This window comes from Chenopodium quinoa, unplaced genomic scaffold (assembly GCF_001683475.1).
Source record: "Chenopodium quinoa cultivar QQ74 unplaced genomic scaffold, ASM168347v1, whole genome shotgun sequence".
Taxonomy (NCBI): Eukaryota; Viridiplantae; Streptophyta; class Magnoliopsida; order Caryophyllales; family Amaranthaceae; genus Chenopodium; species Chenopodium quinoa.
The window spans coordinates 10821623-10893711 of NW_018742738.1; the positions used below are offsets into that span (position 1 = coordinate 10821623).

General features: G+C 37.2%; 1 protein-coding gene across 2 annotated transcripts; it reads right to left on the reverse strand.

Annotated features, from left to right (window-relative positions):
* Positions 1 to 23885: 23885 nt before the first annotated feature.
* LOC110724239 (probable protein phosphatase 2C 21) lies at positions 23886 to 38609 on the reverse strand. 2 transcript variants are annotated; one of them, XM_021903650.1, is made up of 11 exons: positions 38447 to 38609; positions 38177 to 38300; positions 36836 to 36899; positions 32272 to 32380; positions 27426 to 27564; positions 26949 to 27074; positions 25714 to 25837; positions 25535 to 25611; positions 25218 to 25296; positions 24405 to 24459; positions 23886 to 24322 (listed from the first exon to the last, which is right to left on the reverse strand). In XM_021903650.1, the coding sequence occupies exons 2-10, from the start codon at positions 38291 to 38293 to the stop codon at positions 24434 to 24436; spliced, it is 861 nt and encodes a 286-aa protein (XP_021759342.1). In that variant the 5' UTR covers positions 38294 to 38300; positions 38447 to 38609; the 3' UTR covers positions 23886 to 24322; positions 24405 to 24433. The 2 variants fall into 2 exon arrangements, with proteins under 2 accessions (XP_021759342.1, XP_021759341.1); XM_021903649.1 differs by having other exon boundaries at positions 25244 to 25296; positions 38447 to 38608.
* Positions 38610 to 72089: the final 33480 nt, after the last annotated feature.

The window sequence follows — 72089 nt, forward strand, 5'->3', positions numbered from 1 at the left end:
TACGAAACACAAAATAATTAGAATTTCATATTTCAATAATAATGTCTCAGAATGTTGATAATACATTGCGCGACTGGTCTTATTCTTTGACCAATGCTGACAAAAGAGAATTGAAATTGTTTCATGTCAGGGGTTTACTAGCCCTGAGACATGTAGCGATTGAACATGATTTTCTTAGGGCAGCATTAGACTATTAGAGCCCAAAAACACATTGTTTTAAATTTGATTACGATGAAATCCGTCTCCTGCCGGAGGAATTCGGTGCCATCTTTGGATTTCCTGCTAGAAATCTTATTGCCATGCCTACCCTACGTGAGTATTATTACCAAGACTTTGAACGCTATCTGAATCTAACAGATCCAGATTTAAATAAAATTGTGTGTGGTAATGAGGTAGACTTAGAAAAACTTGCAAATTCATATTTCAATCGCCCTGTCTATGAGTCTTATCATGTATACCGTAGAAGGGCATATATTTTTGCATGTTTAGCAAGCTTTTATTTGCAAACGGTAGGGTAGGACATGCTTGTCTAGCATCCGTGCTTGAACATGTTGAATCCGAGAGGTCTCCTATGCCTACGTGCCTTGGAGAAACATTACGCGACCTTGACGATGCAAAAGCTAACCGGAAAACCGTCAGGAAGGGCTCTCTGGTACTGCTGCAGGTAAAAACATGCGCCGAATAATCCCCGTGACACAAAACAGTTACCGTGTCACGGTGGCCTTCTGCCGTGACACGGTGAGTTTTGCCGTGTCACGGTGATATCTGCAATTTTTTTTTCGACTGTTTTTTTTTTTTTTTTTTTTTTTTTTTTTTTTGCTGATTTGGTTGATGGAGCGTTTAGAATTTTTGGGAGCCCCCGACGATATTGAAAAATATGGTCCTAACGATCTAGTCCGCAGGAAGAAAAATTATTTTGTGAACATGTCGTAAGAAGATTGGAAGAATTTCTTTGCAAAGAGAGAATTTTCCATTCGTTGGGTGGTGCCTTGGTGGAGGCTTACTGGGATGGTTGGTATGAATGATACTCCGAATTTCCGTGTTCCTAGTCTGACTTTTTACTGTTCATCTCGACTGATGCGACAGTATGGACTTGAACAAGTAGTTCCACGCTATAACGATAGTCCTCGTGAATATCGTTGCATGAAAGTAACGTTCACAAATACGAGACTTATTGGATTGGAAGACCTTTGTGGACCGTTTCTGCAAGTAACCAAGCTCCTCCTCCCTTATCTAGTGCATACAAGGCATGGTTGAATCCTAGAAGTAGAAGGGAACGAGTCGGATCAAGCAAATCTGATGTGAAGAGCCGTCTTGGAAATAAGAAAGCGCCTCCTAAAGATCGTCTATGTCCGAGAACACAAGAGATTGAGTTTAAGACTCCTATAATGCCGAAAAGGAAGAACTATGTGAAAGGGAAGGGTAAGGAGAAGATGGTTTATAGAGAGAAACAACCAAAGAATTTTAAGAAAGGTGAAAGGGGTGAAAGTTCGACTAGGGGTGTGACGGTTCGGGCTACAAAAGGCACATTAATGGTGAAGGCCGACCTAGTTGAAAAAGAGAAGGAGGTTCTAAAGTGAAGAGGGATTAGATCAATATTGCTTTGCTTTTATGATTTATAATTTTTTTTAAAATAAGGCTCATTATGCCAATAATTGTAGTCACATTTATTTCAATAATAATAGCATATTTATTTTCGCCTTAAATAAAAATTACAATGACTTTTTTTTATTTTATATATCCGAGTCAAGAAGTCGGACGCAATGGAAGAATAATAACAAATGTCGAACAACTAACATAATTATTATTATTATTATTATTATTATTATTATTATTATTATTATTATTATTATTATTATTATTATTATTATTATTATTATTATTATTATTATTATTATTATTATTATTATTATTATTATTATTATTATTATTATTATTATTATTATTATTATTATTATTATTATTATTATTATTATTATTATTATTAAATATCCGAGTCAAGGAGTCGGACGCAATGGAAGAATGAAAATAAAAAAATCGAACAAATAACTGAATTCGCAAAGACTGCGTCACTAAAAAAAAATTAGAAAATCTGAAATTCCACCGTGCCACGTTGGATATTCTCGCGTCACGACAATTTTTTTTCCAGGTCCACCGCGCCACGGTGGAATTTTGCCGTGACACGGTACAGTTTCCCGTGGCGCGGAAAATCCTTTTTTTATTTTTTTTTGCTGGACCACCGTGCCACGGTGGAAATTTGTCGTGACATGGTAGATTTTCCCGTGGCGTGGAAATCTTCTTTTTTTTTCTTCATTTTGTCGTGACGCAGCGCCTGTTCTGATTGACTGAACTGAACTGAACTGAGCTGAGCTGAACTGAACTGAACTGAACTGAACTTATTAATTAGTGATTTTTAACTACGGATTAGTAATCTTTGATTATTTATTACTATACATATGTGTATATACAACTGTACATATTATTATTATTATTATTAATTATTGATTATTATTATTATTTATTGATTATTATTATTATTGTTATTATTATTATTATTATTATTATTTATTGATGATTATTATTATTATTTATTGATTATTATTATTAGTATTATTATTTCTATTATTTTTGTTATTATTATTATTATTATTTATTGATTATTATTATTATTATTATTATTATTATTATTTATTACTTCTTGATTTATTATTATTATTATTATTATTGTTAATATTATTATTATTGTTGTTGTTGTTGTTGTTGTTGTTGTTGTTGTTGTTGTTGTCGTCGTCGTTGTAATAAGAGCTTAAAAGAATGAAATTTGGCTTTATATCATTAGCAATATCATTAGACGTAAATTAAGAGCTGAACTGAACTGAACTAAACTGAACTGAACTGAACTGAACTGAACTGAGCTGAGCTGAGCTGAACTGAACTGAACTGAATTGAACTGAATTTCAACGGAACAGAACAGGCCCGCAATGCTGAACTGGCGCATATGCTTGATCGACGGAGGAAGGATTTTATTTTTTAAAGTGGTCGGGCCCCCTTGAGGGGTTGCCTACGTATCCTTAAAAAGGAATCAGGCCAAACGTAGCTCTATTGGGTCATGAACCCATGCAACTAGGCATAGAATTTCTTGAGTTGATCCAAGTTGGTTAAATTGTGGAAACCGTTACCATCCATGTCTACCAATTGTGCCGCTTCGCCGGACAAAATGGCTTTAATAATGTACGGGCCTGACCAGTTTGGTCTGAATTTTCCTCTTGGATCCAACACATTTTTGCGAAGTGCTTTAAGCACCAGGTCACCTTCTTTGATGTTCCTAGTGTTGACTTTTTTATTGAAATGTCGCGCCATACGCTGTTGGTAGGTTTAGACATGATGCAAAGCTGCCATGCGTTTTTCATCAAGTAAGACTAGTTCATCATATCTTGCTCTAATCTAGTCGACTTCATCTAGTTGGCTTTCCAACGCAATTCGGAGAAAAGGGATTTCGAGCTCTATTGGTTGTACAGCTTCAACTCCATAGACCAAAGAGAAAGGGGTAGCCCCCGTTGATGTACGATCAGAGGTTCGATAAACCCAAAGGGCGAAATGTAGCTTACTTGGCCAATCTTTGTAATTTTCTGTCATCTTTTCGATGATAGTTTTCACATTTTTGTTGGCCGATTCGACCGCACCATTTGTTTGTGGTCTGTAAGGTGATAATCTGTGATGTTTGATATGATATTTCTGTAATAATTCAGCGCATTTGGCTTAGAAATGTGTTCCATTATCAGTGATCATCTCATGAGGTACCCCATAGCGGCATATGATATTTTTCTCAATTAATTGAGCTATGTGTTTTGCCGTTAGCTTAGAATATGAGGCAGCTTCGACCCATTTGGTGAAATAGTCGATTGCTACGAGGATGAATTCATGCCCCCCTTGTCCTGGTGGCGTTATATTTCCAATGATGTCGATGCCCTAAGTGGAGAAAGGCCATGGAGAAGTATATGTGCAGAGAAGCGAAGGTGGAACGTGCTGTAAATTTGCGTAGACTTGACACTTCATACATTTCTTGACGTATTCGTGACAATCTCTCTCCATAGTAGTCCAATAATAACCTTGTCGTTGAATCTTTTGGACTAACATCTTCGCATTCATGTGCGTTCCACATATACCGGCATGAAGGTTTTCCATGGTTCTGTGTGCTTCTTCCTTGGCTATGCATAAGAGATTTCTCCCCATCGTAGTCCTCTTGTGGAGTTCTCCCCTGATGAGCACATACTGTGAGGCCAGGAGCCTCAAAGCACGGCTAGGAGGGTATTCTCCTCTTGTCACGTAATTAAGGATATCCGTATACCATGGCTCTTCATCTTCTTCTTGCGATTCTTGTTCATCATCAAGTGCGTGAACGTAAGCCGGTTCATATCTTCTTTCTATGGTCAACGGCATTCTGATTGTATCCGTTGGAATTCGCACCATTGGTGCTAATTTAGCTAGTGCGTTGGCAAACTGGTTTTCTTCTCTCGGCAAATACGTATGTTCCACTTCATCTAGTTTCTCCGTGAGAGTTTCTAAATGAGCTTGATACGTAGCGAGACTTTCACTTCTCACCTTCCATCTCTTGGAGATTTGGATAATGATTAGTGAAGAATTACCGTAGATTCTGAGCTTCTTAATTCCCTAGGCGATAGCTGTTTCTAACCCCAAAATACATGCTTCATATTCTGCGGCATTGTTGGTGACATCAAAGTCAAGCTTCATGGAAATTGGGATATGCTCTTCATTGGGTGATACAAGCAAGACTCCTACACCACAACCTTTTTGGCTTGAAGCTCCATCGAAATAGAGCGTCCAGCTATCATCTTCGATCATGAGTAAATCTTCGTTAGGGAAATCGTACTCATCTTCTTCTTTCTCAACTTCTTCTAGCGGAAAGTCTGCTAAGAAGTCAGATTCTGCATAACCTTTGATGGCTTTTTGTGGTACAAATTTAAAGTCGAACTGATCAAGATTGACTATCCACCTTGATAATCTGCCATTGAGTGTTGCTTTTTCGAACAAGTATTTGAGAGGATCCATCTTGGACACGACATGCACTGTATGATTGAGCATGTAATGTCTTAGTTTCTGCGCAGCCCACACAAGTGCGAGACATAACTTTTCAAGTGGTGTGTACCGTGTCTTTTATCCTTGAAACTTCTTGCTCATGTAGTAAATTGCATTCTCCTTGATTTCGATTTCTTGCGCTAGCGTTGCCCCTATCGTTTCTCGTGTGACCGTAAGGTAGAGTCGAAGAGAAAGTCAGGTATTGCTGGAGCTAGCACGGGTGGGTTTGCCAGGTATTCTTTGATTTTGTCGAAAGCTTTTTGGCAATCGTCATCCCATTTTACTGGGACATTTTTCTTAAGCTTCTTAAATATAGGTTCACATATCGCCGTGAGTTTTGATATGAACCTACTTATATATTGCAACCTTCCAATGAAACCTCGAATTTCCTTCTCATTCTTGGGCGGTGGCATGGCCATGATCACTTTTCCTTTGTGGGATCTATTTCAATCCCTCGAGAACTGATCACATATCCAAGTAATTTTCCTAACGTGACTCCGAATGCACACTTTGCTGGATTTAATCTCATGTTGTACTTGCGGAGTCTTTCAAAGAACTTGCGAAGAGCAATGATGTGGCCTGGGCGATCTTTAGACTTAACGATCATATCATCGACATAGACCTCCACCTCTTTGTGCATCATATCATGTAAAAATGCTTGGCTGCTCTTTGGTAGGTGGCACCCGCGTTTTTCAACCCGAATGGCATTACCGTATAGCAATATGTACTCCATTGTGTGATAAATGTGGTTTTCTCCATATCTTGTCAATGTGAGGTAGAGGGAACCTATCTTTCGGGCTTGCTTTATTGAGGTCCCTGTAATCAACACACATTCTGACCTTTCCATCCTTCTTTGGAACTGGAACCAAATTTGCTATCTATTCTGGATACTTGGATACTTTGATGAAACCTGCGGCCAACTGCTTTCTGATTTCTTCTTTGATTTTGAGAGCCACATCCGGTTTCATACGGCGCAACTTTTATTTGACAGGCTTCATACCTGGAATGAGTGGTATCGTATGCTGAGCTATATCCCTGTCAATTCCTGGCATATCTTGGTGTGACCAAGCAAATACATCAACAAATTCACTAAGCAAGTTAATTAGCTTTTTGCGTTCATCTTGACTTAGTGTTAATCCAATTTTTACTTCTTTAACAGTCGTATCATTGGAAATATTAACTGTTTCTGTATCTTCGATAACTGTCGTTTTATTTTCATGTTCTTCCATTGCTTTTATTATTTCTTTGTCATTTTTATCATTAGCAAAGCAATGTTAATCAGGGTTAGGGGGATGATACGCATCGTAAGCAAAGGTACTCATTTTATTGTATTCATTTGTGAATACATCAAGAGGGGCAAGGTCAGCTGCAACCTCACCGGAATTATTTGGGCTAGAAAGAGATGACTCAACAAGAGACTCAGGATTGGAATCTATAGCAGAAATAGGGTCGGCCTCAGACTCTAAGGACTCGTCTACAGACTTAGACTCAGACTCGGACCCAGACGACTCTGACTCGGACCCAGACGACTCAAACTCATCAAACATAGGACCTTCGCCAGCGGTTATTTCCAGCTTCTCTCCGCTTGGTGTAGTGATCCTCAATGTCTTGCGCCATCCCTTTGAAATATCATCAGCCTGGACGATTAACTCGGAGGGGTCAAAATCCTTGTTTGATATGACAGCTTGAATGAGCTCGGAATCATCATTGCAGGTAGACTTGGATTCATTCTTTTCTAGTCCGAAAAGAAGGTTAATGTTTAGATCATCAGAGCTTGGACTAGCTGGTTTCTCAGTTGTGAAGAGTTCTTCGCCTTCATCGACAAAGTCACAATAGAGGAACATCTTGAATCCTGGTTCACGCTTCCCATCGTGGACGAAAGGCTCAAGGAATTCATAGCATGGGAAGTGTTCCCCTTCTTTGATGTACTGGCCATTGAGAGTGAATGGATATGGATCCATGGCCATTTCCGTTTTCATGATTTGAGCATTATTGCGAGCCTTCATTTTCAAGAGGGCTTGTCTCACATCTTCTTTTGTTGGCTTGAATCCCAAGCCAAAAGTATCCTTCTTGAGTGCACCAGGATGGCCCTAAAGTTCATCCATTTTCTTTTTGAGCCCGAGGGTCATTCCAGGGAAATGCCCTTGCTTCTTCATAATGGCATTAATGTTGGTGTTTGAATAGGAATCGAAGTCGAGATGACACTTCTCCTCTTCTTCGATCATGAGAACATCATCGAGTGAAAACCCCCAAAGATCTTCGTCTTCTTCGTCATGTTCGACATGGAAGATAGGAGTGTCGATAACTTGAATGCGCATGGGAGAAGCATCAATGGTAATTGGAACCCCTACAACTATGCCTTTCACTTTCTGGTACAACGATGATGGAATCGCCTTTATCTCATGAAGCCAAGGGCGTCCTAACAACATATTGAAAGAGGCCTTAATGTCTACCACCTAAAACTTGGTGCGTCGTTCAATGGCCCCAGTAGTTATGTTTAGTGTGATAGTACCCATGGCTTGACGGCGAGTATTATCATAAGCGCGAATCCCTTGAGTAGAGGGAGTCAGTTCTTCATTCTTTATGCCCAACTTCTTTGCAGTGCGGAGTGGGCATACATTGATTGCAGAGCCATTATCAACCAGGATCATAGGAATATTCATCTGCCTACACAGCACAGTGAGGTGTAAGGCCTTATTATGTTGATCCCCTTCCGGAGGCAGAACCTTGTCAGAAACGAAATTAGATTGCTAGTACTTGGCAATTCAGTAGTGAGAAAGTTGACAAGTCCTTGAGGAGTCATATCATCATCAACTCTTATTTTCACCAGAGCATTCATCACAGCCTTTCGATGCTCGTGAGAGGTGGCCAAAACCTTCCATACATTCATCTCCACCTTGGTCTTTTGTAATTGTTTGACCACATCGTTGTTCACAGGGTCGATGGGATCAACTATCGGATGTGATTGCGGTGGAGGTGGACTAGGTTGTTGCAACCATCCACTTCTGGTGAGAACCTTGACCTCAAGGTCTCCCCAAACATCTTCACTTGTGCCAAGAGATGAACAGGCTATATCCTTGAGATAGACGTCTTCATCATCACTATCCCAAATTCCATTCACTTCTTCATAACTCGAGACAAATACAACTTCCGGCAGAGGTTCATTCACAGGTTGAATGAGTATTGACGGATCAAAGGAGACTTCATCTCCCATGATAGCCAAAGCATCGGAAAAAGGACTTGTTTGAATGTTAGACTTCTTGCTTCTGGAGGGACAGGAAGTTGATTAGCATCAATTAGGTCTTGGATCGCATCCTTCAACCTCCAACACTTCTCAGTGTTATGACCCTTGCCTTGATGAAACTTGCAATAAGCATTGGGGTCATAGCTAGCGGTCTTATTCTCTGGTCGAGGTTCTGGAAATGGTCCAATTGGCATAATCAGTCCTTGACCATGCAAACGGTCAAAAGCATCATCATAAGTCATTCCCAAATGCATGTAAACCCTCCTTTGCCTTTGGAATCTTTGAAGAGGAGCATTAAGGGCCAGCACATCATTGATATTGATATTGTTGGTAGCGTTATTAGGCTTGGAAGACGAAGAAGAAGGTGTGTCGTTCTTCTTGTTTTTCCAAGTGTTGTTATTATTGTTGCTACTAGCAGTCTTCATCAGTTCATCCTCGATATTGATCCCAATATTGTATACAGCTTCAAAGGTACTCAGAGGCAGAAACTTCAAGTGTTGCTTGTACTTAGGAGTCAGATTGGCAATGAACAAGCGAACCATCTCTTTTTCCTTGGGGGATCCACCAAGAGCGCGGTTGTTTCCCTCCACCTGCTTAAGTAAGTGGTGAAGCCTTCATTTTATTTCTGTTTGAGAATGGAGAGTTCACGTTCAGAAGTCTTGGCTTGAATGTTACACTTGTAACGATTCATAAAGCTTTCAGCAACATCCTCCCAGGTCGCGACATGTTTGGATTCCAAAGAGTAAAACCACTGTTGACAGGCATGCTCCAAGGAAAGAGGGAACACTGTAGGGAAGAGTGTCACATATACTCCCTTAAGAGCCATGGTTGCAGAAATAGCCTTCAAATGGAAAAGCGGATTATCAGTAGGCTTGAACTTGGGAATGTTAGTAGTGGAAAACTTCTCAGGAAGCTTGTCCCTTATGGACGAAGAGGTGACAGGTTGTTCCACATAAGTGGATTCTTCAGAAATCTTACTCATCTGTTCCTTAATCTTGTCCATTGCTGCGGCAGTGACATTGTTTTGATTATCTTGATCTACTTTGTTGACTCTAGTGGTGAGTGTTTGCATCATGTTAGACAACATTTCAATTGTCCTGTTGATGTTCTCGATATCTTCCTTAGTAGCCATTGGTTGAAAGTAGACTGGAGATGGATCTTGTGGAGATGATTGTGGTGGTTTCCTTGTATGCCTCTTTGGTATAAGAGGTTGTTGAGGTATTGACTCAAATCGTAACAATCTACCCCTGCTTCTTGACCAAGTGTTGTGACACCGAAACAAACACACCTTTAATGACCAAACTTAACCTTAACCCATCCGGAAAAATAAATAAAAAAAATTTGAATTTTCAAAAATCTATAACTTTGAAATTCTATTTATTTATTTATTTATTTATTTTTGTTTAAAAAAAAATATGGGAGGATACTATCCGACTTACTCCGAAAAAAAATGACACAAAAAAAGACTACCCTAAAACACGGTCAAAAAGTGGTGCACGACTAAAGAAAAAAAAAGTGTGAACACGATATGTGAATGATTAAGTGAGGTTATGGACGCGTGTTTTGACCGTACAGCTAGACATGACACCAAACTGGACATATAAACCACATATGTGCGCACAAAAACCGAAAAAAGACCGACGCGACACTTTTCCTGGGCACCGTGTCACGGTGGTGACTGTCGTGACACGGTGCAGTCTACCGTCAGACGGTAAAAAGCGCCGTGTCACGACACTGTTCACCGTGGCGCGGCAGAACTTGTCGTGACACGGTGGCAATTCCAGGTCTGTTTTGTAATTTTTCCAGATTTTAGTCGATTTTAGGTCCGTACTAATTACTATGTGGAAATAAAAACCCTCGGTCATGGGTTAAAAAAAAAGAGTAAACACATGAAGGTTAGCACCAAACACACCATGTAGCATTTAGTCACGATGATGTAAAAAAGTTCGCAACCTAGAGTCAAGATCTATGTTCAACTATTGGTCAAGCTTTGGGTGTCAAAAGGGTACCATGGTTAAGAGTTTGGACGCGTTAGCAAGGCAGCCTCCCTTGAGGGTATATGCCAACGGGCGGCTCCGCGAGTTCGTGATGAAATCGAACTCGACTCCATGGTTTGGGTGGATTTAATAACTCGGATGAACCCTTACTGGCATGAGGTTTTTGGGTTGATAGAGCTTAAATCCCCCGGGGCTAAGACGCATGTAGAACACACACGTTTTTTCAGAAAAACCGAAGGAAGTTGACTGTGAGAAGAGAAAATAAGCCACCAGACTGATTTTAGGACTGCCGTGACACGGTAGATATTCCCGTGCCACGGTATGCACACCGTCAGATGGTGCACTATACGTGACACGGCAGATTCTGCCGTGGCACGGCAGTCAGAAAATCTGACTGGTGCCCAGTTTTCCTTCGTACGCAATCAAGTTATTCAATTTCTCCTACGGGACAGACCTAAATGCGACGTTAAAACGTCTATGCATATGAAAAAATGCCAAATTAATCACAGGAATATTTTTCAAGAATCTTTCAAGTCTCATCCACTCATCTTAATTAAATACCGATCACTCAAATCGATAAATAACCAAGAATCATCCCCAGTGGAGTCGCCAAATTGTAGGCGTCGCTCGAAGTGCGCCTACGTTAAAAGCATGTGTGAATATGCTTGACACTCTTAGGAGGTAGGAATTGACATATACGATTAGGGACAACGATTAGGGACAAAGCAAAGTAGGGAGCCGCCAACAAGTTTTTAAGGAACTTGTAAACCGTTCACGGATCATAAAAAGGCAACCACGATAAGGGACAACGATAGGCAACAACGATTGATCCGTGAAGGTTACACCCCATTCATAGTCCATGAGATTACTAAATCCATATGGTTCGGAACCACGAAAGGAGGATCGGAGATGATGGTACGAAGTGAGTCATGGAGTCACATTCGCCCGTATTGGCCTCTACTCAATTCTTATTGTGAAAAGTAATCCTGCGATCTCAAAGACATACAAACAGAATGTTCAATTCGCTCCAAACTATTATTAGGCTAAATTGGTTAAATATTAATGCAACATATAATTCTAATATATTAGTGATCACTTGAATTAATAACAAGATTAAAAAGGATCCTAAACCGGTTGTCCAAATTATCTTATTAGGCGTGATTTTCAATTACATATTCCCTTTAAACATGCAATATGGTGATCATAAAAACAATAGAATAACATCAACATTGGAAGCAATTTAACAATAATTTTAACAATACAAAATCGTTAGAAAAATAATAGAAATAAAAGAAACATAATTCTTACTTTGATTCTGTTTGTTTGCAACTACAAAATAATAAACGAGTTAGTAACTTCAAGGAAATAATAATAAAACAATAATTAAATTAAATTAAATAGAATTGATTTGGGGCCAAACCCTCAAACAGTTCTACCTTTCACGCTTTGGCTTAAGGACAGAACCACGAGTAAAGTATGGACTCCTTGGAGTACTTGAAGAAGGAATTTTGAAAGAAGAAGGGTAGGCTAGTGTTTAGGCTAGAGCATAGAAGAGAAAAAAATAGAGAATTAATTCATGCCCTGTACATCATAAATGAGGGGGTATTTATTGAAAAAATGTGCTGAGGGAACACACGGAACCCTAAAATGATAAAAACCCTAAAAAAGTATCCCGCGACACGGCAAAGTGTACCGTGACACGGGAAATCCCACCGTCAGACGGGAAACATTCCCGTGACACGGTGCACATTTTGTGTGACGCGGGAAATATTTAGGGAACGAGGGAGAAAACGCATTAAGGGTTTACGCAGAAAGGACACGAAAATTCCCGTGTCACAGCAGGTTTCCCTTGTCACTGGAAATCCCACCGTCAGACGGGAAAGTTTCCCGTGACACGGTGGACTGTTGCCGTGACGCGGGAATTTTCAGTCAGCTTTTCCGTCTAAATTCATTTTTAACCCTAATTTCGTTCAGCATTTTAAGTGCCGATTGATAATTTCGGGCCATTTTCTGATTTTATTATTATTTGGGCTAAAATAAATAAAAAGTTTGGGCCAAAATAAATAATAAAACAGTAAAATAAAAAAAAGGTTTGGGCTAAAATTAAATAATAAGTTTGGGCTGAAATTAAAACTATGCTTTGACCAAACATCAAGACTAATCCATGGACTATTCAAAAATACGAATTTAATTAAATACGATTTTTTAAGCACTTTTGGGATTAAATACTGAACCCGACCAATAGTGGCGGTGAAAGGTTGTTCATCATCGGGTTTTGTTTTGGGGAGACATTTTTAGGTGTCTACATTAAGCGAAATTGGTTTAATATTAATGCAACACATTATTCTAAAATATTGTGATCACTTGATTAAACAACAAGATTAAAAGGAACCTAAACCGGTTGTCAAAATTATCTTATTAGGCGTGATTTTCAATTACATATTCCTTTTAAACATGCAATATGGTGATGAATAAATATATAATAGAATAAAAATTAATATTGGAAGCAATTTAACAATAAATTGTTGGTCAAATCAAATATAAAATAATCTAATCATGATACTAGCAACAAGAATAAGAATAAGAGTAATTAAGTGATTAATTACTCACTTTCTGCGTTTTCTTGAATTGCTACATCATGAATAAACTGTTAGTAACTTCAATAATAATATAAATCAAATGAAAATCAAATTAAATTAAAAGTAGAGTTGATTTGGTCCAAACCCTCAGTCAATTTTACCTTTCACGCCTTGGTTTAAGTATAGAACTTTAGGTATTGTATGAACTCCTTGGAGTGCTTAGGGGAAGTATTACGGAAGAATTGGGTGGCTAGTATTTAGGCTAAAGAGGGAGAAAGGAATTATTTTGTGATAAAGCTTATTAATGATTGGTAAATGGGTAATGTGTCCTCTATTTATAGAGAAAAAAAGAAGGGCCGAAGAATTAAGATAATATCCGAATTAAATCGAAATAAAACTCGATAGACTGCAGTTTTTACGGTTTTTGTTTTTATCATATCTTTTGATCCAAAAATCGGAATAAGATGAATAAGATATCTTTGGAAATATATTGAAGTCTACTTTCTAAATCAATTTGAATCAGGTTAAAATATTTTATATAATAAAAGATATGGCCAAAATAGTGAGACTGTGTCCGTTTTAATTTGGATAGAGTTTGATAATTTATTCATATCTTTTCCGTTATACCTCGGAATTAATATTATAATATATCATTGGAAAAATAATTTCAAGGGCTATCCAACCATTTAAGATTTGGATAAAAAATATGAGGCACGAAAATAATATTTGTCTATCTTTGAACGCCTTTCAATTCGGATAGAATTAGGAGTTTCAAAAAGAAAAGTTGTATTCAATTTCAAACTCTTTAATCTTATCTTTTCAAAAAGGATAATTAAGATTTTTTAGAAACTTATAGAAGCTTCCAATTAATCCTAATTTGTTTAGGAATGGGATTAAATAATTTGGATCCTCCACATGACCATTGGGTCGTAGGTAAGGTGGGCTTAGGTTCGGTTTGGGCTCAGCTTAGTATTTTGGCCATAACTTATTCATTATAACTCGGATTTGGGTTTATAATATATCTTTGGAAAGATCTTTTCAAACCCCATCCAATTATTCAATCATTGGACCCAGATTATGGACCAAAATAAATTGGATTAAACGTTTTTATAAAAGGACACGAAATGAATGATTTTAAAGGACACGAAATGAATTATTTTGGGTTTAAAGGCATGAAAAGAGGAAAATTAGTGACGGTTTGGGAAAATGGGCTAGGAATTGGGTTGGTTTATGAAATGGAAATATGTATTTAAGCACTCCAAGATTAAATACTCAACCCGACCAATAATGGCCGTGAAAGGTTGTTCATCATCGGGCTTGGTTTTGGGGAGACATTTTTAGGTGTCTATAGTGTCGTGACACGGTACTGTACATCGTGTCACGGTGCCATTTTTGAAGCTTTATCGCGTCAAATTCCACCGTGGCACAGTATCTGTTGCCGTGACACGGTACTTGTTGCCATGACGCGGTATTTCTCACCATGTCGCGGTGCTTTTCCGTGTAATTTCCGTGTTTTCCCATACCGTGACACGGTGCACTGTACCATGCCACGGTGGACACTGTCGTGTCACGATACGTGTGCCGTGTCACGGAATTTTCTCGTGTCTTTTCCGCGTAAACCCTTCACGCATTTTCACTTAGGTCAAATATATCCCGTGTCACTCCAGTTGTCCACTGTATCACGGGATTTTCCCCTGTCTGACGGTGCCTGGCACCGTGTCACGGAATTTTTTTGCTTTTGCATTTTCGATCGTTTGTGTCTGTGCACACACACTCAAACTATACACACACAACCACAATCTATACACATGTCATTTCGTGTCAAGTCAAAGCTTGGTCAAGTTAGTTGGTCAAGTCAATCATAGTCTATACGAGTCCCTTGGCAAATTTCATTTTGCAGGTCTCAATTACAGCCCACGTCCGAGGACAAGAGAACCATTTAAAGCCCACGTCTGGGGACAAGCGGACCATCTACAGCCCACGTTCGGGGACAAGCGAACCATTTATAGCCCATGTTTAGGGATAAGCTAACCAATTACAGCCCACGTTCGAGGACAAGCGAACCATCTACAACCCACGTCTGGGGACAAGCGGACTATCTACAGCCCACGTCCGGGGACAAGCAGACTATCTACAGCCCACGTCCGGGGACAAGCGGACCATCTACAGCCCACGTTCAGGGACAAGCGAACCATTTACAGCCCACGTTCGGGGACAAGCGAACCAATTACAGCCCACGTTTGGGGACAATCGAACCACCATCATTTCACGGCGCAAGGTTCTCGATACACAGAGACTTACAATCTCATCGTCTGTCGACTTTCCTCAAGCATGGAAAGTATTATCCGGTGGATTTCTTCAAGCATAGAAAACCGCCAAATTCATATGACGGCTTTCCTCAAGCATGGAAAGTATCATCTGGTAGATTTCTTCAAGCATAGAAAGCTACCAAACTCGCCAGTCGACTTTCCTCAGGCATGGAAAGCATTTCAACAAACGTCATTCGGTAGATTCCTTCAAGCATAGGAAGCTACCAAGCTCATTTGCCACTGATACACTGGTGTTATATAAGCATTCTATCCCTTTACTCTTTTATCTGTAGAACTAACATTTTTCTGTAGGTATCGACGTTTAAAAGTGATTTAGGATCGCAGAATGTCTTAAATCATTCTCCGTCCCTATCGACTACTTTGACTATCGTTTTCAAAACTGACGTTTTTACAAACTCAGTCAAAGTGGGGGATTTTGTAGACACCTAAAAATGTCTCCCCAAAACCAAACCCGATGATGAACACCTTTCACCGCCATTATTGGTCAAGTTGAGTATTTAATATTTGGAGTGCTTAAATACATGTTCTATCCAATATATTTCATGAACCAATCCAATTTCTAGCTCATTTCCCTAAACCATAACCTATTTTTCACTTTTCGTGTCCACATTGCAAAACCGAGAGAAACTGATTTTATGGCTATATAATTTTGATCCAATTATTAATTTTTTGGATAGGTCGTGAAATAAGCTTTCTAACCATATATCATAGGCCCAATTCCGAGCTATAATGAAAAAGATATGAGAAAAACACTAAACTCGGCCCAAAACCGACACCCTTCCACTAAAACGGCCATATCTTATAATCTACATATTATTTTGACCTGATTCTAACTGAGTTTGAAATTATCCTTGATAAGGTTTCCAATGATATATTATATGCCTTATTTTGAGTTACGGATAAAAAGTTATGATGATTTTAAAAACGGGTAAAAAACTGGAATCACCGCGCACAGTGCAAAAGCACCATGTCACGGGAGTGTGCCCCGTCTGACGGTGCCTTCCCCCATCTGATGGTGCCTGGTGCCATGACACAGTATTGTACATCGTGTCACGGTGCCATTTTTGAAGCTTTTTTCGCGTCAAATTCCACCGTGGCACGGTACCTGTTGCCGTGACACGGTACCTGCTGTTGTGACACGGTATTTCTCACCGTGTCACGGTGCTTTTCCGTGTTTTCCCATACCGTGACACAGTGTACTATACCGTTCCACGGTGGACAGTGTCGTGTCACGGAATTTTCTTGTGTCTTTTCCGCGTAAACCCTTCACGCGGTTTCACTTAGGTCAAATATTTCACGTGTCACTCTAGTTGTCCACCGCGTCACGGGATTTTCCCCCGTCTGACGGTGCCTTCCCCCGTCTGACGGTGCCTGGCACCGTGTCACGGTGTTTTCTGCCGTGTCGCGGTGTTAATTTTTAGGGTTTTTATCTTTTTAGGGTTCTACGTGTTCCCCCACTCAATTTCCCTATAAATAAGACCCTCATTGCTGCACTTCGAGGCATCAAATCATTCTCTCTTCCTCTCTTTTACACCAAAAATTATTTTATTCTCTTTCTCCCATATTCTAAGCCTTAAACCTATATTCCTAATTACACCATTCTTCCCTTAAGCACTCCAAGGAATCCATACTTAACCCGAGGTTCCGTCCTTAAACCAAGGCGTGAAAGGTACACATAACCGAGGGTTTGGACCAAATCAACTCTAATTTCTATTTAATTTAATTTCTATTTGATTTATATTTTTTTATTGAAGTTACTAACAATTTAGTCATGATGTAGCAATTTAAAGGAACACGCGGAATGTGAGTAATTAATTAATTTAATTACTTATTTTATTTTTATATTGCTAGTATCATGATTAGGTTTATTTATTATTTGATTTGACTAACGCTATTATTGTTAAATTACTTCCAATATTAATGTTTATTCTATTATTTTTATGATCACCATATTGCATGTTAAAGGGAATATGTAATTGATAATCACGCCTAATAAGATAATTTGGACAACCGGATTAGGTTCCTTTTTATTGTTTAATCAAGATGATCACAATATTTTAGAATAATGTGTTGCATTAATATTAAACCAATTTAGCTTAATAATAGTTTGGAGCAAATTGAATATTTTGTTTGTATGCCTTTGAGATCACAAGAATGCTTTTCACTATAAGAATCGAGTAGAGGCCAATACGGGCGAATGTGACTCCATAACTCACTTCGTACCATCATCCCCGATCCTCCTTTCGTGGTTCCGAACCATATGGATTTAGTAATCTCATGGATTATGAATGGGGTGTAACCTTCACGGGTCAATCGTTGTCCCTTTATCGTGGTTGCCTTTTGTGATCCATGAACGGTTTACAAGTTCCTTAAAAACTTGTTGGTGGCTCCCTACTTTCCTTGTCCCTAATCGTATACGTCAATTCCCACTTCCTAAGAGTGCCAAGCATATTCACACATGCTTTAACGTAGGCGCACTTTGAGCGACGCCTACAACGTCCAGCAGCTTTTTAACTTCGGCAGCTGTCGCCTGACTTCTTTCCTCACCGTGTTTTCTTTTCTTCTATCGAATGGGCTTCTTTTTTGGATCCACGGCGAGCTTTTGGACGGCAAGATCCGGGCTGATTCCTGACATCTCCTCCACTTCAAAGGCAAAGATGTCTTTGAATTCTTTCAGCAGGTGGTGCAAGTCTGCACCTAAACTTTCAAAAGGAACCGTCCCCACCTTAACAGTTCGCTCTGGACGGCTGTCGTCCAGAGGAATATCAACATGCTCTCTAGCTGGCTGGGGATGGAGATCATCTGGCCGTTCCCCGGTCAGTGATTGCTATTTCTTCTCATTTTTCACCTCCACCAGCTTTTCAGTTTTTCTTTTCTTTGCGGCTGTTGGAGGGGGTGAATCAGGGTCCTTGACGTTGTCAAGTTCTATTGGCTCCTTCAGCTGACCGGCTGCAGCTGCAGTCGGCTTGACGTCTGAGAGATAGCACTACCTGGCCGTCTTTTGGTCCCCATTGAAGGAGCCAACAGTGCCATCATCCCTTTCGTACTTGAGAAGCATGAGGGCTGGGATGATGACGGCCTTGCACTCATTGAGACTGGGTCGACCAAGAATGATGTTGTAGGAGGTTAACTCTTTAACCACCAAAAAACGGACGACCATGTGTCGCCCTTGGCCCTTTTCTCCCAGCCGGATGGGTATGTCAATTTGTCCGGCTAGGTGCACGACCCCACCCCCAAAGCCAACTAGTGGATGGGAGACATCGCGCAAGCCATCCCGCATATAATTAAGCCGGGATAGACACTTGTAGCTGATAAGATCAGAGGAGCTATCTGTGTCAATGAGGATCCGGCCAACCAGATGGTTGGCGACCTTGCATTCGATGACGACTGGGTCATCATGCGGTCGACGAACTTTGCCCCGATCCTTTTTAGTGATGAGGACGTCTGGGAATGTTCCACTAGAGGACGCTTGTCCATCATCGACCGAATGGATCATCCTTTTCAGATGATCCTTGGTGCCCCGAATGGTCGGGCCACCACTCGCGAAGCCACCTGCTATGGTGTAGACCGCATCCTTGTCGGTATCCGAGCTACTAGTAGGTTGGACAGTTTTGGACAACTGCCCTGGATTCGTCTTAGAAACCTCTTTGGACCAGGACATAGGACTTCAGCAAGCCCTTGTCCGCCAGACGGTCCAACGTCCGCTTAAGACTATAGCAGTCGTTTGTGTCATGGCCCACCTACTAATGGAAGTGATTAAATCTATTTTTGTTCCGCGACTGAACGAAATTCTTCATAGGATTCGGCTTCTCAATGGTGAGCCGATCCTTCACCTCTGAAAAGATGGTGTAGCAGTCTTTATTGAATTCATACCGCGAAACATATGGTTTGAATTCTTTCTTTTTCTTTTTGGACGGCTGATCAGATTCCTCAACCGCCCAAACTTCTTTTCTCTTTTTGCTCTTTTCAGCTTTCTAAGCCGGCTAAGCAGACCGACTCTCTTTTTGTTTGTCGAACCTCTTGGAGTCCGACTGATGGTTGGACAAGCAGAGGTCGGTAGCTTGAATAAAGCTTTCCGACTCTATCAACGCCTCTTGAAGGGTAAAAACCCTCTTTCGGAGAAAGTCGAACTTAAAGGTCGACCTGTCCTTCAGACCCTTAAAGAAGTATGTGTATGCCACCTCATCAGACAGCCCCTGGATTTGAATTCTTACCAGGTTGAACCGCCTGACGTAGGAGCGAAGCCCCTCCTTGTCTCCCTGCCGGATGGTGCTCAGATCGAGACTGGTTTTCTTGGCAGGGATGTTCATTGAGAAGTTGGAAGCAAACAGGAAGGCAAGCTTCTTGAAGCTGTCAATGCAGTCTGCTGGCAAGTTGCCAAACCATTGTTGGGCAATGCCCTTCAATGTAGCCAAGAAGCACCGACACCACATAGCATCCTCCAACCCTTGCATGTGCATGAGGTTAGAGTAGACCATGAGGTGATCCACGGGGTTGGTGGTGCCATCGTAAGCACCTACCAACACATTTTTAACCTTGACCGGCTGTGCAACTTCGGTTATTTCCTTGGTGAACGCAGAATTTTGTTCACCAAGTTTGAGCAGTCGGAGCTGCCAGTCCAAAGGCTGGACGTTAAATGCCGCCTGACCCCAAAAGAGGGTCGGCTGCATGAATTGAGGGGAGTACTGACCGTAGACTATAGGAGGTACATACGGTGCATTCCCAATCATCTGAGGGCCAGAGTGGACGGTATTACCGCCTGTATGGCTCTCATGCAGAGATTGAATATTCCCTTCAGATGTATTCTTGAAGATGTCTGGAAAGCTCAATGTAAAGGCTGACTCAGACAGCTGCTGACTCCTTCTACAGGTAATGATTTCCCGAGCGTCAGTTGATTTTTTGTTTCCCACCGGCTGTTCACTCCGGCGGGTATTGTTGGTATTCCTCTTAGGTAGAAGAATCTTGGACCAGTCAAGGGTCCCGACTGCCTTCTCCTTTGGATACGGAGTCGGTTGCCTGTCTCTGACTGGCTTCCTCTTTTCTAGAGGAGTCTTCCTTTTCGACTTTCCCTTACTTGGGCCAGCCTTACTTTTGGAGATAAGATCCTTGATTTCACCCTTGAAACTAGTCAAGAATTTCATGAGTTCGTCTAGGGTGTCGGGGGCAGATCCACCTCCGGTGTGGGTTTCCCCTTCCGGCTGACCAGGGGGTCGGTTTGTACCCACCTGGCTCTCGCTCCGTTCCAGAGTGTCTTTGGGACGGATGTGTTTAGTGATCAGAGAGCCATCTTTGGCAATGTAGGTTTCGACTTGAGGATCATCATCCTCTTCTCCGACTGATCTACCGGACGTTCGAGAGGTGGTACAGACTCTTGAACCATCCTTGAGGTACTCTCCCCACAGATGGCGCCAAATGTTTTGGGTGTTTTTGTCCCTCGGGAGAGCTACAACTCAAAGACTGGTTGAGGAGCGCCTGTACCTGCAAAACAACGGAGACTCCGGGTGGTTGGAGCTCCGCCTCCGACGATCAAGTTAGAACGTGTAGGAGTGAGTAAAAAGTACATAAAAAAGATAAAGGTGAGATCTTCTCAGATTCCGAGATCAAAAGATTTCTTTGATGTAAGAGAATGTTAGTAATTTTGTAATAAATTCAATCTGTCCCACAAATGGGGAAAATCTCCCTATTTATAGGATCATTCTTGATAAGTGTGCCCTTACCTAGGTCATTTGACCTAGATTTGGTGGGCTGCCCACGCTTTTGGTGGCTTTTTGGGAATTGGGCTTTTGAAAGCCGTCATTCCTTTTGATGACAGTGGATTCCACGTGTCATTTTGTAAGTAGCCCAATTTAGGCCAATATAAGATGGACACGTGTCCAATTCTCATTGGACCACGTGGCGGGGTAATTTTACCCAAAACAATGTTCATATATTAATTAAATATTCAATACATAAGTTCAAATTTTTTATTGCAAATGGATGGATTAAACAGTTACAAAATGAAAAATTAAAAAAATTAAAAAAAAAAAAACCCTACAAAAGCATTTTTTTAGTTTTATACTTTGAAAGCGTGCTAATACATTAGTAATTCTATAAATGATAAATCTACAATTCTAGTGCAAAAAATCAATATTACACATAAAACAAAAATCCCAAGTCCCCAATAAACACAAATTTGACCATGGAAATTTTTTCTAATTATCAATTAAAAGACCAAGTAAAAATTTTAAATTCTAAGTTTCTAAAATTCAATTTGTCAACAATTCAAGTATTCAACAATATATCAAAACTAATTAAACAAATTAGTAATTAATCTAATTATTATTAATTTACAAACAAATAAAGATTTAAGAATTAAGAGGAGTAAAGGATAAAAATAATAATAATATTAGATAAGTATGAAGCAAGTAAAATAAGGAACTCAATAATATTTCTTCATGCTTAATTCACCAAATACAAGAGCCATATATGTAGGCTAACAAACAATAAATAATAAGCTAAAAAACTGGAAGTATAATGCCATGATTAAACCCACTAAATAAACTCATTAACTTCTAAATTCATTTGACTCTCTAACTTAACAAAAGGACCAACCTACTACTCCTAAAATTACTGACCCTACTATGGACAAACTCAGGAAGAACAACGGAAGAAATCGAAAGGAAAAAAAAATGAGGGCAACTAGATTTGAACCCACAGGAACCTCACTACGCTATTACTCACTCCCTTACCAATGTGCCAGACTTAAATATTTGGTTATTTACTTCACAAAAAAAAATTTAACCTTTTTTTTTTTTTCAAAAAAAAAATCAAAACTTATAATTTTTTTTCAAAAAATCTGGGGGTTCTAGATCCGCCCATGCAGGCATGATATCTAACTCTTTAATTCTCAAGTCTCAACAACGGAGTACTCATTATTGTTTTCAATAGAGTACGAAGAAGTACATCTACACTTTCCCTCTTTGAATCTGGCCGACGTGTTGTTCGGGATCAGGTCTTAATCAGAATTCAGGTAGCTAAGCAGTGAACACATGCTATATCTTACTTTGTTCTCATTATTACAACAGAATATTCCTTTTGTAAATCTTGTGATTTAAAATAGGAGTATTTTATTTAAACCATTACTACTTTCTTCTTTCTGTCCAATTATTAGTAAGATTTAAGAATATGTAGCTCTATATAATTTATTTTTTTATATTTTTTTTTTTTTTTTGACAGGGTGAGTAGTTTATTAGCCCAGGCACAAATTTTTAGTGTTACAAGAATAAACTTCAATATGATGGAGTAAGGGATGTCAAATTAGGTAATAGGATGGAGTAAGGGTTGACCCACGACATGTCGATAGATTCGAGTAGGTCATGTTCAGGCTAAGGTTACCCAGCCTCGGTTCGAGATCCATTTATATTCGATTCGGATAAATTTGTATCGGGTTTAAAACAAGTTTGAACTGGATAATTTAAGGTTGGATAATTTTGGGTCGAATTGATTTTGGTTCGATTGAATTCGGTTCAATTGGAATAGGATAACATTGATTCCGTACGTATTTGGTCAATTCTAATTTAGATTATTTTTCATGTAGGCTAAATTTGGGTTGAACTAACCATATATTTTTTATATTCAAGAAATAGGGTCATTTCTAAACTAGAGTAATTATTGAGTTATTTACCTTATTATTGGGTCAATATTAAGTTATTGGTTCATGTGTCATTTTTCATATAATGTCATTAGCACTTACCGAATATTAGTTTTCTAATAAGACTAGTTCTTGTTTATTTTTAATCTTTAAGCCAAATAAATTTTGATTTATCAATGAGTTATCATACCTATAAAAGTGAGATGATAAGGAATGAACTAATGACATGTATTGATATATAATACTCCATAGTCATTAGTTCATTACTTATATGGATGAAAATCCGAATTTAAGCGGGTGATATATGGTTGAGCCAGGTAACGGAATGGGTCAGAGTTGGGTGATGAGACATCCAACCCATAACCTGACCCACCCACCCATTAAATTGATATATATATAAACATATCTTTTTAATAATGTAATGTCTACTTATAATGTTAGGAATTGATTATAAAAAAAAAAGTAAAAAAGGAAAAGGCATTAGAACAATGTATGGTTTTAATTAATTAATCACTTTTTTTTTGTCTAATCTTTATTTTATTTATGAAAGTGCAAAATTGTATTTTTATTTTTTTATTTCACCTGACTTATCATCCGATCCACTTGATTCATCCATGTACGATGGATGGATCGAATGTGGATGTAGGTAAATTAGGTGATGCATGGATTGAGTGACAGATGAATTGTTGGTGGATGGGGGTGGGTGAAGCATCATCCGACCCATCTCCGATCCATTACCATCCCTAAAGAGAATGCCTGATTTTCTCTATTGCATTTATTTTTCATTTCATACGCAATTTTGTCCTTTTTGTGTTTTGGTACTTTTGACTTTTGGTTTTTTTGAGATAGGAAAACATTAGCTATTTTTGAAACATTCCCTTATGTGTTTTTTATGAGACCATTAACAACTGTGTACATTTTTCTTCAAAAAATGTCAAAATAAAAATAGCTTTGAACAACAATGTCATAAAAGTGATAAAACACATCCCATTTCAAAAAGAACAAAAATAAATTGAACAAATACACGTAGTTGGAAGTACAGTGTGATAGTAACATTGTATGTAGTATAAACTATTTCAACTAAGTGAATTCACCTGAGATGTAAACGGTATTTCTGCTTACACTACATCTTCAATTAGCAACCCTTCCACAATTTGTTTGACATCAAAAACATGAACAAAAAAGCATACACTATACTTCTATGTACAGAGTACATAGTCAATGGAAAAGAAAATCTGGTGTATCATTTTATGAAAAGAAAATTTTCAACTTTTTACATGTAACTTATCAGAAAAAGGATGTTCAGTATCAACACCGGAACTGGAGGTTGCAGATTTCTTCAACTGAACCAAAATAATGGTCATATTATCACAACCTTCACCACCAACAGAAGGCGCCAAGCATTTGTCCAATAGCCGTTCACTTATGACAGAAAGTTTAGTTTGCTGCAGTGTTACAAGCACTTGCAGTTAAATACTAGGACAAGTCAGATAAGACATTATTGTAAGAGAGTAAATTAAGAGTTACCGATTTCAATTGTTGATGTACAAAGTCTACTACTTCTTGGCTTGACATGCAGTCCCTGAGCAATGAAATAAGACAATAAATCAACACACACACACAAAAAACAAAAAAAAAAGAGAGAGAGAGAGAGAAGCAGCAGCAAAACCATGAAATAATAAACTAGGTAAAATTAAAATAAAATTTATCTATGATATCATTCAAAGTCATCATAGCTGCTGTTTTAAAGAGAAATTTTGCTACAACCCAGTATATCCAGACATTTGACAAAACATACACCATTTGCATGTGCATCCAAGAAGATACAAATAAAGAAGATTGTAAGCTACCCTAATTGTTGGCTACTTTAGGTTAAAAAAACAAAAAATCTATTAACTGAGCACTAAACAGAAAGTCAAGTTTCAGAATTTCATTTGCATGGGTAATTTTTCAAAGTTATCAAAACGAGAATATATAAAGTTAAATCAACTAATAGAAGAGCCAATTATTTCAACTTTTGCAAAGAGTAATAGTTAAGGCCTGCAAGAAATCATGCACAAGGAATACCAAATTCCAACATGTGAGCAGTTGAGCACAATAACTCTGTAAGCTACTCACAATTGTTGGTTACTTTAGGATCAGAATTATTCAAAAAAAATAATCCTATCACCTGGGCACTGAACAGAATATCACATTTAAGAATTTCATGTGCATGGATAACTTTTCAAATTTATCAAAAAAAGAATATATCAAGTTCAATTAACTAGCCTTTCAAAAAAAAAAAAGTTCAATTAACTAACAGAACCAACAAAGCTAACTTCTGCAAAAAGTGATTGTTACCGCAATAGATCAAGCAAAAGGCATACCAAATTCCATCACATGCGATCACAATGAACTCTATATCTTCTGAAAGATCAACCTGAAGAGGGATAATAATGATTACATAAGTGGTAACAATTGATAAATTGTCATTTTACAGTAGGTGAAACATAACAGGTCACAAGAAGTGAGCCACAAACCCACAATTCGTTATTAAAAATTGTCCATGGCAACAGTTTTCTAGACAGAAGAACTCTAGATTCCTCTGCTGCAAAACTACATGCAATATTTATACTATATACAATCTAATAGATGTGTCCATGCAACATTGTACATACAGTGTTTACGTCAGGATTTGCAGTAACTATTTGCTCTTCAGCTGGCAATACATTGTTACGCTTGAATTCCATGTCTCCTGCACACAATAGGTTTTATTTTGAATGCCCCAAGAGGCGAGGAAAGCAATAAAAACACTGACAGCTTTCTAATGGACAAATAGCTCCAACAGGTATATCACCAATGGCTCTTGTCAAGTTTAAGGATCCATTTATCCGTCCACCATGGATAAAACCACCAGCTTTCAGGATCCTATCTTGCTCAGCCTCAAGTTCAGGTTTGTGATCCTTGGATAATTCATAAGCCTGTACAAAAAGATCAGCATCGTAGATGCAGAAAAAACTAGTTACTGGGATGATTATCTTACATCCTTAGCGGAGCATATAAGTAATGATGGACATTCCTATTATAAAAAAGGAACAACAAGACGTGCCATTCATCTCAAATATGCATGACATTTTATGCAATGAACCTAGTATACCTTGTCATTTCCCCAATCTTTTCCCTGGGAAAAAATTGCTTAGAAGAGGTTATATAGGACAGGGTTGTCAATAGAAAAAAAGGGTCGGGCGCAGGCAACATTAATGGTTTTCACCCTTCTACTCTTCATGAAACAGAGGCATAATAGGGTCATTATAGGGTTTTAGTGACCACCACATTATATTAAATATTGTCGCGGACATATCAACAAACTCAAATAGGGTCGAATGTTCTCTTTTCTTTTCTCTCTCTTTTGTGGTAGCATACATTTGTGCCTCTCTCTCTCTCTCTCTCCCCTCTGTGCTTAAAATTTTCCTTAGGTGATTTACTTAAGACAATTATAAGGCAATATTGGATTCCATCCACTTTGATTATTGGATAATATAAGTCTAAGCTCACCATAATTTGGAAGCAGCTCCTTAGTTGCCCTTTAGTTTCTCTCAGCCTCTTTAATAACCTTCCTTGAGAGTAACAACTGGGTTTAACCATCTTCTTTTTTATAAAATGAAACCTAAAGTAGTCACTCGAATTTACTAAATAATACTCAAATTCAGATTGCTCGTATTAATCATACTGTAAGTAAATTTAATTGATACTTCATATATTCTATACATACATAGATTTTTTAACCATTACTTCATTATAATTTTCTTATCAAAATAAACAATTCATCGTTTAACGTGACCCACTAATGACCTTTTACAACTGGAAAAAAACATTACACCCTGACCCTGACCTTGATCTTGACCTAATCTCGACCCACTAACAATTTTGAATGGTGATCTCTTGTTTTTTTTTTTTGGAAGGCATGCAAATATCACAAATACAGCATGTATGGCAAAGAAACATATCTACTCTTTTAATTGCTACACTGGGTGAGGGGTAAAGAGGGGAAGGGCATAGTAAGAGAAAGAGGAGGGGAAGAGAGAGGATTACTTGACCACACTTAGACATCACACAACGAGAGTCACCAGCATTAGCAACGACTAACTTGTCATCTTGGATTATTAAAGCACATGCCGTGCAACCAGATGTTGGTTCCTCCAAATCAGAATCAGACTCCTGGTCGTATATCAAAGAAAATGGGAGTCAAAGAACCAAAATCGTGTTCATAAAAATAAACAAATAGAAGAGGGGACATCAAATGATGGTTCTACATAAAGTAATAAGCATAAAAGATATAACTAATTAAAACAAATAATTGTTGATCATCACAGAAAAGCAAGCTTTACCTTTATAAGAAACATCGATGGCATTTAAGTTTTACTAGCCGCAGAAAAGAAGCTATCAATCCACCAATAAGCAACAGTTGACAAGCAAAAATACATGCCAACTCATAGCATCATATATTGGTCAAGTTGAATCTGATAGAAAAAAGGCCATGTTCTAGTTTGTCCAAAACAATGTACTTACCTCATTTGATACCGCATCAGTTTCAGCCTCATTTTCACCACTCATGAGAAACAATTCATCATCAATCCCATCATTTTTTTCTCTATCCTCCCAAATTAATTCTCTCCATTTTTTGTTTGTACGCATCATTTCATCCATTCTGCAAAGTGAGCAAAAAATGAGCCATATTTGTTCGTGTCTTAACACCCTCGGTTGTTCTTTAATGTTCTACACAATATGCAGTTTAAGGAAATATTGAACACGAGGGTGTGATCTACATGGAATAATCACTTTTGGTTCATGTAGCCGGCCCACTTATGGGATTAAGGCTTTCATTGATTGAACATGAAGGTGTGATAAAGTAGGGTAAAGGCAGAGAGAAGGTAAAAAAAAAAAAAGGGTTTGTGTAAGAAAATGGTGAATAAAGTAAGAGAGAGAATGAGGATGTATGCAACAATTATGGAATAAAAAATAACATACTAAAATGGAATGAACCGAACAAAAAAAAATGGAGAGAAATAAGCTTCCCAAAGCACAGTCTTAAACTCAATTATAATTATAAAATGTTGACATTGTGAAAGTATATATACAGATGAATCTACTCGACCCCACATACTCTTTCCTTACATTTCAATCACAATGTAAAATATTGCAAAATTTAAAGAACATAGAAAGTATACTACTCCCTCCGTGTTTTAATAAGTGTTACAGTTTGACTTTTTTTACTGATCCCCATAATGGGTTTGACTTGATTAATTTACCAATATATAAAAAAACAAATGTTATTGTATTATATATTATCAGATTCGTTATAATGTATATTTTCATATTATAAAATTTACTATGATTTTATTTACATATAATTAGATCAATTGATGGTCAAAGTAGTATCTCGGCATGCGTGTTTGGTCAAACTGTAAGACTTATTAAAGCACGGAGGGAATATATTATATAAAATAGTCTTTCAAAGTACAGAGTAAAAGAGCTAATATACAGTCCTAAATACACATATGATGGGAATAATCATCAAAGAGAAAACAAGGTGCTTCACTTGTTAAGATCAACATCATTGAATGTCGTGAAAGATGACCATGGACACTATCTGTCAGACCTATCTCTGGTAAGCTTGCACCTAATAACAAATAGCAATTAATGTTGCCTAATCAACAAAATTTGAGAGGGGAATTTAATTAATCATAAAATATATGGGTTCAATTCATACAATAGAAATGTTTTAGAAGCACATCTTTTCAAACGAATCACTAATCCATTAAATCTTCAAATCCAAAGTAGAAGTGACTACATCAAATATGTCCTTTGTAACAATGTAATGAAAATAAGAGCCTAAAATTTCTGTATGTCCAATTGTCCATTGGATCAATCTTGACTTACCAATTAGGTAGCACAAAGCAAAGACGGAAATGGAAAAAGGCAATTCTAGAAACTATGAATCAGGTTGGCATTGATATAAACCAGCTTTTAGAGTTGGCAAAGAATTTCAGACATTATCACAAGTCCAAAATCAATATAAAGACAGATAGAAAGGCAATTATAAGGAAAATGCCTATTGGAAAAAAAAAAAAAAAAAAACACAAAAAAAAAAAAAAAAAAACACAAAAAAACTAGAACGGATAAGTACTTTAGCACAACCCACAAGTGAAACTCGTAAACTAGCTCAACAATTCCATCGAGGGTATGGGGTTGAAATTAGGAACGAAATCAAGATGATATGGGTTTGGTACTGGTATTTGATTCTTAATAGCATATGTTTGGTATTGGAATGAAGTTTTTTATACAGAAAGTATTGATATGAACCAACCTTACCTCTGCCCTAGGTTTCTCAATCCCATATCTTAGGGGTCGTTTGGTTCAATAAATTGGAATGAAATGGATTGGGAACCCATACCATGGTGATATGGATTAAGAACCCCATTACCTTGCTATACTTGTTTGGTATGAAATTGAAATGGATTAGTAACTAGTTAGAGTTGGTATTTAGAATGCAATACCTTTAGAGTCTTTGGGGTGGAGATGGGTATGAGATTGTAGGGTTTTAAAATAGAGTCAGATACCGTTAGTATGAGACTCTATGGCAAAAAATGCACAAACAAACATTGGAATGGATTCTATTTCATTCCATTCAATTCCAAAAGGAGGTAAAGGTTTAAAAATTCTCAAAATTATCAACTAAACACACGGTGTAGGGTTTGAGGTATAGTTTAAAATTCTTAAATTTATCAACCAAACACGGTATGGATTTAGACTGCCTAAACTCATACCTCATTCCTAAAATTTGTGAACCAAACACTCCACCTAAAAGGAAGAGAGTATTGATGAGGACCTGGAGTCACTTGACAACCATGAGAAACAGAGAGAATGAATATGAGAAGGTTGGCCCACTTCAACACCTTTTCGGGCAAGAGGAAGCAAACGATATTTAGTGATTTGATGAGTGTAGACACCCATTTGTGTCTCCCCAAAACCAAACCCAGTGATGAATACCTTTCACGTCAAACCATAATCGAATGAGGTGAAAGTGTGAAAAGTCTAGTGTTGCGGTTAGTTTTTGTTAAAATTCTTTCTTTCTGTTTTCGAAAACCCACTCTATTTTATGAAAACGTCCATTCCAGTTTAGTTTGGTCCATGATAAGGGTCCAATAATGGTGTAGTTGGATGGGGCTTGAAAAGACCTTTCCAACGATATATTATAAGCCCAATTCCGATGAATATTGAGGAAGTTATGGCCAAAATACTAAACTGGGCCCAAACCGGATTTTACCTACGACCCAATGATCATGAGGAGGGTCCAAAGGTTTAATCCTAATCCTAAACTAATTAGGATTGATTAAAATCTTCTATAAGTTTCTAAAGTATCTTAATTATCCTTTTTTGAAAAGATAAGATTAAGGAATTTGATTTAAATATAAACTTTCTTTTTTTTTATAAAACTTTCCTTTTTTAAAGTCCTAATTCTATTCGGATTTAAACATGGTCAAAGACAGTCAGATATTATTTTTGTGCCTCATATTATTTATCCAAATTTTATATGGTTGGATAGATCTTGAAATTATCTTTCCAATGATATATTATAATAATAATTCCGAGCTATAACGGAAAAGATATGAATAAGATATCAAACTCTATCCAAAACTGACACCGTCTCACTACTTCATTCATATATTTTATTCTACAACATATTTTAATTTGATTCCAATTGGGTTAGAAAGTAGACTTCAAGATCTTTCCAATGACATCTTATTCATCTTATTCCGATTCCTGGATCAAAAGATATAATAAAAACAAATCCCGCAAAAACTGCTGTCTACGAGTTTTATTTCGATTCAAATTTGGATTCTTTTCTTAATTCTTCGACTCTCTTTTTTTCCTATAAATAGAGGTCATATCTCCCCTTTTTCAATCACCAACACTCATCAAGATTTTCTTGATTATTCTCTTTCTCTCTCTCTTTTCTAAACTTTGGTTTTCATACAAAATTCCGCATTCACAAGATCTAGAAACACCTAGCCATATTCGAAGTTGCCTTCGCCCTAGACGTGAAAGGTTTTAATTTCTAAGGGTTTGGTCCCAAATCTCTATTTAAATTATTTAATTTAATTGTTTTGATTATTATTTTCCTTGAAGTTACTAACGTGTGTATTTTGTTATTAGAAAGGGGTACGAGGCATCCAAGTAAGTACTTTAATTGATTTTATTGATATTATGATGTAGAAATCATGTTTACATTGTTATTATGATATTCCTAGTATCATGTCTAGGGTAATTTTTAATATCAAGTATGATTTCTACGATGCTTCCTATATTCTCCCTAATATTTAGATTGTTAATATCATGTTAGGGCTAAAGATTTGATTTTTATTGCTTAGTGACATGCTAGGGTTTGTTATTAATCTTGTTAGTATCATGCCTAGGATCTTGCTATGCTTTAACATGATTATGATTATCATTGATTATGATTGATATTATTCTCATTAATGATGTTGATTATTTATTATGTTGCTTGATATTTATTTTATTGCTTGATCACCTTTTTATGCATGTTTAAAGGGAATTTTGTATTTGCAATCACGCTTAATAAGATATTTAATATTCTTGTTTAGGGTTAACTTTGATTATAATTCAAGTGATCGCCAATAATAGTTTCTTTGTGCATTATATTCAACCAACATAGATTAAACAGGTTTAGGGTTAATCCTATTGATTGTATGTTAGTCAGAAAACGCACATGAATACAAGCAGAATAAAGTAGAGGCCTATTATTAGGGCAGGTTCAATCTTTTTTAGGTTGGATTTGTACCATCATCCCCGAACCCTTATTTGGTTCATGACCTTATGGAGTTGACGATCTCTTGGATCGTTAAGGGGTGTAACCTTCACCTCGTGAACGGTTTACAAGTTCCTTAAAAACTTGTTGGCGACTCTTTTGCTCTATCTTCTTCCCTTTTGGACGCCACCGTACTTTAGTGTATGATCACAGTGGGGTTCAAGTTAGTGGGATTTTAAAGGCTTGAAACTATTCCCTACAATGAGTGACTGAGCAGATTCAATAAAACCAAACATTAATCAGGTTTGTCAACTTTAACATAATATAGGATAGGTGGTTTCACTACCAAGATAAAATATTCCTTTGAGATAATTTCGACACAGATTACTCTAGATGTAATAGACACAGTTTTCAAGTAAGAGGCCTTATCTACAACGGTACAACCATGGTATGTTCTAGTCAACTTTCAAGTTCCAAATTGACACATAAAAATCTAAAACCATCTTTATAGTACATGAACCTTCTAATGAGTTGAATAAAATGCAGATCGAATACAATGCAGACCTGTTTGAAAAAGAAAATAACCTGAGAAAAGCTCTACGGAGTGCTATTTCCAAATCACCTTCCATGTACGCTTCATCATTAAGTAACTCCTTGTGAAGAAGCTTTGCACAAAACTTAGCAACTGCTTTCCCTGTCAAATGAGAAACCCAGACTTTAGAATTAAATTGCAACGCATTGTGAAAAAGTTATCTATCAGTACTTGACAGTGGTTCAAGCACAAGCTGAAAGAATACAAGTAAAGCAAAAGATTTAAAATAAAAACAAATGGGAAAAAAAAAAAAAAGAGAAAGCATAGGAAAATGCGTTGATTGTCATTGGCATTTTCAATAGATTGGAAAATCAGGGAATAAAATGAAGAAATTGAGTAGATGAGAAATTGAGAATTTAGGAAATTATTGATATATGGTTGTTTAAGCAGCAATTAAATTATCACCAAGGAGAACCAGAACCCCAGAGCTTCGAGTTGCTAAACAGTGGACATTACCATAAGCAAACTCTAAAATAAAATCATTTTTTTGAAGTAAAGCAGTTCCCTACTGTCCCTCTAATTTACTCACTTGCCTTCTTTTCAAGCTAATCCTAACAAAAAACTTATTATGCACCTACCAATAATACCGATTTCCCTAAACCCAATGCATTGCAGCATCTAAGTCTTTCACTTGTCATATTCTTGTATGTCTTGGGCAACTTTAATGTTGATTTTCACTGTTATCATCCTATCTATAAATTTCATCCATCCTCAGCAAAGGCTGTCCTTTTTTCTAGGGAGAAATGAGGTGAGAAGAAAAAAATTCATAGAAACAAATTCCAGATGCCTTAAAAAAATTTCTCCACCCCATCACACCCCCCCCCCCTTTCCTTTCTCACGCTCTCACACTTTGCACTCTTTGCAACAAACACCTACGGGAAAGCAGAACCTCCATGAATTATTTAGAAGTATTGTTTATCTAGTTCCCCTAGTTCCTACAGAGTGGTTACTGTACTATGAGAATACAGAAACACTAACAAATCTTTAAATTAACAGCTGAACCAGCAAGTCACTTGTAAAGAATCAGAGCAAGCCACATGTGGGTTATACAAACAACAGCCAGCAGAGAAAAGGACAGGGTCTGAGACCTCTGAGCACTATCTCAATCAAGGTGGTGAGGCACAACCACACCTAGAAACAGCAACTTAAGGCTGCAGTTACTAGTTGGCATATTAGGATAGTGACAAAGGGGTGGTGAAGTTAGTAATTAAAGCTGTACAATTTAGCTAAGTAGTATAAATAAATAGAGACTGGTAGAACGAAGATAGGCAGAAATTTGGTGTGAACCCTCGAGAGAGTTATGGCCTAAAGCCATTGTTGGAGAGTTGTGAGCTAAACTCAGTGTTGGAGATTAATAGCCTCAAGCTATTAAACCTATCTTTTGTAATCCTTGCCATTTTCAATCAATATCCAAGCTTTAATCCTTATTTGTTGCATGATTAAATCAGAAATATAAACTCAGAAAATCAGTTCATTACATCACTCTTCCAAATTGAAGTTCCATTTATAAGATAAACTTCAAAAGCTTTCAACCAATAAAAAAGGAGAGAAAGAGAGAGAGAGAGAGACAGAGAGAGAGAGAGAAAGAGAGAGAGAACAAAAGTGAAGAAAGTAAAACTCTGTCATGCATAATGAGTTGTCACAGCATATATGAGGAGAAAGCAGGCCTACAAGCTCCTCAGTATATGAAGCAGACCATATCACTTATGAAAGAAGAAAGATAGGGAAGCAAAGAAGAAGTATAGCACCACAATTTACTATGGAAGGAATAACATCAGCCATATTTTCCTTCAGGTTTTAGAGAGGAATTTTTTTCTTGAAGATAAAAGATAAGTAAAGTTAGAGGACAAGACATCCTCACAATTCATAACAGCAATAAAAAACAAACTCAAACTGAGAAAACCTTCTTTAGACCACCTCCATCATAATTATTAGTCAGCTTCAAACTTTCTAATCTCTACTCTAATTTCTTACCCAGAATATACATGTGACAAAGGTTTGACTTATTCCTCATCACAAACCAAAGTTCACAATCATCTTCTAAAGAATGGCCAGCTCATGGTCATCAACCTATTTTACAAAAAGTCACACCACCCACCCTATCCATTGGAGGAACTAAGATGTTATGCTGTGCAAGTATGGGTAGGAACAGAATTTTCCAATCCATTACTCTAGCTCATATTTGATACATGAACAGAGGTACTAACCAATTCAGTATTGTGCAAGACCAGTGACTGTCTAGATACTCTGGAACATAGGACATACAAATATTACAAAGTTTCTCCTTAAGCTGGACATCAAAAAAAAAAAAAAAAAAAAAAAAAAAAAAAAAAAAAACTCATGACTTATGGAAAGAGTAGTCATGTATCTCTCAACTAGTATCTGACCCTTGAACCTCCACCCACACACAAGGTGGGGCCTTCTTCACTAAACACGTTTTTCCAATTTCCCATACACTCCTCAAGTTCACAGTAGACAGAACAGAACAAGCTCATAGGTAGGGATTTTCTCACAAAATCAAATACAAATTCTAGCACTTCAATAGACAGAAAATATGATTTTGTTGACCATCAAAAAGATATTCTCACTTCCCAGTCCACGTATTTCCTCCAATCCTGAGCTGTCGCTGTCTCTTAAGACTTAACAACTTAATTAGTTCACATTCTCAAGCATAAACATCGACTGCTAACTTGTGAAGTGGAATCAGAATAATCAAATAAATTAGTAAAATTGTCAGCACCTCAGTTCCAAAATCCTTAGGAAGCAACAATAACTAGCCTAAATTAATATTCCTTTTTCCAATATAAATGATCATAAAAAATCTAGAATATAGAGTATATTAAAAATAAAAAAAAATAAAAAAAACACTTTAAAAAGGGAAAAAAAAATATATTGACCCATATTTAAGGCATACACAATATGCATAAATCACTATGAAGCACAGAAACTTTCTCCTTTCAAATATCCCTGCTCTCAGAAACGCAAGAAACATTACGTAGCATCAGGAAACAGATAGGAAACACCCCAAGAAGATTAAGCTGGCAATCAAATGTCTCAGACTGTCAGAATATCTAAGCATGCCATAGTCGAAACTATGTAAAACTTAAGTATGTTTTGCAAGCCCATAAAGCATAAAATAAAGATTCAATCACCTGCCATAAAATAGCTGGTAAATGCGTCATAATCAACTCAGTTATATACCAGTTAAACTAGTTTTCTTATTTCATTTACTCTTACTTGTGTGTGAAAAACTGATAAGCAGAACAGTGCTTTTGCCATAATTTGTAGTCTCCAGCAAAGCACTTTGTAAATTCCAAGATCAAAATGAAAGAGCCTGAACTTTAGTACACATTTTCATTAAAACAATATGTAGAAGGTGAAGATAAGAGGAGATGGAGGGTTGAACATACTGAATTATGGCAAAAGCACTGTTCTGCTTATCTTTTCAGAGGTGCAACTGTTCATAAACACGTAGAGAGAGAGAGAGAGAGAGAGAGCATAGAGTAAATGGAATATCAACCAGTCAAACGAAGAACGTATGGTATACCCTCCCCATTTCTTCAAGACTCATCACACAAGGAGACACCCCATAAACCCTTCTATTAGTCAAACAGAAAGAAATTTGTTCATCAATGCTATGACATAGAATGGAAAAACAAAGAAGAGCATTCATGGGAGATTAAAAATCATGACGAAAGAATTTTATAATACCAAAATACTCTACTCCTTACATCTCTGTTTCAGCGTACATGAAAACTTCGAAAGAATCCCAGAAACAGCAACTCATAAATGTGAAGAAAGGTGTGAAATGCTTGAAGCAGAAAATTGGTTGAAAATTTTCAGAAATTTGTGTATCTAAAAACAATTCATGCCTTTCAATAATCATCCAAGTCAGTTTAGGCGTTTAATGTGTCATACAGCTAATATGAACCACCATCACCCTACGAACAAGTATGACTATCAATGCAAAGTAACTATTTTCTACAGCCTGATTAAACCAAGATCATTATCAAACCAGATCTTTTCAGCCATCTTGTCCACAACATTCCAGGCCCCCATTTTGTAGAAATCCAATAATTTACTTTCCCACAACAAAGAGTGATTAAAATAGAAATTAGCAACTAAATACTAATTAAAAGGCAAGATATATGTGAAGGCTGAGCTGTAATGCCAGGTATTTTGTCATCAGATCAGTAGAATTGAGAAAGAAGAAGAGAGCTTAGAAGGAAAATGAAAGCACATTGCTATCTGATGTGATTATATAATCAAGTGGGTTTATAATCACAGAGCTTCAAGTGGTTGGACACTCCAACTACAGAATAACATAAAGTAAAATAAACCCAACCAGTTATCAGCTTATTCTCTCTCCTAGTCCTAGACTGAGCACCTTGGTATACATCGGTCATCACTTCCTTTCCCTCTCTCACCTCTAGAAACTCACTCACGGCCTTCCTCTCCAAGCTAATTTACATGACCAAAAGTGCCCTTCCCCAAGTCCGGTCTACTACATTATTCACTGATGTGTGTATGTAATGGGAAAAACACATAAATATTTACCTCCATGGCCATCATATACAGCAAAGAAAGATGTAGAACTGTCCAAATCTGGAAGAGCTGCATGCTGTAGACAAGTAAAACATATTACTCATACACTGGATTTTAAATAAAATAAAATATAAAGTAAAATAAAAAAAAAATAAAAAAAAAGAAGAAGAAGAAGAAGAAGAAGAAGAAGAAGAAGAATAGGTAGTAGCGGTAATTCTTCAGAGCAATTTTTTCATTTTTTGAGTTGATGGTGAGAAGTTAACTACATAACTTTCTCAGAACTTTAAAAAATTTAGAGACAGCAAGTTCTTAAATATCTTGCAGAATGAACAATGCCATTTACAGTTCCAACTCTCCCAGCCATATATACTCGATCCAGGGTGCACCAATTTAGAATTAGACCAAAGGTGATACATGCCAAAGTAAAGTTTAGCAAGGATTAGCACAAACCAACTCAATAAGTCATTAGCCTCCTTTAACCTTTACAAGCTCACAGACTTTGTCCTTGGTAAACCAATCATTGGATAGTAGAAAGAGAGTGAAAGATAAACAACACCCACCAACATCTACATGCGCCTATGCGCCTGCTAGATGATTTCAATACACATTTCAGATATCACCCGCCCTTAATAATATGAAATAAATTTTCAAGCTAATTGCTGCGAAATTGAGCTTCTTTCATTAAACAGTTATATATTTAGTCAAATTGGAGCCTTTCTCAGAAAGGATCGTCATCTTCAGCAGCATCCATTTGGAATCCTACCAGCTATTCTCAACAAATATCTCTTCTTAATGCAACTTAGCCCGATTTTTAGAGCTATACTTTTATTGTGGACAAATGAAATAGAACAAAGTGCATTCCGGTCCTGAAGAGAAGATCCAAGTCGGTATTAAACCTAGCTTTTTGATGAAAGCAGATAATACAGCCAGCATTCAACTTGTTCCTTAATGCTCTCCACCCCTACTACAGGCATCCATAAACTTGCTCGGCGAAAAAATTCTACTCAATTGTTTTTTTTCCTAATCAAATTACGGTAAAAGGTTTCACTTTCATGTTCACTTTCTCATTCTAGTTCATATACCAAAAATATGTATTATCCCTACACCAAACCATGATAAAAAAAAAATAAACAAAAGAACAAATGTTCTCATATAAATATACAATCCATAAAAAAAATTCTCCTTCATATAAATATACAGTCCATAAAAGACAGCCTCCATTTCAAATTATATGCAACGATTAAAAATTTTCTACTCATACTTTACGCCAAATAAAATCGTCGCAAATAATTTGAAACGGAAACGGAGGTAATAGGTGATTTTGATAGTTTAAAGGCCATAATTTGAACTTACCGCATCTTCCATAGATGAACGCCACCCTTGCATGGATGACAACCCATATTTGACTCTATGATTTTCACCATCTTCAGACACCTTCTCAGTTTTAGGTTTACTAAGATATGTTCCCATTGTCAAGCTGCAAAAATCAAGAAGTAATTTTAGTTGAATAATCCAACTTTGAACCCTAACAATTGAATTGATTAAATAGACTATACTAACAATTGAATTGATATTAATAAATTAGATTTTCAAACTGATAATCGATGATTAAAAGAAACTTACTTCAGAAGCTGCTTCGATAATGGAGATAAAACTCAGTAACCGCCAGTAGAGGAATTGTAGTTTACTTCAATGGAGGTGAGAGAGAAGTGCAGCTTTAAAAGTTAATTTTTCAAAGCACTAAGTAAGAAGATATACGGAGTAATTGATAACATTAAGGAAAATTAATGACACGATTATTTTAAAACCAGGGGCGTTTTAAATCAAAAATAACCATCAGATCTAAATAATATCAACAATTAATACTCCCTCCGTCTTAAAGTTTGATCGGCATATAGCTTTTAGGTAAATAAAATAAGAGATAAGTGGGATATTTGGAGTATTAAAAAATTGTAAAATGAAAATAGTAGGGTTAATATTTTATTGAAAAGTAATGAATGTGAGAGGAAAGATATAATAAAAGTAGTGGGTTTGAGTGGGACCATGAGAGGAGAGAACTATAATATTTTAATGTAGATTTTTGCCAAAAAAAAAAGTGTAATACTTAAAAAAATACGGCCGAAAATGAAAAGTGTAACACTTAAAAAAAACACGGAGGGAGTATTCAGTTTCATTTAAATTTTGACGTTTTGTTAAGTTTTACTTTAAATTTTCATAGGGCAAACACTTTAGCTTATCATCTCTAAGGCGATGTTTAAGGATTTTCGTGTCATTTTATTGGAGGATTTGCATGAAATAGCAACATCAAGGAGGGTGCCAATTTTTAAGTTGGGCTTGCCCTAGTCAATCAGCCTGATTGACAAATTTAGTGTTTTTCTTGCCTTTTTATAATAATAATGAAAAAAAAACAAAAATGTTTCTGTCTGTATCCGATAGCCCGAGAACCCGAACCTGAGATCCTGATACTCCTATCAGCAAGCTGAGAACCTACACGATGAACAGAAGTTAGCTAACCCCAGGGTGATCCGGGGATAACCACTCCGATGACAAAGTTAGAATGTGTTTAAGAGAAGGTAAGTAAGAGAGAGAAAGTAGAGAGAGATAGAGGGAGAAAGTAATTAATGCTTACCATTAATGAAGTTTAACCTACTATTTATTATGAACAACAAGACAGGTTGCTACAAAGCATGCAAAGCCTTTTTCGCCAAGTGTCACACCATTGTTGCCACGTGTCGAATACCGACAGGCCGATATGTCTACCTTGTGGAACATATTGGCCTATTTACCAGCTGAACTAGACTAAGGTCCATATTATGAAAGATGTCAGCTCGTTTCACATATCTTCCCATACATCTAGCCCCCCAAGTGAGGACGTTCGTTCATTAGGCGACGTTCTCACTTTTAGGATTTTATATTATGATATGTTCAAGCTTCCATTTCTTGCACTTTGTCGAGCACTTTATAGAGATTATGTACTGCAATATCTGGGATGTTATCTTAAAAATTTTAATTGACTATTTTATTATGATTTTCTGGTATGTATATGGTGAACATTTTATGTATAGAAAGTGTAAAGGAGCGGAAAAAACTCCGTTTTCCCCCCCAAGTGACCTTGTATGCTTACAACAGACAAGGTCTACTTTAATAAAAATTGGGAGCGGAAAAAACTCAGTTTTCCCCCCAAGTGACCTTGTATGCTTACAGCAGACAAGGTCTACTTTAATAAAAATTGGGAGCGGAAAAAACTCCGTTTTCCCCCCCAAGTGACCTTGTATGCTTACAGCAGACAAGGTCTACTTTAATAAAAATTGGGAGCGGAAAGAACTTCGTTTTCCCCCCCAAGTGACCTTGTATGCTTACAGCAGACAAGGTCTACTTTAATAAAAATTGGGAGCGGAAAAAACTCCGTTTTCCCCCCAAGTGACCTTGTATGCTTACAGCAGACAAGGTCTACTTTAATAAAAATTGGGAGCGGAAAAAACTCCGTTTTCCCCCAAGTGACCTTGTTTTCCCCCCCAAGTGACCTTGTATGCTTACAGCAGACAAGGTCTACTTTAATAAAAATTGGGAGCGGAAAAAACTCCGTTTTCCCCCCCAAGTGACCTTGTATGCTTACAGCAGACAAGGTCTACTTTAATAAAAATTGGGAGCAAAAAAAACTCCGTTTTCCCCTCCAAGTGACCTTGTATGCGTACAGCAGACAAGGTCTTGCCGATAATGTGTATTCCAAAAAAAATTTGGGGAGAGACTTTTTATGCTGATTGCTGACAGGACCAACTTTATAGAATATTGTCGGAATCTATTAAGTGGAAGTTGAGGGGTTATATTTTATAGGGCGGGAAAAATGGGAAGTCTGAGACACATGTTGTTTATCCCGCCGTTGCTTTTTGAACTGCTACTTTCATCTCGCCCGTTGAATCTCTGAACCGTCTTTCACTTCAACAGTTTCTTCAACTTCCTCTTTTTGAATCGAAAATTTTTTTATCTTCAGTTTCACCTTTTCTTCTCCTCCAATATTCTCATTAAGCGATTATCCTTCAGTCTTTTTCAGTCGTTTGTTAACGAATTTTCAGTGCCTTTTAGTATTTTTCTTCTTTGTGCTAGTAATACAGAACATCCTTTTCGTCGTTTATCGCTTTTTGTCTCTCCCGCATTCACTATTCATCAAAGGTATTCTCAAACTATAATTTTAATTTTGCATGTTATTTTTGTTTGCTCGATTTTTGGGTTATTATTAATCTTAGGTTATACAAAATGTCTGAAAATATCAAAGAGGAAGATTTGCCTAACCTTAGCACTGCTAGGCGTCGTTTAATTAGACAGTCTTTAGGCAAAGAAGTCGGTAGGGATCAGGGTAATTCATCATCTTTATCCGACAACATTGACTACCCCTTTGAACCCCTAACCTCTAAGGAGCAAAGGCGTGCTTACATTCGTCATAAGGTTATTGCCTTTCGCGGACAATACATGAACCCAAGCAACCCTAATATCCCTGCCGATACTGAAATTCTCGACGTTGAGCCTGTTAGTGTTCGTTATCATTTACACAGCTTTGCTGAGGAACAACATTTTGATCAGTACGACTCTAACGTTGGCAATATAGGTATAAGCACTATGCCGAGAGTAAAGTGTACCAATTACCAGCCTGATGTTGTTGCCGCTGAGGAGGCTGAATCCAGTAGAAAACCCGGTCAGACTCAGGTTGTGAGCTCTTCTGAATCGGGCGATAAGGAAGTTCCTTCGAGCCCACAAATGGATCAGTCATCACCTGTGCACGAATCCGCCGTTAACTCTGTTCTTGGTGATGATGAGACTGAGGCATATAGCGACAACACTGAGAACAGGGACAATGTTGTTGACATGACCGTTGAGGTTATCTAGGAGGAGAGTCTGGACGAAGGATACAATTCTGAGACAGACAGCGCAGAATTCCGACAATCCCTCGTCCTGGCTGATGACGACAAAGTTGCAAAGGCCAAGGTAAATGAAATCTTTAGGAAGACGACACGTGGAAAAGATTACTGCCGTAAAGCCAAAATATTTTATAATCTTCCAGGTGAGTATGAATTGGCTATTCCTCCATCTGGATCTTCAGTCTTAGACTGTCCGGCAGGTTGCGTTGCGGTTTACGCAAAACATTTTGACTTCGGACTTTGCCTTCCTCTCCATCCTTTTATTGCTAAAATTTTAAAGGCTTGGAATGTTTTCTTAGTGCAGTTAACTCCTTCCACTATCCGTACCGTTATTGCGACGGTATGGGTTATGTTGTACAGAAATTATCCATTGACCCTTAATGCATTTAGACGACTGATCACCTTAAAAAGAGACGGTCAATCAGAAGGGTGGTGGTCCTTGTATACCCAACCTCGTAAATATACAGTCCACCCTAAGTTATCAAGCTGTAAGGGCTGGGAAGGCAAGTTTTTCTTCATGTCCGTTCCTAATGATTTTCCACTCAGGAGAACATTTTTCCAACCTCACCCGAGGTTTGATTCTATTCCCGAGAGAGATCTCGGTAAACATGAAGCATGGCGATTAATCATTTTGATATTTTGGAATCTGATAATGGTGACGGTAAAGTCCGTCTAACTCCCAAGGTGTGGGTGCCGAATGTGAGTTATATTCTCGGCAACGCACCTCTATCACGCGTCGGTCTTTGCTGGATTGACCACCATGGTATTAATTTACTTACATCCAATAACTTCGCATTTTCATTCTCTTTTATTTTGAAACTATCGTCGTATTCTTCTCTGACCTAATTTAACATTTTTATTTACTAATATTTTAGGTATCGACAAGTTGGATAACAAACAGCTTGGGTTATCTGCTGACGGCAATAGAGTTATTAGACGTTGCCCCAAAGCTTCCAAACCCTCTTACTACACCCTTACTACATACTGTAGCCGCGCTCCTACCATCAGTGCTAAAAGAAGGGCTGAAAAGATGGCTGATGACAACGCAAAGAGAAGAAAATTATCCTCTCTCGCAAATCGACGTGGTGGCGGCGTTAGAGTTAACAGCCCCAGGCGGTCTGATGGTCATACTGCTAAAACAAACCAGGCCGAGGACAAGGGATTTCCCCCTTCCCCAAAGATTCAGGTCAAAATGGTGGTTCAAAGTACTGAACCATCCGTTAAAAGGGTGACGGACGGGGTGGAGAATGAACACCTTACCAACACACCCGAAACTCCTCCAACTCAGCCCATCACTACCGGTCAATTAATAACTCAATCCATTCCTGCTGCTGTTGGCGGTTCCGATACCAGCGTTCTGGGTCTCATTTATCGGGACATGCAATGGATTGAACGCCCTAACGGGAGATTTCCCGAAGAGGTTCTTAAAGGGTTTACTGCTCCTGATGGTCATTCTGAAGATCGATGGCAGCCCACTATTGACGCATGCCGAAATGAGTCAATGATCACAGATGACCCAATGCAAGGTGGGACTCTTATATATCGGCTTTTGAGCAACCTTACTCTTCCAATTGCTATCGGTCCTCTTGCCGCCCTTCATATGCATAATATGATGAAGGTATATACCGTAATCATTGCGTTTGTTATTTTCGTTTGTATATACTTATCATTTTCACTTACATATTTCGTATATTTTTATGGTGTTAGTTTTTATTCTTTATTATACATTTGTTACTACAGCGCTGACTTGCACCTGTCTTGCCCTTATTTAGGCTATTATGTCTGGTACTGAGCTCGTAGAGATATATCGGTATTACCAAGAGAAACATCATCAATCCTCTACCAGCCAGAATGCGCTGAAAACGGCTTTAGATAATGCTGACAAGGCTTTGAAGAAGCTGAAGGAAATTAAGGCAAAAGATGACCTTGAGATGACTGCTCTTAGGACCAAAGCTAATAAAGTCGAAGGTCTTGAGCTGGAGATTCAACAGCTTAAGACTGAAATTACTGAGAAGAATCAGGCCATCGAGCGCCTCCCTACCCTTGAGAAGGATCTCAATAATGCTAAGGTTTGCATCAACAACCTTGAAAACAAAGTTCAAAGGTTGGAGGCCGATAAACCTGGAGTCCGACAGAGAGTAGTTAGTCGTTATCTAGCTTCCCAGGAATTTTGCAGTCGGCTTCAAGACCGCTTTGACGGAGGATGGACTGCTGCGCAGAGATGTATCGTCCATGTCGCCGGTTGGAAGAAAGAGGATTGGGCTAAAGTCGAAAAGGCTTTTAATGAGGAGGCTTTCAAGATTCCTTCAAGTTTTGAAGAGAAAAAGTTTTCGGATGAAGACCTTTTCAATCTGGAGCTCAGCGGTGATGACGACATTAAGGATCCCAGCATACTGAACTCCCCAACTCCCGAAAATACACAAGCTTGAAGGGGCGGGCAGTCATCACCGACATCTTCATGTGGTTCTAGCATAATTGGGCCTTATCAGCTATAGCCTAACATATGTAACCTTTTTACTTTTGTTCAGAACTGTTTTTGACAATGCTGTTTTATCGGCATATACCCTTTTTTGTGGTGATACCTGTCGATTGTCATCTTTAATTATTATGAACATACTCACTTGCACCTTTAACTATTATGCTGTGTTAATTATTCATTTCTTACTATCTTTGTTAAAAAGATTCTTGTTAAAATTTCAGCAAAAAAGTTGTTATTTCCTGCTATTTTGCAAAATTCTACTCATATCAATCTCTTCTTTAGTAATCAAAATTCTACTCATATCAATCTCTTCTTTAGTAATCAAAATTCTACTCATATCAATCTCTTCTTTAATAATCTAGTAACCTTAGCGGCCGTTGGCTGCCGCCTTCGTACTGTGCTTTAAACCTATCTCATTTCTTACTATCTTGCCCCTTCCCCTTTGTGCATATAGTTTTTACTCAAGTATATGCATTAGGGAAAAGATAATATTGCTAGTTCATAGTACAATATCGGTCACCTACTGCTTTGTGTTTTCAGCCAGTCAGGTACCCTCTCGGCGATCAGTTGGTTTTGCATTCCATGGCATATACCTAAACCAATTTTGCCGGTATTATAATTTGAACCAACAACCTCGCGAATTAATGGTTATAACTGATCAGGTTATAAGCACATTAATTTCACGGTAGTGGTTTTTAGCTGTCCGTCCAACTTAACGGTGGTCTATTTAGTGGAGGATGCCTATTTCAAACACAACTTTTCTGAATATTATTTTATTTATAACGGTTCTCTCTGAGACAATATCAGCCTCTTTGTTTACAAAAAGATTTTACATATAATATTCTTTTAATACTGCCGCATTCCATACATTTTTCAATGGTTTCCCATCCATCGTTTCTAAGTAATAGGAACCTTGCATCACCGTATCCTTGATTCGGTACGACCCTTCCCAGTTAGCCGTCAACTTTCCATTTTCATTCCCCTTTCCAGTCGCTGCTGTTCTCCGCAACACCAAATCCCCCGTACACAAAGGGCGATATGCTACTCGCTTGTTATAAGCTCTTGACATTCTATCTTTATAGGCAGCTGATTTGATTGCAGCCTTTTCCCGTATTTCTGGTAGAAAATCCAATTGCTGACGCAACAACAAGTCGTTTTTTATCTTCACAAAAAAATGCTGGATTCTGAATGTCGGCAATCCGACTTCCGCCGGTATCACGGCTTCTGTTCCGAATACTAATGTGAAAGGTGACTCCCATGTTGATTCTCTAACAGTTGTTCTGTTTGCCCAAAGTATTTCTGGTACCAAGTCAGCCCACAAACCCTTTGCATCTTCAATCTTCTTTTTTATTGCCGCAATGATCTGTTTATTAGCCGCTTCAGCCTGTCCGTTCGACTGCGGATGGCAGACTGTCGCATACGCAAACTTAACTTTGAATCTTGCTAAAAGTTCTTTAACTGACTTGCAATCAAATTGTGAGCCATGATAAAAAACCATCGCCATCGACAATCCAAATCTAGTAAAAATACTTTTCCAGATAAACGTTTTCACCTCTGACGCTGATATCTTTGCTACTGTCTCCGCTTCTATCCATTTCGTGAAGTAATCAACACCTACGATCAAGAAATTTCTTCCTCCTGTTGCTGACGGGAATGCTCCTACAATATCCATCCCCCATTGAGCGAAAGGGACCGGATTAAGCATTGGCGTTAGGTCGTTAGGGGGTAAGTTGATTGCAGGTGCAAACTTCTGGCATTTTTCACATTTTTTCACATATCTGACCGCATCTTCATTCATGGTTGGCCAGTAATACCCCCTTCTCATAGCCTCTCGCGACAAAGCTCTTGCTCCAAGATGATTGCCACAAGTGCCTTCATGTATCTCTTCTATCAGCCTGGCAGATTCAAAATCCTTTATGCATCTTTACAATGGCAATGAAAATCCTCTCTTGTACAATTGGCCTTGGTGCATAATAAACCGTACGCTATCCTTTCGTAACTTCTTTGACTCCCCCTTATCAAGCGGTAATGCCCCATACAGGAGATATGCCAAAATTTTGTCGAACCACTGAGTGCCATTACTTATACATAACACCTTTTGTGACTCTTCATGTATACTCTTTTGCTTTAAGACCTCAACCATGACAATTATTTCTAGGTCATTAAAGCTTGAACTCGTTTATCTTGCCAAGGCATCAGCCTGTGAATTCTGTATTCTTGGTATCAACCTTATTTCAAAATACTGCAGCTGTGCTGTTAACTTCTTCATCTTTTCGAGATACTTTATCATTGTTGGTTCTCTCATTTCATATTCTCCGGTGTATTGGCTGGAGACTAGCTGAGAATCAGTCGTTAAAATCAACCGTTTTGCTTCTGCAGCTATTGATAATTGAACTCTAGCTATTGCAGCCTCATACTCAGCCTCATTATTAGTGGCCTTGAACTTGAAATTTATTGCATATTCAAAAACCTTTTTATCTGGGGCCGTTATGACTATTCCTGCCCCTGAACCAGTTGATGTCACAGATTCATCTACTGAAACCTGCCAGGTGCCCAGTTCCTCCTCTTCATCAGTGTATGATGTCTCCACAATGAAATCGGATAGAGCTTGTGCCTTTATTGAAACTTTAGGTTTATAATTTATCTCGTATTCTAACAACTCTACTGCCCATGTTAGTAATCGGCCCGATGTATCCATCCTTTGAAATGATTTCTCCAATGGATGGTTCGTTAGAACATCTATAGGATGAGCATCAAAATACGACCTTAATTTTCTTGCCGCCATTACCACTGTCAGGGCCATTTTTTCAATTACTGGATATCTACGCTCTGCCGCGTTTAACACATGACTAACAAAATATATCGGCATCTGCTGTATTTTCCTTTCAACTAGCAACACTGCTGCAGTAGTTTTTGGAGAGGTTGAGATGCAAAGTTGCAACAATTCACCCTCTCCGGTCTTGCTACTGTCGGGAGTGATCTCAGATGGTTCCTTACTACCTCCAGTGCATCGCTTTGCTCTTTTCCCCATTCAAATGTTTTATTTTTTCGCAAAACCATAAAGAATGGTAGGGCCTTATCAGCCGACTTGCTTATAAACCGGGTTAATCCTACCATTCTCCCAGTTAACCTCTGTATATCCGGAATAGTCTTTGGCTGCTTCATTTATAATACTGCATTCACCTTATCAGGATTCGCATCAATTCCCCATTCACTGACCATGAAGCCTAGAAACTTCTCGGACCGAACTCCGAACACACACTTTTCAGGATTCAATTTCATCTATATCTTTGCAGTGTTTCAAATGTTTCTCTCAAGTCTACTATGTGGTCTTCTTTTTTCTTACTCTTTACAATCGTATCATCCACATACACCTCCACATTTCGCCCTTTTTGCTTTTCAAATATTTTATCCACCAACTTCTGATATGTAGCTCCCGCATTTTTTAACCCAAACGGCATTGCTTTGTAACAATACACTCCAGCATCCGTTATAAAGGTTGTCTTGGCTCTATCAGCGCAATGGAGGCTGACCTGATGATATCCCGAGAATGCATCTAAAAAGCTTAACATTGCATGGCCAGAAGTAGAGTCTACCAGCCTATCTATACGGGGCAGTGGATAGCAGTCCTTTGGACAAGCTTTGTTTAAATCAGTGAAGTCTACACACATCCGCCACTTCCCAGTCGGTTTCCTTACCATCACAACATTCGCTAACCACTCCGGATAAGTACATGGTTCAATAAACCCTACTGCCAAGAGTTTGTTGACCTTTGCTTGTATAGCCTCTATCTTCTCAGTTGAGAAATTGCGCTTCTTTTGCCTTATCGGCCTGAACTTCCTATCCACATTCAGCTTATGCTCCATCACCCTTGGATGTATTCCCGGCATCTCACTCGCCGAGAATGCAAAAACATCTGCATTCTCACGCAACAGACTTATTAAATGACACCTCATATCCACATCCATATCTGCCCCAACCTTAACCGTCCGACTTGAATTCCCTGGCTGTAACTCAACCTGCACTGTTTCTCCAACTGGCAACGACCTTGGAACCTCCTCCGGCCTTGTATCAAAATTTTTCATTGCTAAATCTTGCACTGTCGGCTCTTGTTCTTTCCTTGGATTATTCGGTATCGAACTATTTGCAACCGTGTTTTTCAGAGCCGTTACATAACAGGACTTTGCCATCACCTGGCCCCCATGAACCTTTTCAACTGCCCCCAAATTTGACACGTAGGCTATGGTGAGATGATAAGTTGACACTACTGCCTGCACATCATGGATTATCGGTCTGCCGATAATTGCATTGTATGCCGATGATACATCAACCACCAAAAACTCTGCCATCATATCTCTTGCCTTCAGCCCATCACCCAATGTGACAGGTAATACTATACTTCCTTCTGGCCTCACTGTCGATCCATTGAACCCAATGACAGGATAGGACACTAGTGTCAGATACTGCCTTCCTATCTCCGTCTCAGTGAAAGCCCTCATAAACAACACATTTGCTGAGCTACCTCCATAAACCAGAACCCTTTTGATGTCGGCCCCATTGATATTTGTTATAAGAACCAACAGATCATCATGTGGGAAAACAATTCCCTTTGCATCTTCCTCTGTGAATACCACGTCAGGAATCGAAGAGGGCCGAGGGCGGCTATCCACATCCAGGGCATACACCAGATGACGGTGCTCTAATAAGTGTTTCTTAGCACCACTGACCGTTCCCCCGTGAACCGGTCCCCCTGTTATTACATCTACTCTCCCTGTTGATAGCGATGACATTCCTCCATCCCCCTGCCGAACTATTGTCCCTTGTGCCCTTTCCGGCCTTGCTTCTAGTTGCTGCCTTTCAATCTGGCAGGGTTGCTGTTGACCTCCTCCTGCGTTTAACCGATATTGAGCTAAGTGCCCCTTTCTTATCAACTCCTCAATGTTATCCTTCAATTGTGTACAATCTTTAGTATAATGACTCACGTCTCTATGAAACATACAATACTTCTTAACGTCCCTCGGTCTGGCCTTCATAGGAATCGGCCTCGTCCATCCCTCTCTGTTCTGATTCACCGAGAAGATTGCCGCTCTAGGTGTATTTAGCGGTGTATATGAATTGTACCGCATTGGCGGTTTTGCAGCCCTAACTTCCTGCCGACCTCCCCCTCCTCTGTTTTGGGTCGAAGTTCTCGGCCTTCCACTTCCTGAAGCTGCACTTTCAAATTGAAACTGACCCTTACCAGTGGTCACACTCTTACTACTTGTCTTCATCAGTTCCTCTCTCTTGATGTAATCATGAGCCTTGTTAAAAGCAGCTTCCAGCGTCGAGAAATTCTTTCGCGTAAGATATCGCTTGAACTCATAATCATTCAGGCCATTCATAAGAGCCATTACCGCTATCTCTTGTTGCAACTTTGGAATTGTGTTTGCCTCGTTGTTGAACCGCCTGATATAATCCCTCAAAGACTCATCTGCCCTTTGCTCTACTGCCATCAATTCTCCTGATGTTCTCTGCCGCACACTGTTGCTAACATATTGCCCTATAAACATCCCAGTCAACTTTTCGAAACTATCTATCATCCCATTCTCCAGATTGTTAAACCAATCTGCTGCAGCGCCAATTAACGTAGTCGGAAAGACCTTGCACCACACAACATCTGAATTTGTGTAAAGCATCATATGCCCCTCGTATGACGTTATGAATCTACCCGGGTCTCCTCTTCCGTCATACCTACATGTCGGCATCTTGATCTTTTCCATCGGCTGATCCAAGATGCTTTGCGCAAATGGTGACGCTCTTAATTGTACCACAGTTCGCGGTACCTGCCCTTCAACCTGGGAACTCCTCTACTGATGGGTTCTTGTGATAATAGTACAGCTTGATGATTGCCCCTCTATGTGATGCGGTGTGGTATGTGTCCTTACCGACGTTTCTTCCCGACGGTGCCTTGGTGAATTCATTGCTTGATTGGACTGTTCACCATGATTAGCTAGCGGCACCCCCCTTCTGCCTCAGCCATTTCGGCCTCTTTCCTTTTTTTGCTCATTGCGGTCATTACTCTCGCTGCTACTTGCAATTATTCTGGCGTAAACTCCGCCATGGGATCTACTGTCGTTCCCACTTGCCTCTCCGGGGTTAACAGCATGTGGAACTGATTTTCCTCCAATGTATGTGTTTCGTCTTCTACCTTAATTTCTGGTTGTGTTATAATCGGTCGGTTTACTGTTTTGCTTATTATTGGTGTTGCATTGTTTTCGGCCATAACTATCGTTACTTTTATGTGTTAGGTTCTTAGGCGATAGAAGTAATCACTAGTCCCCTCCTTCTAGCGCCAAATTGTTTCTGTCTGGATGCGATAGCCCTAGAACCCGAACCTAAGATCCTGATACTCCTATCAGCAAGCTGAGAACCTACATAATGAACAAAATTTAGTTAACCCCGGGGTGATCCGAGGATAACCACTCCGATGACAAAGTTAGAATGTGTTTAAGAGAAGGTAAGTAAGAGAGAGAAATTAGAGAGAGATAGAGGGAGAGAGTAATTAATGCTTACCATTAATGAAGTTTAACCTACTATTTATAATGAACAACAAGACAGGTGGCTACAAAGCATGCAAAGCCTTTTTCGCCAAGTGTCACACCATTGTTGCCACGTGCGAATACCGACATGCCGATATGTCTACCTTGTGGAACATATCGGCCTATTTACCAGCTGAACTAGACTAAGGTCCATATTATGAAAGATGTCAGCCCGTTTCAAATATCTTCCCATACAAAAAATAAAAACAAAAACTCAGATCTTAAATGGCTTCCACCAAACCACCACCATCACAACCATCGCACTTCCCTCCGATCAACACGAAGTCCTTGCCACTACCACCATCTGCGTCTTCGTCTTCGCATCTGCGTTCCTTAACAGTCGTCTTCGTCTTTCCGTTTTCATCTCAGCCACCACCATTGTCTTTGAGGTCACAATGCCGCTTCGCGGTGGGACAAAAAGATACCCAAGTAGCAAATAGTGTCAAGTATGGCCATATAAACCCTTTTAGGGAAGCATCTCCTTCACAACAATAATTTTAACCACCATGTGTGGTGGTTGGTGTGGTGTACAGTTTGCTTGTGTAGAGGAAGAAAGCCAAGTTGTCATGGTAGTCATGGTACTGTCGGAGGAGGGAGAAGGGAGGAAGAAAGCTAAGTACAAAATTGTCTCTAATTTAATGAGTAAAATGGCATAAAACCCCCCTGATATAGCAATTTGGTATATCAGCCTGATTAACAAGTATTTACTCTTTCAAGTCTTAGTTTCATTGGTTTGTCTTAGTTGTAATTAGTTTTTCATCTTTTTGTTTCTTTCTTGTTAGGGTGTTTTCTTTAATTTTTTTGTTTGTTTTTCTTTTAGTTTTGTCTAAGGTGCTTTCCTTTCTCCTTTGGGGCACCCTCGACCTCATTTCATTATTTGGATACTTCAATTTTCTTTTTAACTATATCAGGGTCTTTGATAGGATAGATAAGACGAGATGATAAGGATAATAAGGATTCTTTAAAAGTTATCCTTGTCCCTTATTCGGCATAGAAGTAAGACCTCATTAGTTTTATCCTTGTCTCATGATTAGTAGGGTGGACTGAAATATGGGAATAAATAACATTTTTACTCTTTTTATAGAATATAGCTTAATTATAACACATACACGTACACTCTCATAAATAAGGTTTTTTTTAGTAATTAATATGGTCTTGTCCTAGTTTCTTGAAAACATAGTTGTATCTCAAACTGACAAATTGGTAAATGAAATCAGCTTTTAAAATATTTAACTAGTGATGAGTAGCCTGTGTGTTGCCCCAAGTTACTACTTTTGTAATCGTGCAATTGGGGTATTTTATTTTAAGGATTTTGAAAGCTAAAATCTACATTATTAAATGAGTTTTTTTATTTAATAATTAAATCATGTAGTTAACACTTATATACATATTTCTTTTTCATATATATAACATGCATGATAATGGCTAAGTGACAGGCTAAAGTCGTAATCACCCAATCAAAAATAATACCTAAATCCACTAACTATGCAGATAGGGAAGTAGGGTCGAATCCACAAGAAAACTACTCCTTCTATTCCTAATTAATTAAAGCAATCTAAATTATTAAGTAACAAAATAATATTATGGTGAAAGGAAACTAAACTACGGAGTAAAAGTAGAGAAGAATAAGAATAGAGAAAATCAATGAATAAAAGACCTAGGGCATAGGTTCACCAATAAATAACATTCCAGGGTAAAACATAATAATCAATCATCAATGCATCAATTAATCAGATCATAAAGGGCTTTCGCTACGTATTACAATCACAGAATCAATCTACCGGTATTAAATCTCATCTCTCGAATCTCGACTTAACCATTTATAAATTAACCTGCGTATTGAAACTAGACCTAAACATCAATTCTCATCTCTCGAATCTCGAATCAATATTGTCAAACTCATGCATAAAAGATCAGGCCTAATCTAGTCACAGAGCATTAAATCAATCAATAGGAAATTAATCTAGCATTGACAATCAACAACAATAAATTACCCCTTCATATTATTTATGGATCCCCACAAACCCTATTAAGGAAACTACTCAGACATAATTAAATATAAACTAAACAAAGCGATTAAAGGAGACATGATGAAAGAAATAAAATAAATAACTGAGATTAAAGTAGAAGAAATTGTTACCAAAGTAATCGGAATTAAGGAGTTAAATTAAGAACAAAAATAGAGAACAAAGTCGTAGAGAGAGAAACTAATCTAAAATTAAGTAGAGAGAGAAAGTCTAAGAGAAGAAGTACTAATTGAAAGGATTAAAATCGTATTTATATCAAAAATAATTACTCCTAATTAAAATTAAGATAAATTGCCGAATCAGCTCCTAATAAACCTCGCGCCCGGTCGGGTGAAGGGTCGCCCGATCGGGCCTGCCTTCTCTCCACTATAAGCTTCTCTCGCGCCCGGCCAGGCGCGAACTACTTTTCCTCGTCTGGCCGGGTGCGCCTTCGGGCGGTGCTGTAGACACCCAAATGTGTCTCCCTAAAACCAAACCCAGTGTGAAAATTGTGAAAGGTGTAGTGATGAGGATGTTTTTAATAAAATATCTCTTCTTTCTGTTTTTGAAAATATTTCTTTTCTTAACTTATTTATGAAAAATGTGCATTCAATTTTAGTTTGGTCCATGATAAGGGTCCAATAATAGTTTATTTGGATAGGGATTGAAAAGACCTTTCCAATGATATATTATAAGCCCAATTCCGATAAATAATGAGGAAGTTATAGCCAAAATACTAAACTGGGCCCGGTTTGGTTTTTATATGCGGCCCAATGATCTAGAGGAGGACCTATTATTAATTATCATTCCTAAAGCTATTAGGATTGATTATAGTCTTCTAGAATATTCTAGAGGGTTCTCTTAAATCCTAATGGAGTTATGATTGATAATTATGTTTCAAAGGGTTTGAAATTGAATAAAACTACTCCTTTTTAGAATCCATATTTTGTACAAAGTGGAATATACTCAGATTTTATTTTCGTGCCGCATAATCTTTATCCAAATTTTATATGATTGGATAGATCTTGAATCAACTAGTTATGTTAAATAACTAAACATAAAATTTAACTAAATAAAAAATTATGAAGTTGAAGGAAAATGTCCAAATACATAGATTATTATTTTCAATAATCCATACATGTAGCAATGAAATACTATTGTTCTTCCCTCAAGTAATAAATGATTGATTACAAATATCTATGATATACTTTTTCTATTCTATAAGGGCCCAGAAATACCTTAATTAAATAGAAAAATTTTCTATTCTAGTATATTATGGAACATATATACCAATATGCATGGATTATACCTTTCCTTCCACTTCTAGTTCCTTTGTTAATAGGATCTGGACTTTTATTTTTTCCGATGGCAACAAAAAATCTTCGACGTATATGGGCTTTTTCGAGTATTTTGTTATTAAGTATAGTTATGCTTTTTTCCATGAAGCTGGCTATTCAACAAATAAATAATGATTCTATTTATCAATATTTATGGTCTTGGACGATTAATAATGATTTTTCTTTAGAATTTGGCTACTTAATAGATCTTTTCAATGATATATTATTATATTAAATTCGAGTTATAACAAAAAAGATATGAATGGAATATGAAACCCTATCCAAAACTGACACCCTTCCCCTATTTCGGCCATATCTTTTTATATAAAAAATATTTTAATATGATTCTAATTAAGGTGTAAAGTAGACTTCAAGAGCTTTTCAACGACATATTATATGACTCATTTAGACTTCTGGATCAAAAGATATGATAAAAACAATATCCACAAAAACTGTCTTGCAGCGCCGGACGACAGGCCTGTCGCCTGGTGACAAACCTGGCGTCAGGCGACACGTCTGGCGTCTGGCGACAGGCGCATATTTGGTGACAACATAGTGTTTTATTCTTTTCAAAACTCTGATTCTTTTTTATCATATCCGACTGATTTTCTCTATAAATAGCCTCCTAAAACCTCTGTTTTTTAATCATCAATTCTTCTCATCAACTCTCATCAAGAATTTCTTAATTCTTTCTCTCTTTCTAAACCAACCCTTTTACAAACACAATTCCTCATACAATAGCACTCGTCATACCTAGCATTGTTCAATGCTGCTTTTGCCCTAGACATGAAAGGTTTGGTTTCTGAGGGTTTGGTCCCAAATCTAGTCTAAACTTTCTTAATCTCTATTTCAATTATTTGATTTAATTGTTTGATTATTATTTTCCTTGAAGTTACTAACGTGTGAATTTTGTTATTAGAAAGAGATACGAGGCATCCAAGTAAGTACTTTAATTGATTTATTGATATTATGATATAGAAATCATGTCTAGATTGTTATTTTGATTCCTATTATCATGTTATGATGTTTTTCTTAATTTGATGTTTTGAATGATAACAATGAGTTCCTAGTATCATGTTTAGGGTAACAACTGTAATTTCTAATATCAAATATGACAATTGTGATTCCTGCGATGCTTCCTATTTTCTTTCTTAATATTCATATTAGTATCATGTTAGGGCTAAAGCTTTGATCTTTGATGTGTTAGTGACATGCTAGGGTTTGTTATTAATCTTGTTAGTATCATGCCTAGAATCTTGCTATTATTATGCTTTATTTTTAACATGATTATTTTTTATGATTGTTATTATTATATTATTATTATTATTATTATTATTATTATTATTATTATGTTGCTTGATTATATTTATTGTTATTGCTTGATCACCCCTTTTATGCATGTTTAAAGGGAATTTGTACTTGTAATCACGCTTAATAAGATAATTAATAATCTTGTTTAGGTTAATTTGATAATAATTCAAGTGATCGCCAATAATAGTTTTGTTTGTGCATTAATATTCAACCAACATAGATAAACAGGTTTAGGGTAAACCTATTGATTGCATGTTAGTCAGAAAGCGCACATGAATACGAGAAGAATAAAGTAGAGGCCTATTATTAGGGCAGGTTCAATCTCTTTTAGGTTGGATTTGTACCTTCATCCCCAAACTTCCAGTCTTGGTTCCAGACCTATTGGAGTTAACGATCTCCTGGATCGTTAAGGGGTGTAACCTTCACCCTGTGAACAGTTTACAAGTTCCTAAAACTTGTTGGCGACTCTTTTGCTCTAGCTTCCTTCCCTTTGGACGCCACCATGCTTAAGTGTATGATTATAGTGGGGTTCAAGCTAGGGGTAATGCTTGAAATATTCCCTACAGTTTTTGGTGACTCCGCTGGGAAGGATTTCTATTTTAATTCCTGAAATTTATTTCGGCAATGATTTAGAATGAGTGGATGAGACTCGAAAAGTTCTAAGTATTTCATCTGCGTAATTTTGATTAACATTATTGTCATATGCATAAAAAAGATCTCATTGGAAAGACCATCCCTAATGAGTTAAAAACATAGGATTTTTACACGTAGGAAATTTGAGGAATATCTTTCACAACTAGGTTCGAAATAATGCTGCCAAAACTGGAAAAGTTTATCGAGCACAGAAAGCTGCTGAGGCATGTAGGAACTGGCGTCAGAAAACAGAGTCTGTCGCCAACGATTTGACTCTGACGTTAGGCGACACTCTTGCCGCCAGGCGACAGAACCAAATTGCGGCGACGACCTCTGTTCGCTTGGGCCAAGTTCTTCCAATATCGAGCCAGAAATATGCGTTCTAATTTTGACCAGTTTTTAGCACTGTTTGCTCGATCCTACTTCCTGATTGAGTTTTTATCACTTTTCTGAAACCCATATGTGTTCTACATATGGACATAACCCTCTGGGAATTCATGCTCCATCTACCTGATTGAACGCTCTATGCAACAAAGGGTACATCCGAGAATGTTGAATTCACCAAACCATGGAAGCGAGTTTTTTAACTCGCGGTGTCCCATCCACTCGCGCCAACCCTTCAAAAGGTAAGGCTTCCGCGCGGTGCATCCGGAAAATAACCATGGACCCTCTTTGACTAACCCATATCCCGAAATTTAGATAACTAGAGCCATGGTTAGGTTGCAAACTCATTGCATCGTATTGTGACTACTTGACTACTTGTGCATTCTTTGCTTGTGTATACTCTATGTTTTTTTCTTAACCGTTTGTTTCACTTGTGATTAAGTCTAAATAAACTAACCAAGGACTAAAGGAATTTTCTTAATTAATTAATTAATTTGAACTAAAAAATATATCTAAAATCGAGTCATAGTTCCTCTAAGTCAACCCGGATTTTTATTCCTGTATACTGCACAAACGTCAACTTGTGTTGGTCATAGCCGGAGTTCTAGGAAGAACTACGAGTCTTACAACCTATGGATCTGTAGCCCCGAGTTTTATCCTTAATTTGGCGTTTGTTTCATCCCAATCAGAGTCACAAATCAAAAGTTATGACTAAAATACCACAGCCTGTCCAGTTTAATGCATATACGTGAAGTCTTAACTTAGTCTTTGCTTGAGTCTAGTCACATAGTCTAGCCACATGGTCATGACACGAGTCTTAACATGTCACCTACACTCACTAGTTTAGCACACACTTTGTATATGCCACCATGACCATGTCTTAGGTTCATGCATGAGTCGGTTTTTTTTTTCCGTCATTTGAGTTGGGGGTACATTCTATTCCTAATTTTTTCATATCTCTCCATCTACATCATCTTTCCATTCTATACATGTTATTTTCATATCCAGTGCGGAGCCAGAAATTTCAAATCAGGGGGACAAATAGACATTGCATAAATTGACAAAAAAAAAAGAAAAGAAAAAACCGATATTTGTACACATAGTTAAATTGTTATAGGTTTACAACTTAAAAGCTTCAAAACATTAAGTAAAAAAATCGAACATCGTATACCATTTTTTCCTCCAAAAACTATTCGATTATAAGTTAAATTTTCTTGAAGACTTTGAACATAAGATAAGACAGATGATGAAATGCACTTGTCATAATTTCCAATAACAAGTGTAAGTGGGGGATAACAATTATTTTTTTATTTTTTTATTTTAAAGGAAAAGGGGATTGCAATTATTTGAATACATATAATTGTTGGTTTAAAAAAAACATATAATTGTTAAAGAAAAATGGAATGATATAGTCTTGTATAGTACATATAATAGCAAAATGTTGCAATAAAATGAGCTACCAGGGATTTGATCCCGCGTTCAGTGGGTATGCAAAGCTCTAACATGCAAGTTTTAAACCATTGCTCTGCATCAGTTGTTGTAACATAATATTGCATGCAGTAAGTATATAAATCACTTTTTTCAAAGTGGGGGGACAGCTGTCCCCCCATGTCCTACGCTGGCTCTGCTAGTGTCCATATCACAACCTTCATTCTTCCTACCTTATTCCATCCTTGCATGTTGAATAGAGTTTAAAGCAAATAGTTAACAATGAATACCCCTAATTTCTCTTTCCACAACACTTGGTCAAGAAGAGAAGGGCGATTAATCAAGGACAACATCTTTATTCAAGTTCAACTTTTTGATAAACCAGTGAGTCGGAAAAGAAAAGCTAAGAAGATAATGGCAAGTCAAGAAGAAGTCAATGAACTTAGGAATCAATTGACTAACGTAACTGAGGAGTTGAAGGCTTTAACCCTTCAAAGTAATGACCATGTGAAGCAACAACAAATGGATCTTATGCAAGAAAGTTTGAGCAAGCTATCTAGTGACTACAGGTTTCAGGGCATTAGTTCACAAGGGGTCTCGGTGGACAAAGAGTTTCTTCCACAGAAGTTCAATGCCACTGACATCCCTAAATTCAAGGCAACAAATAATCCTTATCTTCACTTAAGAGCCTTTGAAACTATAATGAACATTAAGGGGATTGATAGGAAAATCTTTCATTCCTTGTTTTCTTTATCTCTTGAAACCGTTTTTCGACAATGGTTCTTTTCTCTTGATAAAGAGAAAACTTCTACTTAGGATGCTATTGTCAACACTTTCATTGATAGATATAAATGCAATATTCAAGTTGAAACCGATTATAGATAACTTGAGATGCTAAGACAAAAAGAGAATGAAGGCTTTACTTCTTTCTTCAATAAGTGGAGGGAAACTTCCGCTAAGATGATTGAGGTGCCCTCCGAAAAAGAATCCGTGAGGATGTTCATAAAAAATTTACAAGAAAAGTATTCAAAGCACTTAAAATATCAACACAACTTGAATACTTTCAAAGCCTTCTATGACATAGGCATCGTGATCGAAGATGACCTCGCAAAGCAAAAAGCTACTAACAATAGTAACCACAGTGGCTGCAAAGGAAAGAAGAACGAAAATCCTTCTTCTTCCGAAAATGCCCACTCTAGTAATAATGTTAGTACCTATGATCTCAGTGAAGTTTTAGCCATGGATAACCAAGGAACTAAGAAGGAACTAAGGAAAGACTTCACCCCCATTGGGATGAGCTACGATACTGCCTTCGATTGACTCCATGTTAAGGGACTCATTATTCCCATTGGACCTATTCAAGATCCCGCACCTGAAAAGAGATTGCCTAATTGGAATCCAGATGCATATTGCAAGTATCATCAAGGTAAGGGACATACCACTGAGATTTGTTGGAATCTAAAAAAGGTTATCCAACATTTGATCGATAATAACAAGCTTCCCACACCTCCAGCTAGCAAGAAGAATGAATGATGACACAAGGCGAGCTTCAAGATTTTATGACCTCTTTTTCTATTTCTTTTCAATTCTTTCTTTTCCCAATAAGTCTAGCATAGGCACTTTCTATTTTCCTTATATTTACTTTGTAAGACTTTTCTTTTTTCCTTTTTAATAAAAATGAGCATTTATTTCCTTACATATGATCATTGCATTGCACAAAAAAAAAAAAATCCATGTCAAACTAAGCACAAGGTATACCAATGATTTGAGGCACCCCTTGTAGCCATATCATATCACCTTTAACCCTTCAAATATGCAATCCTTTCTTGATAAACCACTTTAAGCCTCTTCTAACGATAGACCTTTCATTTTTCAACCCATATCTACCTAACCTTAGGATGGGATGGTGTGCAACTTATGCAATTTTCAATTTTAAAAAGCTTGAGTGATTTCAAAAGATCAAAATAAATAAATATCAAAAAATAAGCAAAAAAATAAATAATAGTGTACAAAAGGGAAAGTGTTCCAATGTCTTTGACATGAACATGTCTTTGATATGAACACGTCTCAGATTGCGTCTCTTATAGAGTACTCGGTACCGTGCCTGAGAAACATGAATTCCAAGTGAGTGATAGACCGCATGATCGGGATTGCCCACACTTATAAAAATAAAATAAATAAAGGAAAAAAAAGAGCTAAAAAAGAGTGAGAAACCTCAAGCATGAAAATATAAATATTCAAAAGCAAAGTTGCACACCTTGGGGGCTTATCTAGGGTCTTGAGCCTTTTATCCTCTTCTTCTTCAACCTTTGGCCTAACCACGTTACAACCCTTAAAAAAGACCTTTTTGAGGTGTACACATACTTGTGCGAGGTTCGGCTAAAGCTACGTTCGGCCTGATTCCTAACGGATACGTAGGCAACCTCACATCAAGGTGCGACCGTAATAAACATGTATTCATATTCACATTCACATTCAAACATCATGATCATATCAAGGGATATCCAATGATCATCCCTATCTACTTAGAGCTAGACTTGGGGGCTTGATCCTTACATCATTAGCTTACCTAGCCTAAAAAGTCACCATCATTTGACTCTTCTTGAAATAATATTTTCCCATACACTTAGCCCTTGCGGCCTAACTTTAGTATCACTTTCACACACCGCACAGATACATGACCAAATATACTTTCCCTTAGGAACCCTTTGTCATGAATTCTTAACATAACGCCGAAGCATGCCTTGTCATGTCAAAATCTCTCATCACTCATCATTGCATCACAAAGTACGAAGTGCTTAGCCTCCGTGCCTAAGTTACCCAAATACTTTCATCATGGAGTCAACAATTAAGATAGCCTAGGATGAATTAATCCATTGCAAAATATTTGACTAAGCTCATTCAACATGCACCTTCAAAAACTTTGATTCTTTTTCGCTCTTTCTTTTTCGGGAGAAAGTCGGTACCCTCCACAAAAATGAAGGAAAATTTTTGCTTTTTTGCATTTTCGAGTCGCACGAACACATTACAATGCACACACGAGTCATGTACACATTGAGTCATGTTATCATATTGAGTCAACACTATGCACACACGAGTCACACGAAGTGAGCCATATTTAATTCAAGTTTATACCTTGATTCGTGTCAAGTCACTGAGTCAAGCAACACTAAGCCTTAGGTCAACCCTAAGATAATTAAAGAGTAGATGAGCAAAGTCCGATAGTCAAAAATATAAATGCAGGTGCATCCCAGCAAGCAAGGACATTCCTAGATTTCATGAGATCCTTCCAAGATGAGAGGAGTTACATGAATCAGTAAATTAGAGATGAAGAGCTTTAATTTACAAAAGATTTGAGCGGATTTGGTTGAAAGGAAACGACCAAGTTCAAAGTTCAAAGCAAAACCGAGCAATGAACATCAACAACAAGGGCAAAATAGGGAAGACCCGAATCCAGCGCTAGACGACAAAGCTGTCGCCTGGCGATAACATCTGTCGCCTGCCGACAGAAGCAAAGTGCGACGCCAGAGTCTTTCAGCAGGCGCTGGTGCGGCGACACAATGTGTGCCCCCCATATTGGATTATGTAGACCTCATACAACAATTTTGGGTTCCTTGGTACGCCAGTTAGCCCCTATAAGAAATTTGACATGATTAAGTAGTCGGCTTAATTACAATCACATAAAGTGATCGACCTGATAAAAGATAGCCTCACTTCGCTTAAAGCGCCTAAACATTGGCTCATTGCAAAGGCACCAACATAATGGTTCATAAAGCAATAAAAGCACCGACATACAGGTTCACAATTCAAAGGCACCAACATAATGGTTCACAAAGAATTCCTAAGATGGAAGATTTTCACAAATCAATTTGAAGCCTTTAAGAATCGCATATATGGTTCTTGAAAAAGATTTTCCAAAGATGGAAGGGTTGATTTGAAAATTTAAGATGACAAAACTTTCAACAGGGGGGGCTTTAAGAAAAGTCTCTCTCTTGGATTTGAGAAGGACGATTTGAGATAAAGCGACCTTCGATAGCTTTCACTAAGATTGTGGAGGTTGTCACCAAGATTTGAGAAGTTAGCACGAGATGAGCGGTTTTTGACAGCCCTTCGCTAAGATTGTGGAGGTAGTCACCAAGATTTGAGAAGATAGCACGAGATGGGCGGTCTTCGACGACATTCGCTACGATTGTGGAGGTTGTCACCAAGATTTGAGAAGATAGCACGAGATGGGCGGTCTTCGACGGCATTCGCTAAGATTGTAGAGGTTGTCACCCATCGCAGAACATTCTGAATCATTCTCCGTCCCTATCGCTACTTTGACTTTTGTTTTCGAAACATAAGTATCTCCAAACTCAGTCAAAGTGGGGGCTTTTGTAGACACCCAAATGTGTCTCCCCAAAACCAAACCCATTGATGAATACCTTTCACGTCATTTGATTATCAAAAAAAGCGAAAGTGTGAAAAGTCTAGTGATGAGGATGTTTTTATTAAAATATCTCTTCTTTCTGTTTTTGAGAATATTTCTTTTCTTAACTTATTTATGAAAAATGTGCATTATAGTTTAGTTTGGTCCATGATAAGGGCCCAATAGTAGTGTAGTTGGATAGGGCATGAAAAGACCTTTCCAACGATATATTATAAGCCCAATTCTGATGAATAATGAGGAAGTTATGGCCAAAATACTAAACTGGGCCCGGTTTGGTTTTTTATATGCGGCCCAATGATCTAGAGGATGACCTATTATTAATTATCATTCCTAAAGCTATTAGGATTGATTATAGTCTTCTACAATATTATAGAGGGTTCTCTTAAATCCTAATGGAGTTAGGATTGATAATTATGTTTCAAAGATTTTGAAATTGAATAAAACTACTTCTTTTTAGAATCCATATTTTGTACGAAGTGGAATATATTCAGATTTTTTTGTGCCTCATAATATTTAGGAAAATTTTGAATTTACCACCCAAAAATAGACCTAATTTCTAACTTACCACCCGAAATTTTTTTTATTCTAAATTACCACCCAATAATTTAATTATTCACTCAAATTACCACCCAATTTGAATTTCCGGTGGAATTTAGTCTCGTGGGCCCCAGTCCACGACTATTTTTTTTCTTTCTAACAGTTTTTCCTCCTCGATTCTTCCTATAAAACACTTCCCCTAACTGAAATTGCCATCCCATGTTAAATTTCTTCAGAAATTCTACAAATTGGAGGTGAATTGTAACACCAGTAGCAGCCCTAATTTGCGACAGAAAATCAATTCGCTTCAGGTAACCTTTTAATCTGTAAAAATTAGGGTTCTTATCTGAATTAAATTGGGGAAAATTGTTGTCAATTTAATTGGGGGAATTAATTAGGGCTAAGAAGTACTCTATTGCCTTCTGACTGACCTAAGCAGCTGTCCCCAACAAAATCCTCCAAGATGCTGACTTTTCTTCAACATAACTTCTCCGGTAAAACCAGCTACCCTCGAATTAATATTTTGCAGAACAATTAGATTTTTAAAACCAAAATTAGGGTTCCAATGTGATGATATGTTGAGAATTAAGAAGAAAAGGAGATTTTTGTGTGAATTAAGGGCTAAAAATGAATAAGAAATGGAGTTGGTTGGGAGAATTGAATAGGAAAGAGAAGGAAGTCGAAGAAAAAGAAAAAAAAATTGGAGGGAAGTAACTATAGTGGGGCCCACGTGACTAAATTATATTCCACCGAAAATTCAAATTGGGTGGTAATTTGAGTGAATAATTAAATTATTGGGTGGTAATTTAAAATAAAAAAAATTGGGTGGTAAGTTAGAAATTAGGTATATTTTTGGGTGATAAATTAAAAATTTTGCTAATCTTTATCCAAATTTTATATGATTGGATATATCTTGAAATTATCTTTTCAACGATATAATATAATATTAAATCCGAGCTATAACGAAAAAAGATATGAATGGAATATGAAACCCTATCTAAAACTGACACCCTTCCACTATTTCGGCCATATATTTGTTTCTACAAAAGATTTGAATCTGATATAAATTGGGTTGTAAAGTAGACTTCAAGAGCTTTCCAAAGACATATTATATGACTCATTTGGACTTTTGGATCAAAAGATATGATAAAAACAAAATCCATAAAATCTATCTTGCAGCGCCGGACGACAAGCCTGTCGCCTGGCGACAGGCGTGTATTTGGCGACAACATCGTGTTTTATTCTTTTCGAAACTCTAATTCTTTTTTATCATATCCGACTGATTTTTTCTATAAATAGCCTCCTAAACCCCCGTTTTTAATCATTAATTCTTCTCATCAACTCTCATCAAGAATTTCTTTATTCTTTCTCTCTTTCTAAACCAACCCTTTTACAAACACAATTCCTCATACAATAGCACTAGACATACCTAGTATTGTTCAAAGTTGCCTTCACCCTAGACGTGAAAGGTTGGATTTATGAGGGTTTGGTCCCAAATCTAGTCTAAACTTTCTTAATCTCTATTTCAATTTTTTGATTTAGTTGTTTGATTATTATTTTCTTTGAAGTTACTAACGTGTGTATTTTGTTATTAGAAATAGTTATGAGGCATCCAAGTAAGTACTTTAATTGATTTATTGATATTATGATATAGAAATCATGTCTAGGTTGTTATTTTGATTCCTAGTATCATGTTATGATGTTTTTCTTAATTTGATGTTTTCAATGATAACAATGAGTTCCTAGTATCATGTTTAGGGTAACAACTGTAATTTCTAATATCAAATATGACAATTGTGATTCATGCGATGCTTCCTATTTTCTTTCGTAATATTCATATTAGTATCATGTTAGGGCTAAAGCTTTGATCTTTGATGTTTAGTGACATGCTAGGTTTTGTTATTAATCTTGTTAGTATCACGCCTAGGATCTTGCTATTATTATTTTTTATTTTTAACATGATTACTTTTTATGATTGTTATTATTATTATATTATTATTATGTTGCTTGATTATATTTATTGTTATTGCTTGATCACCTCTTTTATGCATGTTTAAAGGGAATTTGTACTTGTAATCACGCTTAATAAAATAATTAATAATCTTGTTTAGGTTAATTTGATTATAGTTCAAGTGATCGCCAATAATAGTTTGGTTTGTGCATTAATATTCAACCAACATAGATAAACATGTTTAGGGTAAACCTATTGATTGCATGTTAGTCAGAAAGCGCACATGAATACGAAAAGAATAAAGTAGAGGCCTATTATTAGGGAAGGTTCAATCTCTTTTAGGTTGGATTTGTACCTTCATCTCCGAACTTCCAGTCTTGGTTCCAGGCCTATTGGAGTTGACGATCTCCTGGATCATTAAGGGTTGTAACCTTCACCCTGTGAACGATTTACAAGTTCCTAAAACTTGTTGGCGACTCTTTTGCTCTAGCTTCCTTCCCTTTGGACACCACCATGCTTAAGTGTATGATCACAGTGGGGTTCAAGTTTGGGGTAATCTTGAAATATTCCCTACATGTGCCTATCATGGCCGAGCCCGGACACTTGGTCAAATTATGGACTTCGATTGGGCTCCGATTCTTCGGCCCAATCTGGATTGCCTTTTCAGGTCTTGAATACTCGGTCCAAATGCCTCGGAATCTCAAATGCTAAGCCCTTAATCACCGGTTTGATGACTTTAACCGGCCCTAGGCTATAAGAACTGGTTGTGCTCCTCCAATGCTCGTAGTCATTCCATAATATCTCGGGAAAATGCTCCAAAAGTGCAAATCCCTACAAAAGTAAACCAAAACTACGAAAACACTAGAAAATACCAATTAGTAATAAAAGTGGCTCTAACGAGCCAAAAACACTACCAATTATGAGCAAGGGACGGGGGTAAAATACTAAATAAAATGGACAAATCACTAAGATGGTTAAATAGCCAACTTTATAATAAATAGTTGGGCGTTCAAATCGTGACGTGGCAAAATTTCAATGATTCGCGTGGCAGATGGACGTTTTTATAAACTTCTTTTAATAGATTAGTATAGATATTTTTTTTATACTTTTTTACTTTTCATTTCCATCCAACGTCATATTCGTACTGGTGTACACCATTGAAGATGATACCACCATCTTCTTCGTCATCTTGTCGCTAGTAAACCACCACCATCATTGTCGTGCCCTATCTTCTTCACCCTCATTCACCTTTCCGGCAGCTTCGCCGCCTAATCTAACGAAAAAGCCAAAGAAAATTGGAGAAATTAGGGCATAAATTAACCCTTATGGGCAAGGTTTGTCTTCTTCCTCCATTGAATATTGTAGGGAATATTTCAAGAATCTAACACTTGAGCCCCACTGTGATCATACATTTAAGTATGGTGGCGTCCAAAGGGAAGGAAGTTAGAGTAAAAGAATTGGTAATAAGTTTTAGGAACTTGTAAACCGTTTAAAGGGTGAAGGTTACAACCCTTCACGATCCATGAGATCGCTAAATCCATAGTGGTCTGGAACCATGATTGGATATTCGGGGATGAAGGTACAAATTCAACCTAAAAGAGATTGAACCTGCCCTAAAAATAGGCCTCTATTTTATTCTTCTCAAAATTTATGTGTGCTTTCTAACTAACATACAATCAATATATTAATCCTAAACCTGTTTAATCTATGTTGGTTGAATATTAACGCACAAATAAATCTGTTATTGACGATCACTTGAATTAAAATCACATTAGCCTAAATAAATTTTTTAATTATCTTATTAAGCGTGATTACAAGTACAAATTCCCTTTAATCCTGCAAGAGAGGGCGTGATCAAGCAATAACAATAATGTCAAGCAACATAAAAATATTGATTCAACAAATCATAATCATCATAATAATATTCTCATCAAAGCATAATATTAGCAAGATCCTAGGCATGATATCGACAAGATTAATAACAAAGCCTAGCATGTCACTAAACAATAAAGATCAAAGCTTTATCCCTAACATGATACTAAATGATATAAGAAAACAAGAAGCAACCTAAACATGACACTAGAAAGCAATAAAATCATCCTAACATGATACTAGGATTCTAGGTATTAAAATAATATAAACATGCTTTCTAAAGATATAAGACAATAAAACTCTTACTTTGTTGCCTCGTGTCGTTTTCTATCAAAACAATACACACGTTAGTAACTTCAAGGAAAATATTAAATTAAACAATTAATTTAAATAATTGAAATAGGGATTTGGTGACCAAATCCTCATAAATTATCAACCTTTCACGTATAGGGCAAAGACAACTTTGAACTTGGCTAGGTGTGTCTAGAACTTGTGAATGCGGAATTGTGTTTGAAAGGGCTAGGCTTAGAAAAAGAATAGAGATAGAATAAGCTTTACATAAAGAGAGAAGAGAGATGATTGTTGGTGATCAAGGTTGTTGATGCTTGAAAAATGAGGAATATCGACCTTATTTATAGAGAAAATAGTCCCGAAACGATCAGAAAAAGATCAAACTCGATTCAGAGTAAACTGCTTCTGTCGCGGCGCGACAGGGTCTTGTCGTTTCGCAAGGGAGAACGAGTTATCTAAAATCCGTACGAAATCCTTAATCTAATTAAATTCGATTAATTAAAGTCTGTACTTATCTTTTAAAATCAGATTTAATCTTTTTAAAACACTTGTTTATTCCAAATTAAATTCTTTATTTTCAAAAAATATAATTATTAATCTTAATTCAACTAGAATTTAAAAGAACCTTCTAGATTATTCTAGAAGATTAAGGTCAATTCTAATAACTTTAGGAATAATAAATTAATGGACTCTCCACAAGATCATTGGGTTGTATATAAAACTCATTTCGAACGCAGCTTAGTATTTTGTCCATAACTTCCTCATTATTCATCGGAATCGGGCTTATAATATATTGCTGGAAAGCTTTTTTTTCAAGCCCAATCCAACTACACCATTATTGGACCCTTATCATGGACCAAACTAAATAAGTTTGGACGTTTTTCATAAATAGGGTACGAATAAAGAATATTTTCAAAAAACAGAAAGAAATACTACCTCCATTATATATTATTTGCAACGATTAGACATTTTTCCTCTCTACTTTATGTCAAATCGTTGCAAATAATATGTAACAGAGGTAGTATTTTTGTTAAAACAACCGCATTACAAGGCTTTTCACACTTTCACTTTCGCTCGATATTCAATGGCGTGAAAGATATTCATCACTGGGTTTGGTTTTTGGGGAGACACAATCAGGTGTCTACAAATATGCTCATGCGTGTCGATTTCTCCTTTAAAGGTTTAAGATTGCCATTGATGGAGGTGAGAGAATGGAGGAAGAAGAATTAAAATAATTTACACACTCAAAATGACCCAAATACTCCTTTGAGACAATTGTAGGAGTTTATAAGTACTATAATCGGAAAAACATGAATCATATTCATAAAGCACCTAACCCAAGATCGCATGCATAACACACAAGACACATAATCATACCTTTAAAGCGTGAATTCCACGTAACAATTGATTGACAAATCAGGGAGAGAATAGAGCCCCAAGCGTTGCTCCTTTACACAGCACGAGATTCGAACGAGTCGTCTACCAATACTAGATTGGTTGAGTGAAAGAGGAAAATTGTGATTACCACCTTTATGGACAACCGACCACCGCACGAACCACCACTGTAACACCCCCGATTTACTATTAATAATAAACAAGAATTAAAGGAAAAATAAGACACCTTTAAATAAAACTGCGGAAGCATACACTTAAATCGGAAGTATTACTGCCACACTCAACAACTTGTCAAGTGTTAAGGCTTACAAAATCCCAATAATTACAACTCAACAAACTAGGTGAGCTATTTATACAACTTTACAAACTCATTATAACATACTAATCAAAACACTTGAGCTCCTTTAGCTACAATCACTTGTTAAACCTATTTTAAAAAATCTTGACTGCTCACCATTCAGGACAAATTCCAAAATAGATCGTCGCAAGGCCACCATAAGAAAAAGACATGGCCGCAAACACAAGTAGCACAACAAAACAACACACACGTCGGAAAAAAGCTGAGTAATCGCCACATATCAGAATACATAGTATTACAAAATTATAACCATTAGTAGATCAATTAAATAAAGTAGTTCAAACTACATCAGACATTGTACTCTAAAAATAATCTTTGATCAACTCAACCTCTAATAATAATATGAACCTTCACTTAATTTACTCATCAACCCCATAAGTGTGTGTATGGAATATTTCATGCATTACCCCAAACTTGAACCCCACTGTGATCATACACTTAAGAATGGTGGCGTCCAAAGGGAAGGAAGCTAGAGCAAAAGGGTCGCCAACAAGTTTTAAGAACTTGTAAACCGTTCATAGGGTGAAGGTTACAGGCCTTAACGATCCAGGAGATCGTTAACTCCAATAGGTCTGGAACCATGACTGGAAGTTTGGGAATGAAGGTACGAATCCAATCTAAAAGAGAAAGAACCTGCTCTAATAATAGGCCTCTACTTTATTCTTCTCGTATTCCTGTGCGCTTTCTAACTAACATGCAATCAATAGGTTAACCCTAAACCTGTTTAATCTATGTTGGTTGAATATTAATGCACAAATAAAACTGTTATTGGCGATCACTTGAATTATAATCATATTAACCTAAACAAGATTATTAATTATCTTATAAAGCGTGATTACAAGTACGAATTCCCTTTAAACATGCATAAAAGGTGTGATCAAGAAATAATAATAAATATGTATCAAGCAACATAATTATAATCATCATAATAAATAATTATCATCATCATAATAGCTGTAGGGAATATTTCAAGAGTTAATCCCCTAGCTTGAACCCCACTGTGATCATACACTAAAGTACGGTGGCGTCCAAAAGGGAAGAAGATAGAGAAAAAGAGTCGCCAACAAGTTTTTTTAGGAACTTGTAAACCGTTCACAAGGTGAAGGTTACACCCCTTAACGATCCAAGAGATCGTCAACTCCATAAGGTCTTGAACCAAATAGGGTTCGGGGATGAAGGTACAAATCCAACCTAAAATAGATTGAACCTGCCCTAATAATAGGCCTTTACTTTATTCTGATCGTATTCATATGCGCTTTCTGACTAACATGCAATCAATAGGATTAACCCTAAACCTGTTTATCTATGTTGGTTGAATACTAATGCACAAATAAACTATTATTGGCGATCACTTGAATTATAATCAAATTAACCCTAAACAAGATTATTAAATATCTTATATAAGCGTGATTACAAGTACCAATTCCCTTTGAACATGCATTAAAGGCGTGATCAAGCAATAACAATAAATAATATATCAAGCAACATAATAATAATAAATAATAGCAATAATTATAAAAATAATAAAATCATCGTCATAATAATAATCATAATAATGTTAAAGCATAATAATAGCAAGATCCTAGGCATGATACTAACAAGATTAATAACAAACCCTAGCATGTCACTAAGTAATAAAAATCAAATATTTAACCCTAACATGATACTAACAATCATAAATATTAGGAAGAACATATAGGAAGCATTGTAACAATCATATTTAATATTAAAGTTACCCTAGACATGATACTAGGAATATCATAATAACAACCTAAACATGATTTCTACGTCATAACATCAATAAAAACCATTAAAGCACTTACTTTGATGCCTTATACCACTTTCTAATAAAAAAATACACACGTTAGTAACTTCAAGGAAAATAATAATCAAAACAATAAAATTAAATAAAATAATTGAAAGAAAGATTTGGGACCAAACCCTCAGAAATTAATCTTTCACGTCTAGGGCAAAGGCAACTTCGAATATGGCTAGGTGTATCTAGATCTAATGAATGCGGAATTTTGTATGTAAAAGGCTAGTTTAGAAAAGAGAGAGAGATAGAGAGTAATCAAGAGATTCTTGATGAGAGTTGGTAGATGATTATTGAAGTGAATGAGAGAGAATTGATGATTGTTGATTAATTAAAATTGGTTATCGAAAACGGAGTTTTTACGACGTTATTTATAAAGAAAATTAGCCAAATAGATAAAATATCAAAACAGAGTTTTGGCGCACCTCAAACTTGATTAGCGCCAACGCTGGCTATCGGGGCCAGGCGCCAATGCTAGCGCCAGGCGCTACAGCTGGCGTTTGGCGCTGATCTGGAAATTCACGCGTTTTCTTAAAATTAGATAAAAATTGTCGTACAGGAGGATAAAATCGTATCTTTCCTCAAAAATGTTCTTTGATTTTAATTAAAACTCTGAAAATTCAACAAAAGTCAATTTATCAATGCTAATTGAATTAGGAATGAAAAGAACCTTCTAGAAGAATCTAGAAGACAAAAACCATTCCTAATTGCATTAGGAATGGTAAATCATATTAGGCCCTCCCCTAGATCATTGGGCCGCATATAAGGCTCAAACCGGGCCCAGTTCGGTAATTTGGTCATAACTTCCTCAATATTCATCGGAATTGGGCTTATAATATATCGTTGGAAAGCTCTTGTCAAGCCCCATCCAACTACACTACTATTGGACCCATATCATGGACTAACCAAACTGGATTGACTATTTTCTTAAAATAAGTTTTCAAAACAGAGAGAAGAGAAAAGAAATTAAAAGTTTCCGCAACACTAAACTTTCCACACTTTCACTTCATTCGATTATGATTCGACGCGAAAGGTACTCATCACCGGGTTTGGTTTTAGGGAGACACAAATGGGTGTCTACAATAGCCAAAATAATAATAATTATAAAAATAATAATCACAATCATAATAATCATGTTAAAGCATAATATTAGCAAGATCCTATGCATGATACTAACAAGATGAATAACAAACCCTAGCATGTCACAAAACATCAAAGATTAAATCTTAAGCCCTAACATGATACTTATATGATATTAGGAAAGAAAATAGGAAGCTTCCTTTTAATCATACTTGATATTAGAAATTTTAGTTATTACCCTAAACATCATATTAAGAAAAGCATCCTAACACGATATTAGAAAACAAAATAACAACCTAAACATGATTTCTATATCATAATATCAATTAAACAATTAAAGCACTTACTTGGATGCCTCGTACCTCTTTCTAATAACAAAATACACACTTTAGTAACTTCAAGGAAAATATAAAATCAAAGAATTAAATTAAATAATTGAAATAGAGATTTGGGACCAAACCCTCAGAAATA

Excerpts from the sequence above, each read along its gene's own strand:
- LOC110724239 (XM_021903649.1), bottom strand. The coding sequence starts at position 38,293 with ATGGGAACATATCTTAGTAAACCTAAAACTGAGAAGGTGTCTGAAGAT. Across the intron at positions 27,565-32,271 it reads CTCCGTAGAGCTTTTCTCAG|AATGGATGAAATGATGCGTA; the intron begins GTTATTTTCTTT and ends CTCACTTTGCAG. Across the intron at positions 27,075-27,425 it reads CTGATGCGGTATCAAATGAG|GAGTCTGATTCTGATTTGGA; the intron begins GTAAGTACATTG and ends ATATACGACCAG.